A 72,089-nucleotide genomic window follows, 5' to 3' on the forward strand; every position below is an offset into this window, starting at 1 on the left:
TGGATCAAGATCCAGAAAAATTTCATGGTTACTATCGCATGAATCACGAAACATTTACAATCCTTGTAAATGTAGTAGAAGCAAGTATAAGGAAAAAAGATACTAATTTTCGTCAAGCAGTAAGCGTTGAAGAAAGACTTCTTATTACATTGAGGTAATTATTTCAATTCAATTATAAAATCCATTTTATTTTTATGTAGTTATATAATTTATTAAAGAAAATTCAATAAACATAAGTCATTAGTAAATTAGAAATTTTGAAATTAGAATTTTAAAAAATTAGAAATTTAGATAACAAAACAATTGCTTTAAAAAAAATAAACCAGAAAAATACTTAACTAAATACTTAATTTAATAATAAAAAATCAAATTCGTTATCCTTATATGAATCCACAGTGTGATTTGGTAGTGTTGAATTGTCAGTTTCCGAAGAATAAGTATTTCCTGTATCTGATGTAGATGGCGTGGATGCAGTTGGTTCTTCCAAAATTGAATCAATCACAGCCAACACTTCCCTCTTAAATCTCCTTTTTTGTGTTTGACTCATTTGTTGTACATCTGGTAATAGACTTAATAAAAAATTTTCATCAGCACTATCGTTTGGTTTATGTTTCTTGTTATTGAAATAATCGATGAAACATCTGTCCACATCAATTTCATTAGTTGTTTTTATTTTGTTACTTTTTTGATGGCCAATATTATTCAACATTTTGTTATGTATAGGTTGAGTCGGTTGAGAAGTTGATTGATCGAGAACAGGTTCTGAATTAACTGTATGGTTACTGTTTGGAAATTCATCTTCAGTTACATCATCAAAAATATTCACATCTGACATTAGCGACATTTCTGTTTCGAGTTGTGGAGATGTTAAATTACCTTTTTGTTGTCTTCCGCTTTTTATGAATAGCATAAGGAATTGCATAGCATCGTACAAATAATATTTTTTCGAAAAGTCAGCTTGCGATCCACTAGGTGTTTTTTTTCTTAAATGACGTAGAAACACGGTCCTTAAATTTCTCCATTTTTCCTTACAAGTCGCAACTGAAAACAATTAATATATTCAAACCTTAGGTATAAATATTTAAAATGTTATGAAAATTGTGACTTACGATTTATGATTATTTTTAATAGCGATAATAACAAGTTATATATCACATAAAACAACGATTTAGCCTCAAACGATTTTTGGATATTTATTTTTATTCAAAAAGTGTAAGTCGAAGAAATTTGAAACTTCCACCAGTTGTTTAAAGTGACATTTTCTCAACAGGAAGAATTTTTTTTTTTCAAAATATTTCGTTAATTTTTCAGCTATTTATAGACATTTGAAATATTCTCATTTTTTTTTGTTATTTTTATAAATATCGATTAAAATTTTTCGGCTGAGACAAAAAACTTTAAGAGGATGTCACACCAAAACCTGTACGCGTGCAACGCTCCAGAGATGGCGTTGTGCGCCGTATCGCCGCCGTCGCGGCTGGACGTAACCACGCCCATGTCTCCTTGGCGAGATTCACGCGGAGTTCTCGCAGGAGAGGCGCATTGCCGCATTATTATTTCACGAACAGTCTAGTTGAGCGGGTCCATACAATATTGACATTGACAATTGCGTAAATTGTCACCCGTGTATTTCTAATGCACGTACCATTACGCCGCGCGCTCGATCTTCGCTGGACTTACTTTTTAATGAAAGCTCCTGATTACTTAAATATGTGTATCAATACATAAATTACAACACATTTAACCAGATGGCTTAATATACATTTGTAACCTAAATAGTAATTACTTTTTTAAAATACACATAAAATAATAATTCGTAATGAGTAAATACATTTTTTAGTAACCATGTTGCGTCTTTTACGTTTTAACCTGAAGCACTTTGCGTACGATAGTTGATTATTGTAGCGAGCTGTGACATTTTAACTATTTATCTAAAAATAAAACCTAAAAGGGCGGTAGATCAAAGTAATCGTCTATAGTAAGAACCGCGTAATAATTACGTTAATAATAAAACTAGCAGATGCGCTGCCGTATTACCTAAAATATAACACTAATTTAGGCGGTGTAAATGCGTATACATAATCGTATATCATAGTACGCGCCGCGTATCATTAATAGTAATAGTAATAGCGTATGCGCTGCGTGTGTAGTAGTACAAACGAATAACGAGCGCGCGACCATGAACAGCATGCGTCAATCTATATATGACTACTTATATAAATAACTCGCATAAAATGTCCATATAAAATCGTGAGTATTATGGAATAAAGCACCGCGCGTGTACAATAATAGCATATATATATGTTCAACTTCCTGTCAGGCGCGAGCGCGTGCCGAGGACACAGATGACCATATACGGTTATCCAGAAATAAGTAGGGACAGGGACAGACCCATCGAGGAGAGCTCAGGGACAAGCGTTCATCAAACGAACAACCAACGAGCTTAGGAGCAGTCATCAGAACTATTGTCACATCTCGCTAGTTTCATCCGTATATTTGGACTTAGAGTAATTTTTACATATTCTATCACAGTTGAAAAAGTTAAATAAATTAAACATATTATACTAAACACTCGAGATTTACATTTATTCCATCATCTTTCAATCCTATTGACTGGGGCACGTTACATTATTCTCCTATACACGTATCTATTAGTAATGATTTAAATAGGTAGTTGATATTAATATAAACAGCATAATATACCTAACCTAATTTCAAATTAATAAATCTTTGGAAAATTTCATTGAGCCCCTATTGAAAACTATGATTTAAGTAACAGTGGGTTGTTTCAAGTTTCGATGAATAATATTTTTTGAATAACAAATACTTATTTAAATTAAATAACAAACGGTGTTTTGTAATTTATTTTTCGACAGATTATTTTGTACGGTAGTTGTTTGTATTATTTTTGAATGAAAATATATGTACACACGTTGTAAAATATGTAAGTTTATGGGCTTATGGCTGATTTTCTGTTAATCGTCTATTTGGTTAACCCTCATAGTCCTGGTCTCGACAGTGACGATTAATCGAGTTTCTACTGTATACTTATAAACAGATAATGTGATGGTGACAAAATATTTTATTTGGTAAAGTAGCAATTACTGTTCAATAATTGTTGACATTTTTGTTTATAGTTTCAATGAAATATATCATAAATATAAAAAAATTCTATAACTTAACAATGCTATTATACTAAGCTCTTCAATACTAAAATCCATGGTGCACTCAAAAAGTAAATTAATTAAATAAATAAACACTAAAAATTAAATTCTGAATAACAGACAGTAGACAGTAGACACGACTGATCACGAGGGAGCACTGATATGAAAAGGTTATTATTGTGTTAGTATTGTGAGGATGGAAGTGAAAAATACATCACGGATGGCACTGAACACGGAAGGCTACGGTCACGTCACGTCACGTCACGTCACTGTTATGTGTGAATCGACCTTAAGGCGCGTACACACGAGCGAACAAAAATAACGAATGTTCGCGAACGTTCATGTGCGACCGTGTAGACGACGTTCGCGAGCATTCGCAAGCGTTCGAGATCGTTCGCTGAATAGGTCGAATAGACTCGCACGGCGAGCCGATCACTGTCGGTTTTTCAGTCATGCTCAAAGGATTACCGCGAGCATTCGTGTCGTCGTTTGAACGGTAAATCAATTCAAACGTGCGTTAAAATAATTAGTAAAAGTACTTGACTTTTTTAACTACATTTGATTTTATTATCTATTTGAAAATGGATTGGGATAGCAAAGAATGCTTGCATTTAATTGAAGAATTTAGTGATTGAAGTGTTGTGGAACTCAAAAAACCCATCATATTTTTCAAAAAATTCGAAACATGACACTTGGCAAAAGAATTGAAAAGACCAGTTCAAGAAATTAAAAAAAAAATTCTAAGTTTACAGGGTTCATATCGCAGAGAAAAAGCGAAAGTAAAGAAAGTTATGGAACTGGAAAAGGTAAAAATTAAAAATTAATAATTATTAATAATTAGTATGAACATCTAGAATTTAAGTACTTATAATATTATTTTTAAAAGGTGCCAACGACATATACCACTCTAAATGGTTTGGTTTCGATGCTATGCATCTTTTTTTAGCCGATAGAGATGATCCAATGCCGACTGTAAATTCAGAAAATGTAAGTTTTATACTGACAATGTCATGATTATATTTTTTTTAAATATATAATTTATTATTTATAACTTAGCTGCTAACTAGAGCGTGTTTATAATTTTAATTTTGACGTGGGGAATTGATAAAAATAACGTTATTTATGTTATTACTCGGTAAGAAATACTGTCATTTATAAAAACATTCTTTAATTATCTACTTTTAATATCGTTATTATCGATATTGAATAGGTATGTTCATTTTATTATCGACGTATTGTCGTTATTTTTATTTTTATTTAATTTTATTTGTCGTTACATGTTTACATGTTTAATAATAATAATAATAATTTAATATAATACGTAAATATAATATAATATAAAAATAATGATGTATTTGATATTATATAATATTCAGTCCTGTAAAGAATACTTTTGGTTTTTAAAGTAGGTTTCTAATAATTTTAGATTTTGAGCGGAGCGAAGAATGTATTAACTTTACTATATTGTGTGTTTTTTTTTATTTTTTTTTTATTTTAATTTTAATTTTTTTTTTGTGTGTGTGTACACGAGAACTTGTCGAAATAATACTTTGATTTTCAACTTCAGTAGATTTTCCGGTTCGAAAGTGAAATTAGTTGGTGCATTGGGGAGGTCAATTTTTGAAATTCCCAATAGTTTCCAAAAGCACCGAGAAAAAAAAAAATTATCGAAAAACGGGAATTGTACGCAAAATCAAATTATGAAAAAATCGATTTTAGATATGGGCATAACTCTAAAAATAATTACTGTAGAAACATGAAATTTTCACTGAATGTTTATACTGGCATTTTCTATACATGATACAATTTTCAAAAATGTTCACATCTTTTTAAACTATTTGAAATTTTCTGTTTTTTTAGTTTTTTTATTCTATAAATGTCAATAAAATTTTATTCGTTGGGTCCCTTCAGATTCGTTATAAAGAGTTTTCACTGTATATAAATAAACAACGTATTATTTTCAGATACTTTAATAAATATAACATAAATTGAAATGAATAATGAAATACAAATATATAATAATAGGTTATTATAGGTTAGGTACTCAATTAATCAAGGGGGGAAACCACTAGTGGAAGTAGGTGTACACATATTAGGAAATACTTTGGAAGTATTAGGAAGTACACGGAAGTCCGTGGAAGTACGTGGAAGTACTTGGAAGTACTCGGAAGTACGTGGAAGTACTCGGAAGTACGTGGAAGTACTCGGAAATATGTGGAAGTACGCGGAAGTACCGATATTAAACAATTATTATTTAACTTTATTTGGAGTGATTAAGACAGCAAGTAAAGAACGTATGTCTATATTGTTCAATCTAAAAGTAAACTTGACAAGAAACGGTGTTTTGCAGCTACCATGCTCTCATAATAATAATATTATGTAGGTATGAGATGTGTTTATTGCCCTGTTTATTGTATTATTAAATAATTTTGGCTTGAGTAATTAATAATAACTCTTCATTTTGAACAAAATATTTCTAAAAATAATTGAATTATACCAGTTTTAAATTAATATGGTTAAACTTGGCTATAAATAAATATGGTTGGGTTTGGCTTAGTATTATTTGCTTAGTCGTCTCCAGTCCGATCGAAGTCGTGTCCGTTGTATGTACACTGATGTCTACACCGAGGTATACAGCACACAAGTTAATTTTTCCACAGTTTTTCAAATTATTTTATATCAATTGGTAAGTCTTAAAGATTTATTTACTCAATGTTAGGTTTTAAATAAAATATAATAACTATAATATGTCAGTAGAATATATAATTATAATATAAATATGTAATAGGTAGAATTTAGATAAGTTGTATAGTAATGGAATTTCGATTTAGTATAATTAAAATACATTTTAAAACAGTATGATACAATAATCAAAACTACATATTATTACCTTATTATTATCTAGAATAATTCAAAATAAGTTTAAAAATTGAAATACAGACTATTATTTGAAACTAAAAAAAAAATACATGTTTAATAATTTTGCGTGATCTGTTTTCAGCACTTTTTGCCTGTTTTTATTTATATATTTTATAAATGTGAAATATACTCATTGCTTTATTATACTTTGTGGTGACTGGTTATCCTATACTGTATGGTTTTATTTCAAACAAATGTATTCATTTTCCAGATATTTATAAAAATAATTAGTGATGGGGACATACATTGAGATAAATATTACGAAAATAATCAATTTTTAGTTTTTACTCTTGAACTTGAAATATTTCAAATTGTCGTCGCTGACATTAAATTTTATATTTAATAGCTTAAGTACTATTATCAGTCCTTTATTACCATACTTACTCATTATAAATGATAAAATTTATTAAATAAATGTAGTTTAATTTATTTAGTATTTAAGTTTTTTAGTTATTTAAAGACATTTGTAATTTTCAATCTTTTTAGTTTTTTTTTATAAATTACAATCAAATTTTATCGGTTATATTATATAAAAGCACGGCTCCTAATATATTGTTATAACAGTAGTTAAAAAATATTTAAAATACATTTTTTTTATAGTCATATTTTTTTTAATAAGCATTGAAAGTTCAAATTTTGACAAAATACGTAAAAATCACCCTAAAAATCACGAAAATTTGCAATTTAATTTGAGTTAGAAATTCATAAAAATTTATCATTTTAAATCTATGATCAAATAAAAAATGTCTACCGGAAAGTTAAATTATATATTTTATGAGCATTTGAATTACAACATTGGATATTCACGCGGATATTCAATCAATTTCTCTGTACCGAACTTCTTATTTTGTTGTTTTTCTAAAACGAGTAATTCTAGAAATTTGACATTTACACCATATATTTATTTTATTCCTTTTTTATTCAATAACATTTTCAAAATATTTTAACAATTTTTAAGCGGTTCATAGACAAAAAAAAAAAATCCGAAGACCATGCAAACACAGTTGTTTTTATAGTTAATTTAAGTTCAAATTTGGATGAAATTACATATTAAATAACCAAGAAAAACAATTTTAGTTATATTGTTACAATTTTAAAAATATTATTCGTGGGGACTTGAAATTACTAGAGTAATTCTAATTTTAATAGTTAATGTTGTACATTTTAATAGTAAATTGAAGGGTAAATTGTATAGGTATACTATGAATTACTGAGTAGTCGAGTACATAATGAATCTCTTTTGATTAATTTCGAATTTATTTTATAGGTACCTACATTTTTTTTTCAAAATTATATAATTAATATTGTATAAAATATCTAAGACTGAAAACTCGTCTCCGATCAGAATCGTTTTTCGTATACAATGATATTATATCATTGAATTCAAATTCAATACCAACCATTACAGCAGTCTGCAGTAATCCACTTTTAAACTACTGTACAGCAGAGCGACCCGCTTTTTTATGTACCCGCTTTTTTTAATTTGGGAGATTGCAGGGACGAAAAACGTTTTTGAAAAAAAAAAATTAAAAATGTTAGATAATTATTAATTTAAACAAAAACGTAAAAAATTATAAATTGTGTTTTCTTCATTTAATAACAAATGTACATGTTATAAATCCTTAATAGGCATACACTACCTTATGAAAAAGTTCAAATGTATAAAAAAAAGCTGTTAAATGGGTGTCACTCTGCTGTAGAGTTGGTCACTGTAATGGATGGTATTAAATTTGAATTTAATGATATTCATTGTATAGGAAAAACAATTCTGAACATAGACGGTTTGTCAGTGTAGGAGATATTAAATTATGTTTATCACTTATTTATTTTGCCATTATTATGTTCTAGAGTAATTTGAAATAATATTATTTGTATATCATCTTATTTGTTTATAATACTTCTATCTACTGTATATTTTAGAAGTTCAAGTACCTACGAATAATATTTTTAAATTACAATAAAATAAATAAAATTATTGGTACATTTAATATATGATTTCGTTCAAATTTGAACTTGGGACAGATTTAACTACATAAGAGACATTTTGTAATACATTTTAAAATCTTAGATTTAAAAAAGTATTTTTTTTTATGAATTTGAACATTATAGTGATTTTACGTATTTTGTCAAAATTTTAACTTTAAATATTTATAAAAAAAACCCGTGCCAACGAGTTTTTAATATTTTTTAATTTTCACTATAATAATATATCAGGAACCTTCTATTACATTTTCAATCGTTTCGACCCAACGAATACAATTTTATTGACATGTCCAACTGACTGTAACCAGGTCAAAAAAATTCAGTTAAGATGTTGTTATACCCGTATGTGTTGTCTCCGTCTTACAATCTTACAAATCTTACGCTCAGCAGATCACGCGAATCTCCATGAATTTAAAATTAAGAGTGAATTGACCACTTATAAAAATTAAAGGTACCTAACATTATTATCGAAAGCTTCTCGTTCGCTTTTTATTATATTTTAATTTTAAAGCGAGTTATGAGTATTTTAAGATATACTTATAATTATTTATAATTTTATATATTATATTTTATAATTTCAAAATACTCATAACTCGTTTTAAAATTATACTATAATAAAAAGCGAACGAGAAGCTTTCGATAATAATGTTAGGTACCTTTAATTTTTATAAGTGGTCAATTCACTCTTAATTTTAAATGCACGGAGTTTCGCGTGATCTGTTGAGCGTAAATTTGCTATGCTACGCACTTGTAAGACGGAGACAACACATGAATGTATAACATCCTCTTAAGCATTTTTACTGACCTAAAAGGTGATGATAGACACACAAAAAAACGTTCTAAAATAAATACATTCATCGCTCAGCTCAGAATCTAAAATTACAATATTATATTTTTTTTTAAATTTAATATTCATGGTCTTATGGTTATATGAGGTTATATGTATCATTCTGTTTGTAAATAATATTTTAAGATCTTACATCGAAAATTAAAAAAAAACCTATATACTTTTACAAACTTAGCTATAATAAAAGAGCTAACTAATATAATTATTAATTATATAATTAGTTAGTAGATTAGTTTTAAATTAGATTTTGTATTTTATTCAATCAGATTATTTGTGTGAGCGTTAAATTAAAATATTCGAATAGAGCTTGAAATGGATATCGGGAAAGATCCAAGCATAGAAAAATGCACCGACTGTCCTTTTGCTGAGGCTGAACAGCACTTTCAAACACTTTTGCCAGATGGAATTAAAAAGATATTTATTGCTAACAAGGGCGGATACAAGGGGGGGGCAATAGGGGCAATTGCCCCCCCCCGTTCACAAAAAAAAAGTATTAAATTTACGATTTTGTAATTGTGACTAAAATTTTGTTCGTGTAAGTTATTGAGAGAGGGTTTGACACAATACACATACAAATTTATATAATATTACTTGCTATATTATTCTACGATTTTTCAATAACATCAGTCACCAAGTCGATCTATTTTTAAATTATTATGCCGTACTACAATGGTTTTACCGCCTCGTTGCTTGCCGTTAGTGCGTCCGGCGTCGTCGACCGTCGTAACGTTCATAAGTCATAATAAAATAATTTTGTTTTTATATGTATTACTATATATTACCAATAACCATATTACGATAATAATCTGTATTGATACTATAATAATACCATCAAAATATATTGACACAGTCGAGTATGAGATAGCGCATTCGTGTCCGTACGAGCGTACACTCCACATACGACATTCCAGTAGAATTTGTACACTACACCAAAGAAACATATTACTACTGAGTACTGACTACTGCTACTGCAGGTAAATATTATAATAATTTTAATAATCGGAGTTAGTTTTCACATTGTTATAGTTTTAAAATTGGAATTTAATTGCTGTAAGTAATAAAAATCTCTTTAAAAATACGTTTTTGTTCGTAATATTAGATTTTAACTTTTTTTAAAATAAATAATTTATAATTATCAGTGCAAATCACAAATGCATCTTTATCGAAGTACATATCGAATATCGATCAAATTAGTGCGTAATTTTCCACCACGACCACTGTTTTAAAAAATTTATTTTTTTCTAGAAATTAATAATGAGTGAAAAAAGAAAATCGAGTTCTTCTGGTTCTTCATTACTATCTTACTTCAAAAAAAGTAATAATTCAATAAACAATCAAAATGATTTTGACGAAACATTATTACCATCAACATCCACAGTTTTTACGCCTTTAACTGATAATTTAGAACCGTCAAGTTCTACAAATTTGACTCATCCAGCTTCTAATAATGATACTGAAATAATAATTAAAACATATGATATTGGCTTATATATACAGCAAATTATAGATGATCACACTCGATATAATTTATTAAAAAACCATTGGGTTGCCCCAAAGAGTTATGTGTATCCATTTTCTTTACAAAATTTGAAAGGAAAAGAAATACGTCGATATTTACAACAAAAACATTTGGATATGTATCCATGGGTTGTATATTCAGAAAGCAAAAATGGACTATATTGTAAATATTGTACTTTATTTTACTCTGGTGGTCATGGTACTGGAAAAAAAATTATATGACTCTTGGTTTACTAGTAAATAAACCATTACAAAATTTTAAACATTTAATGGGAAACACGGGAGATCTTCACTCCCATGAAGTAACTAAATATCATATTGAATCAGTTTTGAGAGCGCAGGATTTTATAAAGACATACGAAAACCCTTCTCTTGAAGTTGTTAGTCAGATAGATTCTAACCATTTGAAACAAATAACAGAAAATAGAAATAGGTTGCGCCCCATTATTAAGTCTGTATTATTTTTAGCTCACCAGAACATACCTTTTCGAGGTCATCGAGATGATGGACCTTTGTTGAAAAATAATGAAATATATCCAAAACTGAACGAAGGAAATTTTCGAGAAATATTAAAATTTCGAATTGAGTCTGGTGATATGGAATTAGAAAACCATTTAAAAAATACAAGTTCCAAAGCTACTTATATAAGTAAAACTACCCAAAATGAAATTATTTTCATATGCAGTAAATTAATTATTGATAATATTTTAAACAAAGTAAATCAGTCTCCATATTATAGTATTATGTTCGACGAAACAACCGATATGTCACATACATCTCAATTATGTTTAGTCATACGATATATTAATGAGGATTACACTGTTCAAGAAGATTTCCTTGGTTTTATAGATCCACACAGTTATAATTTCGAAAATTCTGAAATCGAACCAAAATTAAATGGTAAAATATTAGGAGAAACCGTTTTAAAATTAATGAACAACTTCAATTTGGATTTGAATAACTGCGTTGGTATTGCTACTGACGGTTGTAGTGTTATGGCTTCAAAAGTGTGTGGTGCAGTAAAAACTATTCTGGAAAAGATACCCAGTGCTGTCAGATGTCCATGTTTTAACCATGGCTTGAATCTTGCAATTTCTAAAGGTTGTCAAATTCAGTCCATCCGGAATAGTTTTGGACAAATTAAGGAAATTATTTCATTTTTTCATGGAAGTTCGAAACGAAATTTTGTACTACAATCTGTTCTACATTCCTCACTACAGTCACTTTGTGAAACTAGGTGGGTTGAGAGGCATACAGCAGTGACGCAATTTTTGACTGGAATTTCGGAAATTATGGATTCTCTTCATAAAATAAGCAATTGGAATGATCGAGAATCATCTAGTAAAGCCAAGGTTTTATTGAATTCAATTGACTGCGAATTCGTCATCACTCTTTATGTTGCTTCACATATATTTTCAATTACACAACCATTAAGCGTAATTTTTCAAAAAAAAAATTTTGATAAACAGTCTGCAGTTATATACATAAATAAAACTATTGAAATTTTAAATAAACTTAGATTAGACGGCAAAACAGAGTTTAAAGATTTGTACGTCAAAGCTGTGGAACAAATGGATAAATTAGAGATTACTGTAAAAAAGCCAAGAACAATATCAATACAGCATCACAGACAGAATCCAGAGATAACAAATGTAGAAGACTATTTCCGTGTAACAGTATACATTCCGTTTTTAGATTTTATGATAACTGATATGAAATCCAGATTCACAGAAGAAACATTGGGCGTGTATAATCTTGGAATATTTGTGCCAAAAATATTAATTTCTAAAATACAGGAAAACACAGTACAAATATTTGAATCTATTTGGAATCAGTTTCTAAATATACATGGATTAAATGGCAGATTTGCAAATAGAGAAGCTTTTATTGGAAAGTTGCAAGGGGAAATGATTTGGTGGAAAGAATATTGGAATAGAGAAAAAAATGATATTGCTGATACAGCTCTAAAATCATTAGAACATTGTGATAAAGATATGTTCCCAACAATACATATACTTTTAAAGATTTTGGCTAGTTTTCCAATTAGTATAGCTTCGGCAGAGAGGAGTTTTTCCGCCCTTAAAAGGATAAAAACTTGGCTGCGGTGCAATATGTTAGAAGAAAGACTGTCAGGATTAGCGATTATTCATTGTCATAGAGATGAACATGTTGACATAGATGAAGTCATAAACATTTTTTCAAAAAATAACAGAAAAAAAGATTTTGTAATTTAAAACATTTTATTAATTTGTATAAATATATAAAATAAACTTTTTTCATATATACTGAATGTTTCATAAATTTAAATGTATGTAAGTACATTAGGTACCTACCTAGTTAAAAATTAAAATTAAAAGTAAGTGTATTATAAAACAGTAAGTCCCGTCATAATCACCAGTATGACTGATTTCTGTACACAACTAATGTCTACTAATAATTAGACAATTCCTATGCCTCAATATTCCTATTAATTAATTGTATTCATGTATTCATATATATATATATATATATAGCCAGGTTGCCCCCCCCCCCCCCGTTTAGGATCTCTGTATCCGCCCTTGATTGCTAATGGATTTTCGAATAAATTTGTTATTTCTAAAATTGACGATGAAGATATAGAAAATACTGAACAGTTTGCAATAGAAATATTGCCAGATATTATTGATGAAAGCGAATATCCTGAATATTACGGTATCTTCAAAAATAATATTAAAAAATTTAAGATTTTATCTGGATATAGAAAAGTCTTGCTTTGTATTTCTGATTTCTATAAAGAACAACTTCAAAAGAAGTCAATAGTTAAACTGACTGCAGCACAAAAAACTAATAATAAATCACAAAAAAAAAACAATCATTACTTAATACTGTTAGTAAAGAAATTGAAGAAGTCTCTGATGATACGATAGTACCAAAAAAACAAAAATTAGATACTTTAAATGTTGATCTGTCATCAGAAAGATCGATTACTAAAAAGGATAAAAGAATGGCTTAAAATGAATGCAATAGATATTTACAACGATCAAGAACTAGACATAACACTTTCTATACTAAATGATGATAACGACATTGTAGCTAAAGTTTTATGTTTTGAATGCAATGTACGAGTTAATATATGCAAAGTATTTAGTCCTGGACATTCAAAACGATGGTCATTTTCCAATTATTACAAACATGTAAAAATACACCAAAAGAAATCTGCTCAATCTGTCCCTAATAAAATCAAAAATAAACAAACACTTACACTTGATAATTATATACAAATAACACAGGGTGTAACATCACAACAAACACCCGGACCTTCAACATCTCGAAGTATAGAGATCCTTAAAGAAACAGTAACTAAAACCCCTACTAAAACTGCCGACCAAGAAGACCTCAATTGTCAGCCGGATTTTCAGAATAGCAAAGTTATGTTTAAGACGAATAACTTTTACGATTTAAATTTTCAAACGTCTCAAGTATTGTCAAATACAAATGAAAATAAGTGGAAGAGTACAAAATACCAGAGAAGTGAAAGAGAAAAACGTCGGAGAGAGCGATCATTGGTTAATGGAGAATTTAAACAAACACTTATTACAAATTACATTCCTGTGCTTGACGAAGTCAGTAAATTAATGGAAAATAATGAAAACTTGCGTAATATGTTGGTACGTAACATAGAGGAAACTGAGGGTGATAATGTTTTGTCGGTTCGATCAGCTGTACTTGATTCAAATTCTTTGTTGAAATGTTTATACGAATGTGCTGAAAAAAATCAAAAATCCAGTAAATATAAACACCGCAACAGATTTGATGAAGAGTTAAAGAAATTTTCTACTTATATATTTATTGTTGGAGGTAGACTGTTGTATGAAGCTTTACATGCAAATATGGATCGAGTTTTACCATCAATAACAACAATATTCCGTTATCTTGACAATACTCAAAGTAAAGTAATAGAAGGCAGTTTTAGATTCAACGAACTAAGAGTTCATCTAATAAAGAAGAATTTACCACTTAAGATATGGATAAGTGAAGATGCCACTAGAATTACGGGAAAAATCGAATACGATGTAAAATCAAATAAAATTGTAGGTTTTGTTTTACCCCTTATGAATGGTTGTCCAGTGCCTAATGCATTCATAGCAAGCTCTGCAAAAACTATTGCACAGTATTTCAATTCTGAAAGTAGAGCCAACTATGCTTATGTAATAATGGCTAAACCATTAAACGACACTGCCGCGCCCTTTTGTTTGTCTTTTTTTGGAACTAACAACCGTTTTTCTAACGAAGACGTAATAAATAGGTGGGAGTTCATGAAAACTGTTGCTTCTGAACAAGGGATTGAAATATTAGGATATTAGGGATTTTCATCAGATGGTGATCCTAGATTACTTAAAGCAATGCTACTCCAAAGCATTGGTACAAGTATTAGTACAATGAATGATGAAATGTTAGAGAATAATGCGAAGGTAAGCAATTGGTCTTGGTTTATAATTGGAGAGCCACCAATTATTCCTAACCAAGAACAAAATAAAGAAATATACATTCAAGACACAGTTCATATTTTGACAAAATTACGAACGCGATTTCTTAAATCAAATATTATCATACCAATGGGTAATTATTTTGTAACGGTAGATCATCTAATGGAGTTAACTAGAACATTTTCCAAAGACAAGCATTTGTTGACAGTTTCCGATCTTAAACCTGAAGACAAAATGAATTTTTCATCTGCAGAAAAAATGTGTTCTTCTAACGTATTGACTATTTTAGAAAATATTCCAAATACACATGCAACAACTGCCTATCTAAAAATTATGAATTATATTTTAACAGCTTTTTTAAATAAGGAAGTAAGTACTGAAGAACGAATTTATAAAATGTGGTTTAGTGTATTTTTTCTACGAATTTGAAAAATTTGGCTGAAAAATAAAAGTGAATTTAATGTTGGAAATAATTTTATAACTACTAATTGTCTGAATTGCATAGAAATAAATGCCCATTCGCTGATACGCCTTATTATACGATTTCGAGAAGATAAAAACTTAAGTCCAGAAATGTTTACGATATGGAATTTTAGCAGCCAAACGTGTGAGCAATTTTTCAGAGCAACTCGGTCACTTAAAAGTACTTACTCTACTGTTGTTAACTTTTCTATGAAAGATATTATGTCAAGACTTAAACGTATTGAATCAATAACCGAAATTAAAGCTGAATTATTAAATTCAAAAATAGACATTAAATTTACTCGAGAGAAAACATCAACTAAAACAGTAGAAACAGATTTCTCATATTTTTCTAATAATACTATTTTAAATATTATACATAGAAGTTTCAATGATGCAAAGGAATTCGCTGAAACTCATATTGGAATGATTGTAAACAAAGATTTAGTTTTTGAAAAGCCATTATTTTTTAACAAAACTAACAGAGAAAAAGATAAAGTAATTGAAGAAGAATTTAATGCGGATTTATCACATAGCAATTTAATTAATGAAACAGACTACTTAGATTTTGCTGAAGATGTTAATAATATTAGCGAGATATTGAATTGTGGTAGTTCCCTAAATCTTCAAGATTTCAGTGAACAAATTTTAAACAAATATTCATGTAGTGACAACAAAAATGATATTCCTATAGATTCACCTTTTGTGAAAATAAGTTTAGCAAATAATAAGTCAACGGTTATAAAAAAATCATCACTTTGTTGGCTATTAGAAAAACCAAGAGATCGGGTCAGCAGTGATCGGTTGCGGCGGTTTATAAGTAATTACGAATGTAGAATGAACAAAAAATCATCGAAAACTAGCCCTGAAAATAAAATACCACCTGCCTATACACTGACCAAAAAGAAAAAAGTTACTACTGATGAAGATTCTTCAGAAGATTCACGAAATGAAGTAATAAAATATGCCGATTCTCCAGACACTGAATCTTCCGAAAGCAGTCAAAATGATAGTACAATATCACTCTATTTTTTTGTGTAATTCAGTATTTTTGAACACTCTTCCATCCGAAATACGTCCTTGACACCCAATATCGACAAAAAGAAAATTGTAGTCTGCATCAACTAATGCAAACAATACAATACTAAAAAAGGATTTGTAATTGAAATATTCGCTGCCACTGTTCATTGGAGATTGCAAGACGATGTGTTTTCCATCCATAGAACCAATGCAATTAGGATAATTCCATGTTGTCTCAAATTGTTTTGAAATACTAAGCCACTCATTTGACGTGGAAGGCATCTATATTTAAAAAAATAGTGTTTTATTAATGTATAATATTTTATATATTTTATTATACACTTATAAGTTATAACATTAAAAATTACATATAATACACGATTTATAGTATTTAATATAATATATTTATTATTATTATCTATTTTAGATTCTAAGTGAGACAGAAGAAATGTGTGCTTCACCGTATACTGGAATTGAAAGAGAAGCATCCACAGACACAAGCGATATTTTTATGTCAGAGGAGGATACACCTGATACAAGTGAAACACTAACATTTCCACAACAACAACAATTTGTGTCTGCAGATAACAATAAGTTCACTTGTCCCAGTCCAGTCCAGCCTTCAAAAGGAAAAAAACGAAAGAATTTACCTAATACAGACTACAAGAATCGATGAGGCATTTAATATTTAAAAAAAAAATCTGCTTCAAACATCGAATTCAATCAACAACCTTCCGACGAGTCCACTACATATGGAACATATATCGGAAACAAACTTCGAAATTATACTCCAAGAACAAAAGCATTTGTTCAGTATTATTTCAACAATATACTTTTTGAAGCAGATATGGGAAAATTTGATGGGAACGAAAGCAATCTAAGTTCATCTTTACAAACATTATATTGTAATACACCAACAACAACACATACTTCAAGTCAAACTTCTTTTCCTCATAGTATTTGTCAAAATCTGTCACAAGTACAACCATCTGCATCAAACTCAGTTGATTTTATTCCAACATATGAAACATCAGAATCTTCTTACAATCGACATACCTAGGTTAGGTGCTACTTATTTTTATTTTAATGGAAAAGTTTTAATTCTTAGTTTTTATTTTAATTTTGATGAAAAAGAATGTTTTTTATGTTTATGTTAAGTTTTCATTTTGAAGAAAAAGAATGTTTTTTATGTTTATATTAAGTTTTCATTTTGAAGAAAAAGTATGTTTTTTACATTTATATAATGTTTCAATATGAATGAAGAATCATAAACTTTTACGTTTTATTATTAACAAAAATATACTGTTATTCATAAAACATTATTATTTATTACCTATGCATTACTTACTTTTACGTATTCCTTTAAAACTTCAACAAGTGCCATGCAGACTTCAGGAATTATACTTGAAATTATTTGTTTTATTATATTTATATTATATTATTATATTGTAAGCTGCTGTATGAATCTCCGGTTGCAAGAAATCTTAGCGTAACAGCTAATCTAACTGTTACCGAAATAGCTGGACGCATATTCGTATCTTGCTTGATTATTTTTGGCCCGATGAGATTAATAATTTTTTCAAAATCAGCTGATGACATTCTCGTAAAATTTTGAAAATGGAAACTGCGTACATCAGACTGCATACTATTTAATAAATTAGCTCCTCTATTTTCATTATCGATGTAAAGTTTTGATCTCCAAAAACGTCTTTTACGTCGAACTTTTTTTTCTTTATTTTTCATTAGTTCGTGCATTACAATAAATGCTGCACTTGCAACTTGTAAATGATTATTCATAATTCTCCAATAAATAAATAAATTGTTAATACTATTGAATTGTTTGTATTTAAGCCAAGACACTACGTTTCGATACTAAAGTATGTTAACAACTGTGCTCGACTCTGGAATGGGCTCGAACAGCTACGCATAGTATATTTTGTGCGTCACACATACATTTTGTGTCCACACGAACAAACAGAATTCGTCCGAATGCTCATGCGTGCTCGTTCGCGTTCGAGTGAGCTCACTTCGAACGTCGCACAATGTTCGCTCGTGCGTCCACACGAGAACACGCACACGCTGAGCTAGTGTGCTCACGCCGTGCGTCGCACAAATTTCCATCGTTTGGACGGTATCCCGAGCACGCGCGAATGCTCGCGACGCACAGCGAACACGATCCGATTGTCGTCGGTAACTTGTCATTGCTCAAAGACATAATTGCCCGACGCACTGCTCCGTGTGGACGTATTTTTGATTAAATTATTATTTTGCACGCGCTCTGTTTTGCTACTAGTCTTTTAGAAAATAAATTTGTAGCTAAGTTTTAGCCATGGAGTGGAGTAATGAAGCTTGTATTGAATTAATCCATGAATATGAATTAAAACCAGTCTTATGGAATCCGAGTCATGAGTACTATTTTTCTAAAACGAAAAAACAAGAAGCGTGGGAAGAGATACCAAAAAATATAAATAAGGATATCGAAGAGGTAAAAAAAAAAACAGAGTTTGCTAGGATCTTATCGAAGAGAAAAGGCCAAAGTCTTGAAAACCACGGGAACAGGTAAAGGTAAGGTACTTTTAGGTACCTACAAAAAAAGTAGTATAAATAAGTATAAATAAGTAAAAACTATCAAGTGTATTTGTTAATATAATATTATAATATATTGCATTATAAATCATAACACAAATATTTTTTTTAAAAACTTACGACATAAGAGAACATAATTACTAATGCATTCGAATGCATGCAGTTATAACAATATAATATAATATAATATTATTATAAAAACATAGAAACAATTAATTTTTAGACGTACTAGTTGTAGATGCACATACCTAGTAGATTAATGAAGTCTAGTTCATTTCCAGTATTATTATTTGGTATTTTTGGTATATTTAGAATCATAATATTTAAAATCATATTTTTAGAATCAAAAGTTTATTTTAAATTTCATACACAGTTCGTACATAATATCAATTGACAACTAAGCAAACTGATTTACAAAATATTTATTTTATTTTTATCTATATTTTATTTTTGTAACCAAATAACAATAACAATATACAGATATTATATATAAAGACATAAAGTTACGATACGCATACGGTACATTTTAATTTAAAAAAAATAGTTAAAAATATCAAATATTATTTTCAATTTAGGACAAAAAGACGTTTATACGTCTAAATGGTATGCTTTTGAAGCATTTCAGTTTTTGCGTGATCGAGATGATCCAAGACCGACACTTACCACAGAAAGCGTAAGTTGTATTATTTATTATTAGAATACATTAATGTTCTAACTTATAATAAACTAGGTATATAATTTTATAAATAATAATAATTGTTAAAATTATTTATTATCTACCTATTATTGTGTTTTACATAAGGTATTCAATTATTGTATAATGTTTATGCTTATTGAGTATTATGTCTATACTAAGTAGAACATTTTAACAATATACGTAAAGAAATATGACGTGTTTATGTGTAATGTATATTGTGTTTAACTCATAGACCTAATAATAATAATAATAAACTGGTTTAGAACTGACTTAAAAGTTAAAAAAAATAATTAGCCATATATTTATTATAATATAGATAGTACTTGGTACTGCCATTTATGCATAATCATTTTGCCATGGTAATGCTCCATTACAAGTGAAATATGTAGCAAATTCTTCTCTTATTTGTTGTGCAGAAGATTTTGATTTTCTAGGTATATTTCTAAGTGGTTGTAATACTTGCGCATCCACGTTATGTCTCCTATTTCTTTGAACTAATTGTCCGTCTTCATCAGTATCAAATGAACCCGGGGAATTATATGTGTTTCGTGAAGATCGACTTTTTCTCAAAAAGTTATGCAAATAAACTACAGTCATCACAACGATTTCAGCTTTTTCAGGCTCTAGTAATAATGGCTTACGTAACATACGAAAAATTGAAGAGCAAATTCCAAAAACATTTTCTACTATTCTTCTACATCTACTGAGACTGTAATTAGATATTCGCTCTTTAGATTTTGTGGGATGGGTTCCAGCAAAAGGCTTCATTATATTATCCGTCAGTGCAAATGCTTCATCAGCTACTATTACATATGGTACATTAATAGTTCTCTGTGGTAACGGTGTTGCCTGAGGAACTCCTAATGTATTGTTTTCTATTTTCTTAAACAGCTCACAATTTTTAAAAACCCCACCGTCACTAAGTCTACCTTGGCAACCTACGTTAGCATATATACAATTATAGTCTGCATCAACTAAGGCAAATAACACAATACTAAAAAAAGATTTATAGTTATAATAATCACTCCCACTTTTAATGGGACACTGCAATGTTACATGCTTCCCATCCATCGATCCTATACAATGTGGAAAATTCCATTGTTTATCAAATTATTCCGCAATTTAGGTACAACTTAGGTACTACCACCCTTAGTAGTAATACCGCCGTATGCGCAGTCATTTAAGTGTTACTTAAAATGAATTTAAGTGTCACCTAAACACAGTCCCTTAAAATTACGTTGCACAGTCATACTTATGGTATAGTTGTCACTTAAGGACTCCCTTAAATTTAAGTGCTGGATTAACAGCCTATAGTGGGCCCGTAACATTTGATATCAGTCATTCTTTATTTGTTCTGCTGCGTCATTGTTTTAAAAATTGTTTTCTTTCATTAAACTTTCATTACTCGTTTTAATTACAAACAAGTAAACATGAACGATGATATATTTGAGCTAATTGACTTCATACTATTAGCTGCCGATGAACAAGAAGTGCCCATAAGAAAATATATCAGAAACAATGCATATCCTATGGAAGTGTATACGCCACTGGAGTTTTATAGAATATATCGGTAGGTTTTTATTATTACCTATAGTAAAAAATTTTAGGCTTAAGTATATTTTAGTGCAGATTTCAAAGATGTATTTAGGATGGGGAAAAATTTGTATAAAATATAAAATATACTGCAGCAGGTCGCAGGAAAACATGACAAATGAAATAACTTGTATTATTATTTTTTTAAATTTTTTTAACATACATATGTTTTTGTGTTGGATCCAAGATTTTTTTCTCTGACTATGAGGTCAAATTTCGAAAGGTTTTTGCTATTATGATTATCCAACCTAATCGTATCAATTTTAATCATACCCACACAGCAATTTGAAAATATTTATATTGTAGACATATGTTTTCCTTGTGTTCTTGAAAATATTTTGACAATATGTTTATATTATGAGCAACAATATATATATAAATTAATATCTAAAACATATTGTAGCAGTATGTGTTTATGTGTTGAAGAAAATATTGTAGAAAACATCATTAAAATATACGTTGACAATATTTTTTTTCATTGATTGAGATCATATGTTCTGGTAGATATTGTAACCATGTTTTTATTTAATGGACAACAAAATATTGTAGGAAACATAATTAAAATATACGTTAACAATGTTTTTTTTCATTGATTGAGAGCATATGTTCTAGTAGATATTGTAACAATGAGTTTATTTAATGGACATCAACATATATTAAGAAACATTAAGGAAAAATATTGATACAACGTATTTCTGTATATTGTTGATAAAATATGTTCTGGTAGATCTCATGACAATAATATTAATTTATGACGGCTTCTACCTACGCATTTATATTTTAATTAGTATTATTTTTTAGTCGGTACCTACGATCTACTTATCAACGCCTAAAATAATTAATTGTATACATGTTGACACATGCTGAATGCTGATACATTAAAATATTATAGTATTACTTGTTTTATTCCCTGTGTAAATGTGTAGGTAATAAGTATTAATAGTAATTATAATAATTCCTTTAGATTATTAAAATTGATATTAATATAGTTTCAAACTTGTAAATTACCAAACAATATTGTTTTAATGTTATCGTTTCTCGTCATGTTCGATTGACTAAAAAACAGACAGATTTAATATGTTTTTGCAGTGTTTTATTTTATTATGAGTGGAAAGCACATACGATAAATTAATAGTAGTGTCGATTTCGTAAAATAACCTATAATAGTAGGTAATAAAATAAGAAAACTAATTATTTAATTATAACCCAGATACTAAAAATTAAGTTTCTTTAAAAAAGTAAAAACTAACATATAATTATAAAATTATACATTTATAATAAAAACAAAATAATAAAACATACCTAGTATAAAATTGTATATTTACCTATAGGTACTCGTAAATTACTTAACTATATAGGGACGTACGTATTTGAGTCGAAATTAATTGATATATATACAATATACTATAGGTATAGACCCCACAGACATATTAATAATTTTTATATTACGTTGCATAGGTATTAACTTCACCAGACTTGGTAAAAACGTGTTAATGTTATTATTAATATCATATTAATATATTTTGAAGCAATAAATTAGGTATATTCTTACATGAACAAAAGTAAAAAAACGTCGTTAGGTATACTAATGTGAATATGTACCCATTTCGATTTTTAATGTACCTACCTACGTAATTTTAATCTATGAATTATTTATTGATGGCGTCATGGCAATAATTTAATAGTACGTAATAATTATAATTATAATTTTAACCATTATTTGGAATTTAACATTTGTAAACGGACTAACGGAGACTCCCCATCGGCGATCGCTACCTCCGATACCTATATTATTGATACAATATAATATTTATTATTAGGTATTATGATTTATTATAATATACGTAATTTGACAACGTATAATATTGTGCCTGTCGTCTGCCGAGTACCGGACTGGCGGTGGCGATTACCTAACCGGACAGGAGAGCGAAGTAGGTTTACACACTACACAGCCGCGATATCATTCAATTATTATTATTACACTAAAAATGTTCGAATTTCGGAATTACCCAAGATAAGCCGACGACGCACCGCCGTCGTAGACGTCGATCGCCGACCGTCAACCCCGCGGCCCGCAACATAAAACGAATGAATGGCCATCCCTGCACCCACTATACAGACACACAGTGAGCAGTGAACACGTCATGTTTATTATTTTTCTCATACAGCGTTCAACTATTGATACTTACTATTTTTCAGTTTCCCTTAGTTTTCAATTTTAGTGTTATACCTATTATTTACTACAGCGACGGTAAAAAGTATTTACCTATAACAGTTCAATTTAGTACACAACATACATCACATCGGTAAGTACCCTATTTTGCTATTTTATTAGTTTATTAAAATGTTACTATGTATTATAAACTTAATACTTTGTACACCTAATTTATAAATTCAATACCTATTAAAATGGCACAAATATTGCAGAACCCTCAGTACATACTGTTACAAGTCGGTTGACCGTAGCCTCGTACTTGTGGAGTTTGTATATAGATTTAGTAAATAAAGTAACAAACACACGTTTAAATATTCAATTAATAAAGTTTATTGCGTTCTGAACATGTACAGTCAATGGCACTATCTCCATTCTCCACTGCCTGTCTTACAATCTTAACGTTCCTTATATCTAAACTTCTGTAGGACAATCCCTCCTATATAAAAAGTACTTACTCGCAGTTTCGGGATTGTACCTGTTTACACTAATTTACAATAATCATTTCATTTCATAATTCTAAATGTTTTATAAATACTACATTTCTAATTTGTTTACTAACTGCTACATCCTTACTTACTTCCTATGTTTAATAATACCAAATCATAACAATACATAAAAAAATAATAATTTTTCTATAAAAGTATAAGTAAGTAATAAAATATGAATTTCTATTTAGATATAGGTAGGTATGTAAATAAAAATTATATTTCAATTATAAATTAAATAACAGTACATTTATTTCATCAATCAAATAACTTTAGGTACCTACCAATAGTTCTATGTAAATTAATTTCTTATGGTGTCAACATTGTTAATTAATGTTATACATTTTTTTTTTAATTATTTCTAATAAGTACACAAATAATTATGATAGTTTAGTATTCATTAAATAAATATAGTATTTATACTGAATAAAGTTATAGTTCTTCTAAAAATATTATAATTATGATTTATGCTAAGTACCTAAAGCTATATAATCCTACAAATCCAGTTATAAGGATAATATCATGCATACACCATATTATATGAAAAAATGAATATCACAATATTATTATATGAAACTACATAATACCATTAAAATACATAACAATAATTAATAAATAGGTAATCATTTCTTACAAAATATAGCAGTTGTGTATTTTGACTTGAATTATGTGAGTAAATATCGTAGGTAGATAATTAATATGCAATCCTGTATGGGGGTATCTAGGTATCCGACATTTATTTCAATTTTTTATTACTAATTAAATTCAGTTTTGTCAGTAAATTATTAAAAATTAGATACCTTAATTAATGTAATACATTTTTAAATATGTATATATTTGTAGGTATTTTATTTTTCAATTTTTCTTTATTTCAAATAGATTTTAAAATGATACGTAGTTACCGAACTAAAAGAAGAAAAATTCAAGAAGAGCTCAAAACTCTTCATTTTTCTAAAAAACCAAATGAAACTTCAAACAATTTTAATGTACATAATATATCTACTTCCGAGGAATTAAATATTTCAGCAAATATTATTCAAAAAAATCCTAAAGCTGCTAACAATGATGAAGTTTTAATATCAACATTCAGACAAAACTTGGAACAAGATTATGAAATTCCAGATCACCATAAATATTATACCAATTGTACCAACGGTTATACAGATGTGAACAAAATTGTAGACAGCTCGGAAACTTTAAAATCACAATTAGCTAATTGGGTGGTTCAATGTAATGTCCCTAATACCACAGTTAAAAGACTTTTACCAATTTTAAAACAACATGAATGCCTTCATTCATTGCCACTTGATTGTAGAACATTATTACACTCTAATAATACTAAAATTACAATTATAAGACTTGTTAATCCTGGCTACTATTTTCATTTTGGAATAAGGGAAGGAATAGTAAAATGTGCTGATCGTTATAATCTTAATGATGAAATAAAAATAATTGTTGGGATTGATGGACTACCTTTAGCAAAAAGTAGCTCTAGCCAATTTTGGCCTATTTTAGCATATGTACAGCCATTCAAAGAATATGTTTTTCTTATTGGCCTTTATCATGGATTTGAAAAGCCTGTTGAAAGTAATGATTTTTTAAAAGAGTTTATCGATGAAGCTGAACATTTAGTGAAAAATGGCATTAATATTAATAACAGTATTCATAAAGTCTCTATTTTTGCTATATGTGCTGATGCGCCGGCGAAGTCTTTCATAATGAAAGTTAAAGGACACAGCGGATATCATTCTTGCACTAGATGTTTTGTGGAAGGTGAATATTTAAACCGTCGTATGTGCTTTCCATACCAAAAAATTAAATCAAGATAAAGAAGTCATGAAGGATATACTATTAAAGTACAAGAAGAGCATCATGTTGGCAATTCTTTATCAGACCTCATACGAATCCCTGGTTTTGATATGGTCAACTCTTTCCCATTGGACTATATGCATCTAGTAACATTGGGAGCAATGAGAAAACTAATTAATTTATGGATGCATGGACCTATAACTGTTCGTTTACCTAGTTTGCAGATTAAAAAAATTTCAAATAACTTGCTATCATTCAAATCATCAATAACAAACGATTTTGTTAGAAAACCAAGAAAATTCGAAGAGGTTAGCAGATGGAAAGCTACTGAGCTACAACAATTTTTGATTTATACTGGACCACTTGCTTTAAAAAACGTTTTTACTGAGAGAATGTATGATAACTATATGTTTTTAAATATTTCTATGACCATTTTACTTAGTTCAAATACTTCGAATAATCTTTTAAACTATGCAAATTCACTTTTAAATTTTTTTGTAAGTGATTTTGAAAATATTTATGCACATGGTTTCCCATAATATTCACATTCTTACACATATTGGCTTGGATTATCAACGGTAGGTCAACTTGATTCATGTAGTTGTTTTGTTTTTGAAAACTATATGAAAACTCTTAAACAAATGTTAAGGAAACACGAAAAGCCACTTGAACAGGTCATTAAACGATACCAAGAGAAAACTACAAATTGAATTGTTAATCATATAAGTAACCAACCTATTGCTACAAAATTGAGTTATGCACATAGTAATGGCCCTTCAATACAAAATACACGCGAGCCTCAATATTTGAAATTAATTCTTCACAATAAAATAACCATTAATACACGTTCATCATCAGATTCTTATGTTCTTACTAATACTGGAGAAGTTGTTCAAGTTAAAAATATTGCACATTATAATTCTACCAAAGAAGTTCTTATTATTGGATTTGAATTTTGAAATAAGTGCCCATTTTATGATAAGCCAATTAGATCCAGCAAATTGAATATATTCATAGTACAAAATTTATCAAAAAACTTAAAATATTGGAAAATTACAGAAATTAAAAATAAAATCATTTTATTTTCTGTTAAGGAAAGATATATTCCCTATTTTACATTCACTTTAGTTCAAGTATTATAGTTTCATATATTATTGGTGTATAGTGTAAATATTGTTTTATAAAAATGTAAATTTTAATTTTAATTTTAACTTACCTAATTAACTAGAAGGTAAAAATGATGAACGTCTATATATATACCTAGTATTGGATAAATTGATAACCTATGAATAACAAAATTGGACAAATTTAAATATACTTATATAGGCTATAGGTATGACAAATTAAAAATAATATGTAGATACATTTCATTGTCTTTACCTTGGAATATTTGATTATATTGTAGAATTCATTACCTAATTGTTCTGATTTAAATAAATATATCTTTTTACTTAAATTTATAGACAATAATGTGGCTTATAGTTAATTTTTTAAGCGACAACTCTGTCTCAGCAGTACCTACAATTTGGCTAAAAAACGGATATTGTGCCTGGCCAAAACAATTCATAAAAAACAAAAATAAATTTATAGAAAAAAAAATTAAACCAGGAAAATCTCAATTTGACTTTTATAAAGTGAGACTACTATCTGAAAAACCGATTGGTGAGTAATGTATTAATTGTTTAAAAATGTATCTATAATACCTATGTAAATTTTTTTAACTAATTTGTATTTTAAAAATATTTTTAGCATCTTACGCCGAAGCTAGGCTTAAAGCTTTAAAAGCCCAAAACACTTCAGACCTTTCTTCAGCTGAAGACATTGAATCAAAAACTAACAAAAAAATACAGTGTCAAAAAAAAGGGTACCTAAAGAAACACCACCAGAATTTTCAGGTAAATATTCAATAAGACATTTTTTTGTTTTGTTTGTAGTACCTATCGTTTTGTTTCAGTGATACATAGTCTTATAAAACATAATAACTAGGATTGGATGATATAATTCTAAAAAAAAGATAAATAAATTATCATAATCTATGTAATAAATATTTATAGGAACAAATTTCATATTTAAATAAAACAATAAATAATATACTTTTATAATCCAAAAACCTTTTTTAAGAATATTATAAAATATAAAAATATTAGTTTCTGTACCAGATTTAGGTTCAGCAAGTTAAGTTGTATGACATTTTATAATAATTTAGCATTAAAACCACAGTAACAGCAAAAAATAACTGGTCCACAACCAATAAATTAACCAACCTAATAATATGGATAGTAATAAAATAATACATTTAATAATAAAATCAAAAAATATGAAAAATAAAATGGTTGATAAAAATATGTATAGACATCATGGAATAAATTTATAATACATGCATTTCTCAATGCTAATATCGAATAATATTGTAATTTATTTTTGTGTTTCATAATATAGATTCCAGTGAAAATACAGATATTTATGATAGTGATCAAGATACAACATATCGTTAAATCCCAATGACAGTCATTTTAAAAAAAAAGGCTATATTTACAAGTGTTAATCTTACTTAAGTAATATATTTACCTAAAATTAAAATGAGTTTATACTATATAGATCGAGTAAGTTGTAATGAACTGCTGTGTGGAAAACAATTATGTGCCTTTCCACTAAATTACAAACATTTGGAAAATGACGATATTGGTAAATACTACCTATGACGGATATTTACTTTTTTATATATTAATTTTCTTAAATGCACCTTTTTCAAAAAGATAATTATAATGCCACAAATATGGCTTAGGTAGTAAAAGTTAATAAATTTAAATTGCTGTTTAAAGTTATAATCTAATAATATATTATTTTGATCTTCACATGCCTGTACTCTCATATTTTCACTAATACAGTTCTTAATTATTACAAAATAATAAATTATTTTGAGTTATTCAAACCTTGACTCTGTATTTGATGTTTCTTAAGTATAAAGTTGAATAATAATACATAATACATCATTATTTAAGCCTTATTTAAGAAATAAGGTTGGTGTTGTGTAAATCAATCACCAAGTGTTATAAAACTATTGTATCATATTTTCCTATTGTTATTTTTTTTATCTATTTTTTAGATTGTTTAGAAGTAATCAATAGTCCTGTTAGAAAGTGGAAAGTACTAGATGGAGCAGCAGTTACTATTGCAGATGATTCATTAAATTCCATTAAAAAAAAAGATACTCCAGATTCAAAAGTTCAAGTTAAACGCAAACTATTTGCTCAAAGTGATGATGATGATGTGCTGGAGAAAAATGCTGGTATGATGATACTATTTACCATACTTGGAATTATTATTTAAGTAGAATTTCTATGATTTTTAAATTTAAATATATTTAATAATTAAAAAAATACAACTTAATAATATTAATAATACATACATTTGTTTTAAAACTATCTACTATAGTTTTTTATGTTCTCTTCTTAAAAAAAAAATTATACATAGATTTTGAAATTGAATTATTGGACATTGCTTATAATAATATTATTGCTATTACTACTATTCCCATTGTGTAAGACAAAATGTATGAATTTATATTATATTCTATAATGTTAATTAAAAACTTAGCCATTAACTTTAAGTTCATTTTTCTCTGAAGGTAATAACAGTAAAATTGTACGATTGGATACTGAAAGTTTTAAGCAAAGTCTTATTGAACCTGCAGATATAGTAAAGGTGGATGATTTTAATAGTGAGTTATTTATCTATTATGTCAATGCTGTAATACCGTATTTTTTTTTTTTACAACTATAATAAATAATGTTATTAACTTGAATTTTAATATTGTAATGATTTAATTATAATTCAATGTGTTATATAGTTGACTGCATTTATTGATGTACTTAATTTTAATTTTTTCAAGGACTCAATGAGTATGTTAGAACATCATTTACCAATTTAAAATATGATATTAAACATTTGGTATATGAATCAGAATCAGTTAAAAAAATGCTCGAAAATGTTAACAATATCTGCTCAGAACTGGGTATGACAGAAAACTCTAATTTAACTGCTGTATCTGTATTAAATAATGAAAACCTTCCTATATCTAACGAAGAAACTATAAACCATTTTGAAATGTTACTCGAATCTTCGGCTTATAGAGATAAAGTTGTAAGTATCAACATTTAAATATCAATTTAACCTATTACTTAATTTCAAAATTGTATGTTATTTGCTTATCTTTTAGGTTTCAGAATTATCACTTGACATAAGACGCATGATGCAAAAACTATTTGATGATGATTGGTTATGCAATTACTCCTATATTGGATTTAAAGGCAAAAACACATTTTCTTCTTTGCACTCGTGTAAAATAATATTTGGTGAGAGTTGATAATTTTTTACTTTCTGATTGTACTATTTATTTATATCTATGTTTAACTATTGATGTTATTGGAAGCTGTTCGAAACTGTTCAAAGTTTGAAAAAGTTCCTGATATGGAAATAGCACTTACAATAAGCAAGTGGATGGCTCAAGCCACTAATCGTATTACTAAAAAAACTAAAGAAAAATTGTAAATAACATTAAAGTGTAATGTTTTAACATGAAAAAAAAAAACTTTAAAATAAAAATTTTTAAATAAATAAGAAGATTTGTATGGCATTTTATAGTTACACATTGAAATATGATTGATTTGGATTTTAAATTATTGAGTAATAATTAGTAGTACAGTAAAACCTCGCTAAGACAGAGTCGCTTAGGCCCGTCCAATTTTTCCATCTTTAACGGAGTTTCTGACTTGATAGAGGGCTCACATTTATTTGAATCGCGACTATAGAAATTATTCTTTTTATCGTGTTCCAATCTTACAGAAGTTCTGTCTTACCATAGTTTTACTGTATACCAATTGATTGTGGATATAGAAATTAAAATGGTTGTTGATCAGTAAAAAAAATAATCTTAAAACCTGAACTTAAATTGGATTGTATCCAAATACTTAATAATTAATTATAATGTGAACAATATTTGGATTTTATTAATAACTTCAAAACTAAAAATTAAATTAAGGTGAACTGAGTTTCCATTATGAGGTGAATAAACAGATATATTAATACATTAATTAGTGTACCATGGTTTGTAAGATTAAGGAATATACATAAAATGGAATATAGTTTAATATATAGTAGTAACTGTAGTATAGGTACTCAATTATATAGCTACAAGCATCAAATAATGAATTGTCTCATTAAATATTTGAGTACATTTAGAAAAAATATGTTAACAACACTAATCAATTATTATTGTAAAAATATGTTTATTTACATGTTTCTGAAATATATTACCTAACTATATCTAAGAAATCTGTGGTACCACATATTGTTAAAATATCTTAAAAAACATAATTCCACAATATGGAATTTTCTGCCACGAGTCGTTGTCACAATATTGCTTCATTATTGTTAACACTTAAATCACATAATTAAAACACAAATTTAAAATATTTTCGTGTTCACAGAAAATATTGATAACATATATGTAAAATATTGTAATGCTGTCTGGGTACCTATTACCTACAGAAAAAAATTCGAGTATATATAGTGTAGGCGGTGTTACTTTTACGCCGACCCATTATCAATCAACATAAATCATAAACATAAGATTTAAAGAAACTTTATTTGACATTGGAATATTAAAAGTTAAAACATAATTCATAAGCTACAACAAAAAAAACGTCTATAAGTGTTTAACCTTAATGTACATAATACATAATAAGAGAGTCGTAACGGACTACACACACACACACACACACACACACACAACAGTGCGTCGTCGGAGGTGGTAGGATGGTGGTATTGCCAACCTCACCCTACAACTCGTCCATCCTGACTTAGGGTTGTCCTCAACCCAAAATTAGTAAGTTAACATATCATAACATAAAATAACATAATCATAACTTAAATACATCATAAAATATCATAAATAGCATAAGTAATCATAACATTATTCATAATAAGTAACGTAAAATAAAACATAAATTGTTGTAACAATGTTCATAATATCATAAAATAGCAAGACAACATAATTAATAACTTAATACATAATTAAATCATAAATATCATAAAGAATGACAAGTTTTTTGAGATAATAATGATACAAAACAAAGACACACAAAAAAAAATGATTTTTATAAAACTGTTGTTTTTTTTTTTTTTACAAGTGCAAACAAATACTAAAAACAATCATATAAATAGTTAAGTTGTGCTGCTATACAAGATGTGGTTGCCACATTCTTATATTACCAATAGATATGACACCTTCATATAATCTTTGGTTCTGCTGGAACCCTGGTATATCAGTCACTACAAATCTATCATTAGGTAGTTTTTTCTTTATTATGTAAGGTCCCTTAAATTTTGGAATTAATTTTTTGTTAATACCAGGTGTGACATCATAATTATTAATTAGAACTAAATCTCCTTCACTGTAATTGGTGGGTAATTTATGTTTACTGTCATAATATATTTTATTTTGTTAATGAACCTTGTCAATGTGATTGGAAGCATCTTGCCTAAGTTTTTCCAAGTCCCTTTCATTATGTGTTTTATTTCATCATCGGGTTTACCTAATTGTTTTATACCATATAACAATACTGCTGGTATTTCATTTGTTGAACTGTTAATTGTATTATTAATGGTGTACTCAACGTCACTTAAAGTCCTGTCCCATTGAGATAAAGTAGGTGTTAATTTAGCTATTATTGGAAGAATTGTGCGGTTAACTCTTTCGGCTTGTCCATTTGCTCTAGAGTACCAGTAGCTATATGTATAAGCTGAATATCTAACTATTTTATAAATTCCTGAAATATTGCTGAAGTAAATGCATACCCTCTATCTGGTATTAAACGAATAGGTTTGCTATAATAATTAAAATACATTTTTAAGTGTTTTATAACTTTATTACTATTAGTGGTCTTGGTACGAAATAGTTTAATACATTTGGTAAATACATCATTAACAAGAAAAATATATTTATGACCATGGGGAGCTTTTTCAAAAGGACCCAAATGGTCTATATGAATAGTATTAAATGGGAGATTACCTTTAGGAATAGCATGACAAATTCCTTCAGCCTTCTAAATTTTAGGAGCATAAGATAAACATTTTAGACATTTTGAAATATAATATTTAATTTTGTCCCTCATTTTTGGAACCCAATAAGAATTATTAATTAATGATAATGTTTTATCAATACCCACATGTCCTACATTTTCATGGCAAGTTCTAATTACATTATCTATTAACTCATTAGGTACATAAAATAACAATATTTTTCCATCTGTACGATAAACCAAGCCATCCCGCAATTCATAGTATGGAATATCTGAATTTTCTAACTTTTCGCGAATTGCAACAATTTGAGAGTCTGTTGATTGTTTAATAGATAATACCTGTTCGAATGTATTTGCTTCCAATATTAATATGTTTTGGACTCTACTTAATGCATCTACATGACACATTTGTTTATTAGGACGATGTACTAATTTATAATCATAATTTACGAGGACAAATATCCTTTTTATTTAGTGTAAGTCTAAGACTATCACAATCAGTTACAATTGTAAAAGGCATACCTTGTAAATAAATATGAAATCTTTTAAGAGCATTAATTATTGCCAAACACTCTAGCTCATGGCTGTGATATCTTGTTTCACAATCAGTAGTGCGTTTACTAAAATTAAATACTGGATGGAAGGTATTGTCATGTTTTTGGTTCTGAACCAAAACTGAACCAAATCCTAACTGGCTAGCATCACAGTGTAATTCTGTTTCTAATAATGGTGAATTAAGACATAGAACTGGTGGAGATGTTAAAAATAATTTTATTTTTTCAAATGTTGACAATTGATCCTCCCCAAAAACAAAATCTTGATTTTTTTAATAAATCATATAAGGGTTTAGCAATAATAGAAAATTTTTTAACGAACCGCCTGAAGTAACTGGCTAGTCCTAAAAAACTATGACTTTCTTCTACATTTTTAGGTATGGGAAAACTATGTATAGCATTAACATTATCTGGATTAGGTGTGATACCTTAATGACTATAGTCCGCTTCACGAAAACTGGCGGGTCGCCGCCGTCGTACCCCGGACCTCACCCAGCCTGTAGACAATGGTTCTCATTCTATGCGACCACCTATTGCGGTCCGGGTCAGCGGCGCGTAACTATTAGCGCTATTGTTAAATTTTAAATGTTTGGCTCTCCTGCGGACTACATTCCACGTTTATCCGTTTTTGAAAACGTATACAGTAAATAAAGGGGTGTTTTATATTGCTGTTGTATTTGCAGCTGCTTTGGCATCGTGTTTTACGGTTTTCTGTGCATTATAGTTCGTTCAGTATTGCTGTGTACACTGTGGCTGTCCGTTGAAATACAAATATTTGTTTCAAAACCTCATTTTTTTTACTATTTTTATATTCTATTTACTATATATATATTTAAAAATGTCATTTAAAGATCACGATATCCATAGCCAAAGAAAAAAAATTGTTTATAATGTTTATTTATTTTTTAAAAAACTATCTGAAACAAAAAAACTCGATTCTGATTTTTTTATAAAAACGCAAGACGTCACCGCTGAAGCATGTGGAATATCAAAACGCTCCATTCAGCGAATATGTTCAGAAGTAAAGAAGAGTAATGAATTACCTGAGTCGGGCCCTTCTTATTCATCTCCACGGACATTATACAAGAGACCAAAACTTGTATCGGAGTTGGATGATTTTGATAGTGAGGTAGTTAGAAGGACCGTACATGAATTTTATGACAGGGGTGTGTATCCTACATCACAATTAATATTTAATTCCGTCAAAAGCAAAATAATAAATTACCCTGGACAAATAACATCTATTCAAAGACTACGAAAAAATTAAAAATTTTCTTATAAAAATGTAGTGACGGTCGTAAGTTTTTAATGGAGCGTAATGACATGATGATAATCCCTAAGATGTAAATTTTTAAGAGAAATTTGTACACTGCGCAAAAATAACGGTCTTCGGCCAATAGTATATCTTGACGAGACATGGGTCAATCAAAATCATTCACGAAGTGTCGCATGGCAACATGACACAAATATAGTTGGTCCAAAATTCCCTACTGGAAAAGGTGGGCGTTTTAGCTTTTTTTAGATATACATATATATATATTAATAGCAAATAGTAAACAACAGTAACAACAGTTTATTGTATAACATAATAATATAGTAATAATTTAGTTACGTATACTGTTAATTTTAAAACAAACAAATTTTAATAGGTAATCATAATTGACGCGGTCCCGCGTAATAGCTGTTTGAATTCAAATAGCCGTTTACGCGGAAAGCCGCGCAACACTTCTCAAACAAACCGCCAATCGACGATGGACGACACCCGCGCCGTGAACCGTCGGCCGGCCGTTGAGGGAACCGGATTGTAATGTCACTAGTTTTTCGACGACCGAGAAAAGAGGTTCTACCCGCGGCCGAGTTCGTTGCACCACCGATCACTGTTGTTATTTTCTTTTCTGTTTCTTTTTTTTAAGTTTTTCTCATATAAAAACGCTTCAAAAATAAACAACACCCGTCGTCTCGTTGTTTATTGTTTTGTGTTTTTTTTTTGTTCACGTGGTCAAAAGACCCCGCACCACCACATCCTCGCGACTCCTCACAGGACCGCGACAACTGGCTCCCCGTACAGGAATCACCGGTAAGTGAAAATGTATTAACTTACCCCTTACTACCACCATCATAAACCCTTCCCGTTGCGCGACTTGGAAAAAAGTCCCCGACGCGATCCGACAAAAACGTGGTTAGCTGGCGAAAACGGAAAAACCGGCGTTACGTAATATATTACATAAGGACGTAACGACCAGCCACGCCGCCCGATTTACGGACGCACCGACTACACCGCGCGCGACGCTCCAAAGTCCACACACACATGACGTAGGTAGGTAGGAACGCAAGAGCGCGAGAGGGCCACACCACCACCGATAACGTCAACACGCGATTACCTGGGACAGAAATACCACATAATCGGACTGCCGTCGCCGCCGCTCAAAGCGACAGCCGCCGTCTTCCCTAATCGCAGTAGTGGGCCGGATAACGCACACACGCGCAGCCGTGACAACACTCTGCGAAAACCGGTTACTGTGATCGCCGGCAAGCGCAATAACAAAACAATAACAACCCACTGACCTACATCCCGTACGCAAATAAACACCGATAAACGGTCAACACAGCTGATCGAAGGAACGCGACGACCGTTCCACCGACAACAGCCACATTTTATATTTTCCCGTAAACAACACCGGAAAAACAACCGGACGTCATGTCGGGAAAATATATTAATGAGTTGACCACCGCGGAGTTGCGCTACGAATGCAGGCAGCGCGAGTTGTCGGATACGGGCGCGAAGGATGATCTTGAAATCCGGTTGATACAACACTTCACGGACCTGAACCTGCAGGCCAACGAAGTCCGGTTTCCGCCTATGGAACCCGCCGGGCATACCGGAAACAACCCGCCAACAGGTCAAATACTTGACGCCGGACAAAGGGAAAACCAACCGGTCGAATCATCACCCGCCCAGCCACCGAACACCACCACCAATAAACCACACACACCCACACACCAACAGGCTATGGACATGATTCAAGCGAGTCGGTCCATAATTAAGGAGGTACGGCAAGCGGCGGAAAACTAGGCGCATGGGCACAGTCTGGAATCGCGACTGACCATGCTCGAGGACTGCATGGCCCGCGTTGGCGACGACCAACGCCGCATTGCAGAGACAATGCGACGCCTTGAAATGGGTATGGCACGCCAAGCACCGGAACACCGACCGGAAGGGACAGCACCGACCCGCCCCCACCACAATGTGTCATCGAACAACACGGAATACGGTACGAGGTACTCAGCGGCACGCGAACCGCCGTCCGCGGGTAACCAACACGCCGAACGTTCGGTACGGTTCGATGACACGCCAAATTTATACCATGCCCCCTCCTCCACACACACCTATGCGTAACAACAATCGACGCTGATACCATACGACGACGAATGTGCAGCGAAACATTCGCTGCCGGAGTTCCTCGGAACAACGCCCGAGGACCCGGTACGATTCATACACAAGGCGGAATCGATATTGTACCAAACGCGTATAGATAGGTCGGCCTGGACTAATATTGTCACGCAGCAGCTGAAGGGTGCAGCCAGTACATGGTGGAACACCATCAGACTACTGGACCTCACCTGGGATGAGTTCCGCGCCGAATTTTTAGAAAAAATCGACAACGTGGAAATACAATCACGACTGCGTCCAGGACCTTAAGTCGGGTTACTGGCAGGTCCCACTTAACCAAAACGCGCGAAAATACACGGCATTCCGGACGCGTCGGGGCCTATACCAATTCCGAGTCCTCCCCTTCGGCCTCAAAAACAGCCCCATGACCTTCGTGCGATTAATGGACGAAGTCCTGAGGGGGTACCTGGACGAGTTCGTCCGCGTATACCTAGACGATATAGTGGTGTTTTCAAACACTGTGGACGAACACCAGTGCCACTTGGACAAAGTTCTAGAACGTCTACAGAGACACGGGCTCACATGCAACCCCGAAAAGTGCAAATTCGGAGCCACCGAAATTTCATTTCTCGGACACCTAGTCACCTCCGAAGGAATAGACAAACAACCGGAGAAACTAGAGGGCATCATAAACTACCCCCCACCAACCAAACTGAGGGACCTACGGAAGTTCCTGGGCGTTTGCAACTGGTACAGCCAGTTTGTCGACAACTACGCGGACACCATAGCACCCCTAACGAATAGACTCAAACAGGGGACCAAATGGTCGTGGACCGAAACCGAACAGGCCGCATTTACCAAAATAAAACGCGCCCTGTACGATTCGCCAAAACTGTCGACGCCAGATTACGGAAAACCGTTTTGCCTACAAACCGATGCTAGCGAAATAGGAGCAGGTGCCGTCCTTTTCCAACGGGGTGACAGCCCGGACGAAAGGCGGATAATCGCCTACGCAAGCAAAAAGTTTAGTGGTACGCAAACAAGGTACGCCGCGGTGGAACGCGAGTGCCTCGCGATAATCTGGGCAACCGACAAGTTTAGACCATACCTAGAGGCCCGCCGCTTTGACCTATTCACCGACAACTCGGCACTCACATGGCTCCACCGAGCCAAAAACACAAATTCCAAGTTAACCAGGTGGGCACTACAGCTGGCTAACCTGGACTACAAAACCACACATGTGCCCGGCGTACAGAACGAGGCGCCGGACATGCTATCCCGCAACCCAACCACCGGGCCACCGGTAGACGAGGAACACCTCGAGGAACGACTAGTAGGAGTACCCACCTCACCACTCACCACTGCTACTAGCTCACCGGCCGACAATCTGTTCGCCACGACGGACCCGGCTAACACCACTAGTGGTCCCACAATCACACACGCTATGCTCGTGACATGGCAGGCCAATGACCCCAATACACGAGACACAGCGCGCAACATGACAACGGACGACCCAGCGCACAATACCGGAAGTACCACGGATAGAAAAAATAAATACATTTTTACCGACGGTCTTCTGCGGATAAATTTGGGCGAACACACACCCGTAGTCATCCCAAAGGACAAGACGCAGAACGTGATCTGGACATACCACGATCACGTACTCGCAAACCACCCGGGCTGGAAAGAAACGTACAGAGCGGTAAAACAACGGTTTTTTTGGAAAGGACAAAAAAACGACATCCGACTGTACGTCAAGTCGTGTCACATATGCGCGTGTACCAAACCACTGAACACGCGCGCAGATGACCCCGCGACCACCAGAATACCCTGACACCCCTGGGAGGTGGTTAGCATAGACCTCATGGGCCCCTACCCGCGTACGAGGAGGGGAAAACAATACATACTGGTCGCCACGGATCTGTTTAGTAGATGGACCGAGGCATACCCCCTCGGAACAGCCACTACAAAAACAATAACCGAAACGCTTGAACGAGAATTCTTTTCACGTTTCGGATACCCCCGTGTGTGCTTAAGCGATAACGGCCCACAGTTCGTAGCAAACGATATGCGTAAAGTGATCGAACAGTGGGGGGCCGAGGGCTGGAAAACTCCGGTATATCACCCGAGGGCCAACCCAGTCGAACGCCGTAACCAGGAATTAAAAAAAGGTCTACGCGCGCTACTCATCGACGGCAACCACAACACCTGGGACACCAAGCTAGCCCCCATTCTTTTTTCGATCAGGAACAGGCGTAACGACCGGACAGGATATCCACCATCGGGAGAGAGGGCAAAAGGCCGGGGGACTGGATACTGTCGCGGACAGCGGACAACCCGATCGAACAAATAAACATGGCTAGGGTGAGTCGCGAAAACGATGTACTGACCGCACCACCGGCAACAGGTGGGCCGACGGACACAAAGTACAAAACAGGTGACACAGTGTACTACAAGGCACACCACCTGTCAAACGCGCACAAAAAATTTCACGCCGGCTTCGCACCGAAATGGTGGGGACCTGTAAAGCTACACAAACGCGTAGGCAAAGGTGTGTTCACCACAGACCAACAGCCAACACGCAAGATCCACGTGTCCTGCCTAAAACACGCAAACACCGCAGCGCCCAAAACACCCCCCTCCCAACCCCCACCCCAACCATAAATCCACAATAGCATTTGGTGTACATCATTTCAGTCGGAATAGCACCAATGGAGCGTCAACCACCAGCCACATCCAGCACCCTCCAACAAGCGGCGGAACTGCTGGAACGCAGCCAGCAGCTGCTGAGGTCAGTCAGCATGGAGGAGGGCACCAACACCACCACGGCGGCACGGGTCCGCCAGATGACCACGGCGCAGTTGCAGCGGGACCCGGTACTGTGGGCCGCCTACACGCGTGGGTGGGAGGACCGGACCGTCGTCTTCCAAAGGGCGACGAGCGGCGAACCCGCAACCGCAATGCGGCTCAATAGGTCACGCAGCCCCAGGCGGGTGACTCGACCGACGGCCACGGCACGACCGGCGACCCGAACTCGACCGGCGCCCCCAACGACAACAAGTCGGGCACCGGCGAGACTGCCTCCCCACCCACTAATGGAGAGACCGGTACCAGCGCCAAGGACGCCGACCATCCCGCCTACAGGAACGCCCGTCAACCCGCGACCAATAAGGGACACCACCACCGACACAACACCACCGGCCTCACTCAACGCCCGCCAGCGCCGGAACAAACAGCGGATGCGGGACTACAAGTCAAAGCAGACGTCCCAGCAACACCGCCTGGAAAAACCGGCGCCAACACCAGCCCCCGTCCCGCCACAGCTAAAACCTGCGACACCGGACCTCACCGTGGTCACGGTACCGGAACAACCGGAACCGCGGAAGAACCAACAGCCGCGACCCCTCAAACCGCGGATATGGAAATATCCCCGGAAGAGGAGGCGGACCTGTTAGGTGAGACCGACGCAGGCATGGCTGGCACTGAAGACATGGAGGTCAGCCTCATGTACTTCAGTCCCCCCACGTCCCCCCAACATGACTAGATACCACCAGGGCCACGTCCGCTGAACACAGCTGGAAAAACGTGCCCACGGACAGGTGTCTACCACAACCACCCTCTGACAACACCGGCAACGGCCGGAACACCACCGCCGTTGGCAGTTTGGTGGGGGAGTATGACGCGGTCCCGCGTAATAGCTGTTTGAATTCAAATAGCCGTTTACGCGGAAAGCCGCGCAACGCTTCTCAAACAAACCGCCAATCGACGATGGACGACGCCGGCGCGCGACACCCGCGCCGTGAACCGTCGGCCGGCCGTTGAGGGAACCGGATTGTAATGTCACTAGTTTTTCGACGACCGAGAAAAGAGGTTCAACCCGCGGCCGAGTTCGTTGCACCACCGATCACTGTTGTTATTTTCTTTTCTGTTTCTTTTTTTTAAGTTTTTCTCATATAAAAACGCTTCAAAAATAAACAACACCCGTCGTTTCGTTTTTTATTGTTTTGTGTTTTTTTTTTGTTCACGTGGTCAAAAGACCCCGCACCACCACATCCTCGCGACTCCTCACAGGACCGCGACATAATATTATAATACATATTTATATATTTTTATAATACTTAATATTAATCTTTTAATTTTTTGATTTCTAACGCCAATTTTTGACACTGGAGCTTAAACAATTTATTTTCTTCCAACCGTTTGGCCACTGTGGCTTGCTTAATGAGTTTTTGGTTCAAAATCTAAAACCATGAAATTTTATTTATTACCAGGCCTGTGAATTTAATTCACAAGAATATCATTTACATGCATGTATTTTTAAAACTGATTATTTTAATATTATAACTATTATTATAAAAATGTATAAATATTATTAAACGCCATTCTTTAAAAAAAAGACAATTATTTAAATAAGAAAAAGCATTTAAACAAAAATGTAAAATAAATATGTACAAGTATGCAGAAAATCGTGAATGCGCAAAAATATTTTTTTGGAAGCACACAATAATATTATTAAAATATAAAAGCTACTTACGTCTAGTTCTAACATAATATTTTAAGGAATTAATTTAAGGAGAAGGTTTAGCGCGATATATGATTCAGAAAAAGGAACAATTAATAATAATAAGAAAGGACATAATACGGATTAGTAATGTGGATAAAGTATTGAAAATATATTTAAAAATGTTGAACTATCAATGTGTTTGTAATCTTTAAAATCCAAAAAAAAATTAAGTACAATTGAAAAATAGTTGGCTACAATTTCATATTTGAATAGATACTTATTACACCAATTTGTTACTAATGCATTATTCAATATTCATATCATTTGAGACTTACCATCTGCATCTGTATTTTAATTATATTCACTTCTTGCAAACTGTATATTATATTTACCTGTAATTCATTCATTTTTTGTTCATGATCTAAGGCTTTTTTTGGCGCTTGACTCTTAGTTCACATTCTTTTAAAAAATGATCCGTTTTATTGCCTTAAACATATTTTGAAGCCATTCCAGTATCAGATTTTACTAAACAAAATCATAGATACATAAGTACATTAATATTTTGGTATAGTATTATTATATAATAAACAAGAGTCATTAATATGTTATAAAAATAATTCAACTTTAATTACAATTCATTTTTTGTATATAGTCAATGCATTATATTATATAAATTAATTTAAACAAACATTTTATTTAAAAAAACAGATTATGAATTATTACATTTTATAATTAAAATCTGTCTTTTATTAAATGATTTTTCTTTACTGTGTTATAGATCAGTGGTTGTCAACCTTTTTGGGTCCACGGCTCCTTTTGATTTTGAAATAAAATATACGGCTCCCATACGAACATTTAAAATAAACAAATTTACATTACTTATAATAATTTTAATCTAACTTTATTTAATGATAAACATGTAATTAGGTATTAATAATAGGAAACATTTTTTTGAGATTTATTTTTTACATACAATTAAAAAATTAATACATTAATAATAATTTTAATTTTTAATGGGACGGCTGTGCTTGTTTTTGTTGCATTAAATCATCAAATCGTGGGGTAAATTTTGATAGTGCGATTCTCATTTCCTTTTCGGTATTTAGTTTTCCTCTGTATTTACTTTTGATAGCTGCTAAGGCCGAAAAACCCGTTTCACATAAGTATGAAGAAGCAAATGGAATTAAAGTCCTGATAGCCTTATTGGCTACGATCGGATATTGCTTCTTCATAGCTATCCAAAATTCTGGTAAAGATAATGATACAAATTTGGATTTTGATACTGAATCTGAGTACAAGTCTATCAGTTGTTCTTGTTCAGTAATTGTTAATTCTATTTTTAGTTTCTATTGCGAACGCGGCTCCCTTGATAATAACCGGCGACGCCCCTGGGAGCCGCGACGCACAGGTTGAAAACCCCTGTTATAGATAATAGGCAAGGCAATATAAATTGTTAATATTAACACGGGTACTCAATTTCAGTGATTAGTGATGACTACAAATTAACTACCTAAGTTATCAAATGTAATAACCTAATACCTCCAAAATGTCAAAATTGAAAACAATTACCTCTATCTATAGAATCTTCTCTTAATGTAATGACAATAGGATTATCATCTGGAAAATGAAGACAAATATATGTAATTTTACATACTAAATGTAAAATATTATTCAAATATATTTGTTACATAGGTACAAACCATTTGTTGTTACAACTTCAGTATCCTCATTTTCTTTGAACACTATGCCTGTGGTAGAATCATTCAGATCTATAGTATTTGGTTTTAAAGTTTACATTTTTGAAAAGTGTCTTTATTAGTTTTATAATTATATTTAACTAATATTATTAGATGAAAAGTTTTCTCTCTCTAACATTAATAAAAAATTATAAAGAATGGCGGAAATGCAGGATATTTAAATGATGGCAGGAGCATAGCAGGATAAATACATCATACATTTAAGGTACTTTAAAATATTTTTAAATTCAATTATCATAGTTCAACCTGATTCAAAAAAATTATAGGTAATATTAAAGATGTATTTAATGTTACTGTGAAACCAATAAATTGTTAGAGCATCAAAACATATTTCAGTTTTAAGATGAAGTTGAATTTTTAAATTATGTTCAACTTACCTCATCTTTATCCCCAAAACATCTTCTTTTTTCTTTTTTTTGTCAGTTCTTCCTTTACATATTGTATATTGTAATTATGGCAGTGGCGGCTCGTGCTATGGAGGACAGGAGCACGTGCACCACCTATATATTTTAAGAATACTAAATTGCTCAACAGCAATAATTGTAATTTGTTTTACATAATATTTATGCAAGGGATTAATATTTATTGACAAAAATGAAAATTAGTTTGTTGATTAATTAGTTACTCATTTAACATTAGGGAAGTACTATAATAGGTGATAGTAGTATACAGGGTGTAACCGATAGAACTGACTTTTGGAATAACTTTTTTTCTGATCAATTTTTTTTTATTTTTTTTTTTATTTATCATTTATAGACCCTAGCGCTACATGTATAATTTATTTTTTCTTTTGTTTATTTTTTAGTATTGAAAATAAAAAAATTTAAATTAAATTAAATACTTTTATAACATATTCAAAATTGCCATTTTTTAAGAATATTATTTTTAAGGATTGTAGCGTTTAAATTTTTTATTTTCATTCAGTCGTTGATCCAATATACCCAATTAAAAACTGAATTATACGAGGCGCTTGTTGTGTATTTGTACACTTGCACTTATTTAGTGATGATAAAAAATATCAGGGACATTGATTGATAACAGGTACTACACTAGTAATAATAACAAGCTGTTACGGTTATTCTGATAATTTGGTCTTACTGATTAGCGACTGGTTCGTTGGTTATAAACTGTTAACGGACCTGGTTACTGGCGTTATTCTCTGTTACCCTGTTATCAATTATAGTGTTGCGTTGTTGTTAGCCGTTACTGGTCATGTTATTGATATTTTTTAATTGTTCTATTTGTTCTTTTCTAATAACACTAATAACTAATAAGTCTACAACAGTTGTAAGTAACTGTTATTTTCACCATTAATATTTATGATTTTAACTGTTATTTTTTGAGAACAGTTTGTAACAGTTGCCGTCACTAACTTATTAAGCGTTGCACGTTGGCAATCAGAGTATCAGCTGATGACTTATAAAAGTAATACACTAAGGATACAGTCTACAAAAATAATTTACATTTTTAATAATACGTCATAAGCTTCACGTTATACGTACAAATTATATTCCTATGCAAATAATAATTTAGTTATTTCTATCATGATTCTTTATTTCTGTGGTTGTTTTATGCTAAATAACGCAAATGTTCGAACCATAAATAAGAATGTAATGATGCTTATAACAGTTGTGGAAATTCAAAAATCGCAAAAAAGCGCTGGTAAGTATATTTTTCACAATATTATACAAAACTTAAATAATTATAACTTATAATATATAATTTGTTAATAGTTACTTTTGGGAATTTAATCATTAACGCATTAAAAGAATACGACTTCAACTTAATATCAAAATTTTTAAAATGATGTTAGTATGATGAAAAAAAAACCCTTAATCTATTATTCATTTATTCATGATTTATTTCTATATACATATATTATGTAATTAAATTTTATTTTTTTTTAGAAATATTTATTGTTGAAGCGGACTCGGCCAAAAAGTTGGTGCTTGGTAGCGATTAGGTGTGCCTTTTTTATTGTCCTGCATTGGGCACCTTGGTGTATTCTATAACATAAAAAAAAAATGTTATGTCAAGTTAAACTAAGTTAATAGTTTAAATATTAGATACTTTATTTTTTTCGCCTTGCCAGTAAGTATGTCTGGCTTTAGCCTTTCTCACTAAATAGCGATCTTCCACGGACTGTTCTTTGAGTGAGATCTTTTTTAAGATCTCATTGAAGTCACTGTGCTTTGGGCACCACCATTCATCGCATTTCTAAACAAAAAAAATATTACTTTAAGAATAAATAAAACTTATAAACAGTGATTTTTTATTATTGAACACTTATTATTTCAAAAAGTTTAAGTGTTTTTTTGTAGTAAATTATTACTTCAGAATAACTAATATGGCTAATGTCTGGATCAGAGTATGTAGCAGTATCTATTGTTAAACCTTCTACTTTTTTACATACTTCATCTACATTTGAGCTAGTAGTTTGCGTAAGAGCCTGTAATGATTGGAATACATATTATTATAAATTTAATTTTAGTTTTTTTAATTGTTGTTATTTATTATTGTTTACATTTAATTCACAATGGTTCACTGCAAATTTCTGTTTTAAATGTTCCTAAAAAAAAAAATGACAGTATATTTTTTAATTTAAACGTGTGTATAATTATTAATTATGTAAGATTAAAACTTACAATTTCTTCTTCCAAACTTAAATTTTTTGTTTGTAGTAATGTCTGTAAAGAAATGTGTTTAATAGTTACAATTTTTTTTCTGTTTTTTTTTTTTTTTAATATACAGTTTAATAACTTACAACTTTTTCGGTCAGCCTTTTTTCCCTAACTTTCAATAAAACCTAAATAATTAATGTAAATATTTTATGTTATTTGCTTTTTAATTATTATTATTACTATTATTATTATTTGTCTAATTTTATTATAATAAATTACTCATTTACTATCAATATTTTGTATATTTTATGTTTATACTTTAGTAGAGAATATTGATTTTTAGTAACTTACAACTTCATCTGTGTCGGATTTTTTTTCTTTGTCTACTACATTCTGTTTTAAATTTTCCTAAAAAAAAATAATAAAACAGTATATTTTATAATTTAAACATGACATGTGTATTTGTGAAATTAAAACTTACAATTTCTTCTTCCAAAATTACATTTTTTGTTTGTAGTACTTTCTATAAAAAAATTTTGTGTTTAATAATTTCAAATTTATTTCCTGTTTTTTTTTTTTAATATACATTTTAATAACTTACAACTTTTTCAGTCAGTCTTTTTTCCTTAACTTTCAATGTAACCTAAATAAGGAATGTAAATATGTAATTTTAAGTTATTTGCTTTTATAATTATTATTATTATTTGTTTAATTTTATTATAATCACTCATTTATTATCAATATTTTGTATATTTTATGTTTAGACTTTTGTCTTTAATTTAAATCTTAGTAGAGAATATTGTTTTTTAATCACTTACAACTTCATCTGCGAGGGACTTATTTTCTGCGTCCAGTTGAACCACCTCCTCTGCATGATGATTGCTTTCATTTTTTTTTTCCACTAAAATGTTTTGCAATGTGTGATATTGCTGTAAATAATTATGTAAAATATGTACCTATTCTGAATGTATTTTTAAAGTATAAAGTAAAGTATGCAAAATAAATGTATTCTCTACCTATAATTTAAGTGTTAATATTATTACATATTATATGTATACCAGTGGTTTTCAACAAGCACACCTAGGGAATACTCATGGTACCCAGTTTTAAAATCACTATTATATACACTTACTTGACGCAATTTATCGATTTCCTCAAAGCTTTTTTGAAGTTGGTTTTTATAAAAATCTACTTCTGTTTCCGTGCCATTATCATTTTGATACTTAGTATACAACTCTCCAACATCTTCAAAGGTAGTCATTTTCAATATTGTGTTCACTATTGTATTGTTTGTGATGGAGTAATAATGTTTAACAAGCTTATCTTAAATCTTATCTTAATCCCTACTCAATGTATAGACTTATTTTAAGATTTTATTAGGTTTTTTTATTTTTCACCTATTGCTAAAAACAATATTGTAACCTCTTTTCAAATTTTATTTATTAAAGTTTTTTAAAAAATTTTTTTGAAGATGTCTCCTACTTTCAGTTTTATTGAGTATTCTGAAATATTAGAAACTTTTTATGCATGCCATAAAAACGCGTTAAATGCTTCTCGTATGTACTTAGAAAAATACCCTAATAGAAGACAACCTTCAAAAAATACATTTATCAATGTTGAGAAAACACTGAAGCAGACAGGTATTTACAAATAAGTATAAAATAAAAAATAAGTTATTTATTCTTATACATTTTTAACATACAATATGTTTTATTGAATTGAAAAATATATATAAAATATAACACTTAAAATTAAAAAATATATTTGTCAAAATTATAAGTCAATAGTACATACACAATCACAATCAACATTAAAAAAAAATAAAATTCTCTTATTTTTAACTCTAGGTAGCTTTCCGAATGGTCTTCATAAATCAAAAAATAATGTCACATCTGATGAGCGACATTCGGTTAGTATCTTGGCTGCGTTTAGTGTTGATCCGCATGCTTCCACAAGGTCAATATCCAGGCAAACAAACATAAGCCATACCTCTGTACACCGTATTTTAAAGACCAATTTGTATCACCCGTATAAAATACACTATGTACAAGGTTTAAAACCTTCTGACCCAGAGAGGCGATTAGAGTTTATAGCAAATATGGTACTGCTGTATGAAAATAACCAAAATATTATTTCAAACATATTATGGACTGATGAAAGTTCATTTAATAATAATGGAATTGTTAACCGTCACAATTCGCATTATTGGAATAATAATAATCCTAATTGGACACGTGAAAATAATGCACAAGTAAGATGGTCTACTAATGTATGGTGTGGCATTATAAATAATCAGTTAGTAGGACCTTATTTCTATGATGGCACATTGACTGGACAGCGATATTTAGATTTTCTTCTTAATACTTTGCCGAAGTTGATGGAAAACATACCTCTTGAAACTCGAGCCAATATGTGGTTCCAACAAGATGGTGCTCCAGCACACAATGCTAATATAGTAAAAATATTTTTAAATGAGCAGTTCAAATCAAAATGGATGGGCACTCAAGGTCCACTGAAATGGCCTCCACGATCTCCAGATTTGACTCCATTGGATTTTTTCTTGTGGGGTCACGTCAAAGATATTGTTTATGCTGAACAGTCAACGTCCTTGGCAGATTTGAAAGAACGGATAACATCAGCTTGTAATAAAGTTACACCAGAAATGTTGAAGTTGACAACTAATTCCATTATGACGAGGTATGAGAAATGTGTAGCGAGAAATGGAGGACATTTTGAAAATTATGAATAAATGTTTACATTAAAAAATTTTAATAAAAGTTATAAAATAATTGTATTCATTTGTCAAAAAGTCCATAACCCAACATAATTCTAAGAGTAGTTATAGGTCAAATCACACAAAAGGCCGTTTGTAGGGGAGAAGCTAGAAATTAATAACATTTTTTTACATAACAGTATTTAGAATAGAGCAGCCATACATTTATTTCAAGTCGTTTACAAAACAACATTTTTATTAAAACATGTTTTTAAATATTTTTTATCCATATAATTTTTTTAATTTTTTACTTTTTCCAATGACAACATTAAGTTTTGAGAATTTTATATTCCAAAACAGAATGTGATTATAATAATTAATACTAAAAATATGAAATAAAATAATTTTTTAAGAAATGTATGCTTGTAATGAATAATTGCTATTGTATTATTTGTATACCTAATACACATAATATTCATTTAATGTCAAAACTATCTTGTGTGTGAATAAGCCACATAATGGACACTAATTTAATATTAAATTATCAAAAATAATAGGTGCATTAGTTATCAATAATTCTACTGGAGTATGGCCTAATTTCCGTAATGCAAGTTTTTGCAGAATTTGGGTAAGGTCATAAACCAACAAAAAATATTAACACTTGACACACACACTACACTTGATAAAATTATAAAAATTAAATGTACATATATTAACTACTCTACATTTAAACTTATTTAAGGGCTACGGACTTCAAATAAAACAAATACAATTAGTACAAACATAATTAATTTTTCATCTTACATTTTTTGAAAATAAGTTAATTAAAAATTGGAAATGTCTGATTAATTTTTTTTTAAAATGTTAAATTTTCTATTTTAACAACCTCATAATGCTACTTATGAGGAATTGTATTACAATTTAATAACATAACCTTTAAGTAGGCTGACTTAATATTTCCCTCTTCGTAAAAATTAACTTTTCAATCTGGAAATAAAATAAAATAATTTAAAAAAATGTATTTATTTAATAATTCAAAATAATCATACATACACAATTAATTGGGTAGTTTGTTCAGAGACTATATTATATTACAGAAATATATTTGATTCCATAATAATTTACATAAATATCAAATATCAGTGTACTGGTATAGTTATGAAACATTTGCTAGTTAAATCAAATTGTAAAAATTGTAAACTATGCAGAATAACATGCTTGACTAAAATAAAAAAAGTAAAAACATTAAAAAATAATTTCTTAGATAAAATTTAAAAACTTCTATTGATTTTAACTGTTTAATTAGAAGAAAAACTTACCAAACAATTTGAAAATGAAGTTTCCAAGTTGGTATCCAATTATCTAGCATTATATTAGTTTTAGGTAATAAAACACCTATTTTGAATTGAATTATTTTTACATTGCAAATTAAAGTATTATAAAAAAGCACATTGTGAAGTATTATTATTTAAAATTGAAGTACCTGAGTAGGTAAGTACCTACTTGTTTTAATTAACATTCATAATTTATTTTGTTTACCATTATGACATTATACTAATAAAGTAGTAAAGTTAGTCAACAGAAAACATTTTAATATTAATCAATATTCAATAATCATATCATCAAAATTTAAAATACGTTTAAGGTTAACTTAGTTCAACAGTGTGCGTACACTACAATAATAAAATTATATATTTATAATATGATATTTTCTTCTGTGGCATACTGTGATTGTATGATATCAAATTAAGATACGGCATAATTTTTACTTATCAATTGAAATGTATGTAATCTATGTCCTTGCTTATCTGTTATAATTAATTGTGTTTCAATTATTATTACGAGTGTGATAATATTGACAATAAATAACCTATCTGTCAGTAATAATTGTGGGCTGTGGCTACTATGGTACATCGTTATCGTTACACTGAGTCAAATATTATGTACAGAGTTTTGAACTACTGGTCTTTACAAACAAAAAATATAGCACCTCCAAAAAATAATATAACTTTGAGGACTTATATCTCATTTATGGATTATTCAATAATAACAATTTGAACATCAAAATTTTTCTAATAATTAGTTTTACAAAATGGCTATTTTGAAAATTTGTAAAACAAATTAAATCAAATTTAATTTTTTTTTTTTTCAGTACTTAAATTAAAGATAAAAATAAAATTATTGTACATGTAGCGCTAGGGTTTATAAATGATAAATAAAAAAAAAAATTAAAAAATATTGATTGGAACAAAAGTTATTCCAAAAGTCAGTTCTATCTGTTACACCCTGTATATATACCATTCCTGGCGCAGTCCATATTATATCAATAAAAGATCACAAAGAAAACAATGTGTAAAAAGATCAGAAAATCTAAATGCAATAATAATTAAAATATTTTTCGCAAAACTTATGAAATGCAATAATAATTAAAATATTTTCCGCAAAACTTAATTATTAAAAATAAAAATCGAAATGCAATAATAATTAAAATATTTTTCGCAAAACTTATGTTATTAATAATTAAAAATTGAAATGCCATGATCCCCCAAAATATTTTTAAGAAAATCTAAATGCAATAATAATTAAAATATTTTTTAATATAATTGTTATATTAAAAATAAAAATCTAAATGCAAAAATGTATTAAAAAGAAATTTATATTTAACACTCACCCAAATGGGGCACACGTTATTATTATATATTTTTCTAATCTTTTTGATTTTGATTTCTAATTAGTGTATTGAGATGGTCTACAAAATCATTTCTGTCTATTTTTGTTTTACAATGTCCCCAAGCTAATGTATCAATACCATTTTCTAAAATAAATCTTTTATCATCATAAACACTTAAAGCTTTTTTGTTTTGTTCTACAGTAAAAATATCATGTTTCTTAGTTCTAAATAAATTTTGTTTAACATATTTTGATTTTTTTGTTAGTAAACAATTTTCAAAATCATTAAAACATATTTTATTTTCCACAACATTTTTTTTAACACCTTTAGCTTTTTTAATTTCTTTTTCAGAATCTAAGATTCGATGTGAATATAATTTGGATCTTAAACCTATAAATTCAGTCATAATTTTTCCATTTAATTCATCTTTAAACTTGCCTAAGACTTTTTTGTTAACTAAAGGTAAACCATAAATATTATCTTTTGGATAATCTGAAGTGTCAAAATGATCTAACATAATTTTCATATCTTGATAAAAATCATTAGTTTTTATTTCTAATATAAGTGAATCTGTATCTGTATATAACAATCTAACTCTATTTCCATATTTTTGTTTAATTATATTATAATAAAAATCATACATTAACATTTTAGATAAATCTAAAATACACATTCCTACATATATTGGTTGATTGAAAGTTATTTCACATCTTTTCATATGTACTGCAGCTAAATTTTCAGTAAAAATTGTTCTTCGATCAAAATTTGGTTTGACAATTAATTTTTCTACTTGAGAGTGCATTAGAACATAATCTTATATCAACATGATTTCGAACATTCATCATAGTACGTCCATAAACACTATTATTCATTAATTTGAAAAATTCTTTTTCAAAATCATTCTTAGCTTCTGATCTAAGATTAGTATTAAAATCAATATAAACTTTTAACCAAGGAGATTGACTAAATTCTAAAACTGTGAATTTTCTCTATTTTTAAACCTAATTTAATAAATAATTTTAGTGTTTCATAATGTATTATATATTTTTTCTTATCATACAAAGTTGTTAATAATTTTGGGAGTTGTTTGTCATCAAAATGTCTTTCCGGTGCTAAAGGGAAATCTGAATGTAGATCATGAAGTTCTTCAGGATAAGTTAAATCGACTTCTAAAATATAACCTTTAGATGATTTGTCAGAAATATTCATTACATCAATATCATTTAGATTATCAACCCATTTGAAATCTCCAGTAGGTAAATATTTACTCATTGCCCAACCGTAAAGATTATTTGCATCCAAGTATTCTAAAAATATTGATTCCTCTTTTTTTTTAAATTTATCTCCCATATATTTATTATTTGCTTTTGAATATCTTTGACTACATTGAGATAAACCACCTCTGATTCCATTTTCAAACAACAATATTTGATCTATATCTGTTAATAAATCTAATTTTACGTTTGTCATTCTTAACATACAATCCCATGCAAATCCTGGTGTTGTAAAATACCACATAGGATCTAATTTATAATTTTTTAAAGAAATATCTCTAAAATTTTCTATTATGTCTGTTAATAATAAAACATCGATCTTATTATATAAACTAGTGAATTCACGCATATTTTGTATATTAAACACTTTCCAAATTTTCTGTGAGTTTTCATATTCCTCTTTAGTTATATTTTTATCAATGAGAGAACTATAAAATTTTTCAATAGGAGGTAAACATGTTTCATTAAATTTTTCTTCACAATCCATATACTCATAGGGATAAGCTAACTTTCTAGTAACTAAATCTAAATGTTCTTCAGGAAAATATTTACTAAGTTCTTTAAATTTATTTTTTAAATTTAATTTCGAATCATTTCTTAAATTATTTGTTAACTTGTCTAAAGAACTGGGTAAAAATTTGAATGAATCTATAAATCTTAATTCTGTAGATATTTTTATGTCTTTGCCATTCCTAGTTACTACACGTGGTATAATTTTTGAAAAAGAAATATATTTTTCCTCATTATTTGCGAGCATTTTTATTTGTTCATTATCGTTCCCAAATTCTTTTATAAATAGATGGGCATCATAACCTGAAAGATTATGAAAAACAATTGGAATAAAACGTGGATTTTGGTATTTAAGATTACAGATAGAATGACGTACGTTGCTCCAGCCCGGCCCAATTCGAACTTTTGGAAAATTTTTTCACCAATATTTAGCATGCAATTAGCATGAATTTGCACGACTAAAATTAGAATTTGCATGATATTGGTTTAACGGTTAAATCCAAAATTTGATGAGCCGGGCTGGCACAACGTTGCGCTAGCCCGACACAAAAGAAAAAATATAGATATCGAATATTTAAATATACCAATATTTAGCACGCCATTCGCATGGATTCGCACGACTGTCCCCGGAATTCGCACGACATTTTTTTACGGTTAAAAAACAATTTTAGTGTTTTTACCGTTGCGCCAGCCCGGCCCATTATATAAATTCTGCGAATTTTGGGACTTTGACTATACCAATATTTAGCACGCCATTCGCATGAATTCGCACGACTGTCCCCGGAATTCGCACGACATTTTTTTACGGTTAAAAAACAATTTTAGTGTTTTTACCGTTGCGCCAGCCCGGCCCGTAATAGAAATTTTGGGATATTTGCGATTATGATACGGCCAATATTTAGCACGCCATTCGCATGAATTCGCACGACTGTCCCCGGAATTCGCACGACATTTTTTTACGGTTAAAAAACAATTTTAGTGTTTTTACCGTTGCGCCAGCCCGGCCCGTAATAGAAATTTTGGGATATTTGCGATTATGATACGGCCAATATTTAGCACGCCATTCGCATGAATTCGAACGACTGTCCCCAGAATTCGCACGACATTTTTTTACGGTTAAAAAACAATTTTAGCGTTTTTACCGTTGCGCCAGCCCGGCCCATTATATAAATTCTGCGAATTTTGGGACTTTGACTATACCAATATTTAGCACGCAATTCGCATGAATTCGCACGACTGTCCCCGGAATTCGCACGACATTTTTTTACGGTTAAAAAACAATTTTAGTGTTTTTACCGTTGCGCCAGCCCGGCCCGTAATAGAAATTTTGGGATATTTGCGATTATGATACGGCCAATATTTAGCACGCCATTCGCATGAATTCGCACGACTGTCCCCGGAATTCGCACGACATTTTTTTACGGTTAAAAAACAATTTTAGTGTTTTTACCGTTGCGCCAGCCCGGCCCGTAATAGAAATTTTGGGATATTTGCGATTATGATACGGCCAATATTTAGCACGCCATTCGCATGAATTCGAACGACTGTCCCCAGAATTCGCACGACATTTTTTTACGGTTAAAAAACAATTTTAGCGTTTTTACCGTTGCGCCAGCCCGGCCCATTATATAAATTCTGCGAATTTTGGGACTTTGACTATACCAATATTTAGCACGCCATTCGCATGAATTCGCACGACTGTCCCCGGAATTCGCACGACATTTTTTTACGGTTAAAAAACAATTTTAGTGTTTTTACCGTTGCGCCAGCCCGGCCCGTAATAGAAATTTTGGGATATTTGCGATTATGATACGGCCAATATTTAGCACGCCATTCGCATGAATTCGCACGACTGTCCCCGGAATTCGCACGACATTTTTTTACGGTTAAAAAACAATTTTAGTGTTTTTACCGTTGCGCCAGCCCGGCCCGTAATAGAAATTTTGGGATATTTGCGATTATGATACGGCCAATATTTAGCACGCCATTCGCATGAATTCGAACGACTGTCCCCAGAATTCGCACGACATTTTTTTACGGTTAAAAAACAATTTTAGCGTTTTTACCGTTGCGCCAGCCCGGCCCATTATATAAATTCTGCGAATTTTGGGACTTTGACTATACCAATATTTAGCACGCAATTCGCATGAATTCGCACGACTGTCCCCGGAATTCGCACGACATTTTTTTACGGTTAAAAAACAATTTTAGTGTTTTTACCGTTGCGCCAGCCCGGCCCGTAATAGAAATTTTGGGATATTTGCGATTATGATACGGCCAATATTTAGCACGCCATTCGCATGAATTCGCACGACTGTCCCCGGAATTCGCACGACATTTTTTTACAATTAAAAAACAATTTTAGTTGTAATACATAGTAAATATTTTTACTTAACAATTTTTAAATATAAATAAAATACTTTGTTTGTTTTAATATACGACGTAATAACATTCACATTCACAGTAAATGATAAATAAAATAATATTTGTTTCTATTATTTATCAGGCTTTTTTTTTATATTTAATCTAAACTGCTCATCATAATAAGTATTTGAGAAAAAACACAGAACGCATGAAAAATTTGAATAAGAAGTCACCCAATAGTGAACCTCTGTTTGAAGAGTAAATGAGGAAAAAACAGTGAAGGAAATATTGAAGAGAGAAGAGACAAGGAGAAGAGAATTGAGATTAATTTAAGACCACAGTTGTTGAAGATCAATAGACCAAATTGGTTTTAAGTTTTAACAATGATTCCAAACTGTTTTTTTTTTAGGGCGAGACCGAAATATTTAACTGTTCCGAGGCGTTTCTACACGACAGTTCATATTTTGTCTAATGATGGTCATGCGTAGGGTTATTGTGTCTAAAAGTTTTTGGTCGTCAACTTCCAACTGAGTGTAATTACTAATTAATATATTATTTCTAATCATCTATAACCGAACACGTTTAAAAGAAGAAAAAATATTTTCATAATTACATTGAAATATTTCAAGAAGAGTGAAATTTTCAATTTCGAAATATTTCAAATGAAAAATTTCAATTGAAATATTTCAAATTCAGAACCATAGTCATACGTATCATAACCTAACCTAACCGTAGTCCTCCCTCAAAAATAATAGGTACTTCCAGCACGTCCGCACAAAAAAAAACCCACCTAGTAAAATATTTAAACATAAATAGTTTTAATAACCTATCATGTATATTATAAATTAGTACAATAATAAATCGAAAATTAATGAATTTCAAGTTATTTTTTGCTGGTAATAATTTAACTTATAATTTTGTTTGGATAATATTACTCTATAATATAGTTTATGCATATGAACGATTTTATAACATATTAAGATGATCTATACTATAAAGGGTCGTTCAGTGCAAGTTAAAACATTTTAATATTTTATCGATGATGAATGATGATTGTTTATATTCTTCATACCTGCATATTATATTTCAAAAAAAATAAATATTTTTTTTTTTTATTATGGGTTGAGGCTTCGACAAATAAGGTCATTATCATGCTAATATAAATAGTGTGGTACGAAAACAGTATCATAATCGCAAAATTCGCAAAATTTCTATTACGGGCCGGGCTGGCGCAACGGTAAAAACACTAAAATTGTTTTTTAACCGTAAAAAAATGTCGTGCGAATTCCGGGGACAGTCGTGCGAATTCATGCGAATGACGTGCTAAATATTGGTATAGTCAAAGTCCCAAAATTCGCAGAATTTATATAATGGGCCGGGCTGGCGCAACGGTAAAAACACTAAAATTGTTTTTTAACTGTAAAAAAATGTCGTGCGAATTCCGGGGACAGTCGTGCGAATTCATGCGAATGGCGTGCTAAATATTGGTATAGTCAAAGTCCCAAAATTCGCAGAATTTATATAATGGGCCGGGCTGGCGCAACGGTAAAAACACTAAAATTGTTTTTTAACCGTAAAAAAATGTCGTGCGAATTCCGGGGACAGTCGTGCGAATCCATGCGAATGGCGTGCTAAATATTGGTATATTTAAATATTAGATATCTATATTTTTTCTTTTGTGCCGGGCTAGCGCAACGTTGCGCCAGCCCGGCTCATCAAATTTTGGATTTAACCGTTAAACTAATATCATGCAAATTCTAATTTTAGTCGTGCAAATTCATGCTAATTGCATGCTAAATATTGGTGAAAAAATTTTCCAAAATTTCGAAATGGGCCGGGCTGGCGCAACGTACGTGATAGAATGTGCTGCTCCTCTATATTCTCCAGTTAAGTGGTCATGATCCCGAACTTTTCTCATATTTTTATTTTTATTTTCTATTTCGTTTTTAAGTTTATCTTCATACAATTTAAATTTTTTAACATCATCAGTATTTTTATAATATTTAATAGTGTCTTTAATTATTTTAAGATCATCTTCATGCAATTTTAATTTTTTAACATCATCAGTATTTTTATAATATTCGATAGTGTCTTTAATCATATTTTTAAGTATATTTTTATACAATTTTAATTCTTTAACATCATCAGTATTTTTATAATATTTAATAGTGTCTTTAATTATTTTAAGTTTATCTTCATGCAATTTTAATTTTTTAACATCATCAGTATTTTTATAATATTCAATAGAGTTTTTATATATTTTAAATTTTTTCTCTAACATTGGAGGTATTTCACTTAAATATCTTTCACAAATATGACATTTATTAGATTTATTATAATAATTATTTAATTGTTCTGCATTCAATGATTTCATAGGAACTATTTTATCATATATTTCAGAAATACTTATTTCTTCATTTTTCATACATTCATAAAATACTTGAGCTACGTTTGGACCAGAATATGTTACAGGAGGTTTATAATCACCATTACTATATTTAATATAATAACAAAAATTATTGGGTATATGTTTCTGATAACAATTAGTAAAAGACTCTGTATCATTTGGTTGACAAGTATATATTGGTTTAAGAGTACATTCATAGTCAGCAAAAACCACAAAAGGTACTCTTAAGGAATTATTATATTTTTCAAATACTAAAGTTTTATTATAGGGTTTTGGTAGAACTATTTTAGCAGCTTTATTATTAGCACAATAATGTTTATGTTCATTTAACTTATTTTCTGTATCAAAACTATTTAAACACATTTTACATATTTTTCTTTTATGACCATCTTTTGTCATTTGACTTCCACAAAGTTTCCATAAATCCTTAATCCAACAATAATGACCTTTATTCTCATTATCCTCTCTTAAATACATCAAATCTATATGATTTGTTTTTTCATTTATAGTTACTTCTAATGGTACAATTATATGCTTATTTTTACTTTTTTCTTCTAGGTAGTAAATATTAACAGATAAATTGTTAATTAATTTAACAAATTTTGGAACATCTTTGGTACTTACTGGAAATTCTATTTTAGATTTTTTAATTACATCATCATATTCATTTTCCCATTTTTTATATTTTGTAACTCTTTGTCCATCTTTTTTAGCAGGATGTAAAGCTGAGAGTATTGCCCAAAGAAAACATTTATCATCTTTATTTTTAACATTTATAATAGCTTTTTTATCTCCAATGTTTTTAGGTAATTCAATATATGAAGAACCCTTAAAAGGAACATATTTATTTATATTTATTCCCAAACTTAAAATTTCATGAAGTCTCCATTGAGAACCTTTCAATATAAAATCTTCTTCTTCTTGTACAATTTTAATTTTTACTTCTGTATAAAAATCATTTAAGTTAGAATTTTTTGTTAAAATTTTATTTGGTGTTTTAAAATTACATTCTTTATATTCCATGTTTTCTTCATTAGTACCTCTCTTATATATAGCATTCAACCAAATATTTACTTTTAAATTTGTTTTTTTTAATGATTGATTAAGTCTTTCTATTACTGGATTATTTAAACGATTTAAAAACACTTGTACATCATTAATACCCATATTTTTATTTGTAACAGTATAAGTTCTTAATCTACTTTTAAATGCTGTTTCTTCATTTTTAAAAATAGGTATTCTTATAACATTGTTTTTATGACGAATAGACTGCAAATGTTTAGACCATCTGTTGTATTTAACTGTTAAATTACAAATACTACAAGTTTTATCTGTTTTTGGTTCAAACATTTCTGCATTAAAATTAAAACCATTAATACTATTAATGTGATGATGACGAATAGACTGTAAATGTTTAGACCAACTGTTGTATTTAACTGTTAGCTTACAAATATCACAAGTTTTATCTGTTTTTGGTATTCTCTCTTGTTTTGTTCTTACATTTTTTGTTGTTGTACCTCTGTATGTTCCTCTAAATCGAGGTATAATTGTTTGATCTGGATCATTGTTTTGATGACGAATAGATTTCGAATGTCTAGACCAATTTTTGTAACTAACTGTTAAGTTACATTTTTCACAAGTTTTGTTATCCATTTTATTATTGTTAACATTTCCTTTAACACTTGTTTCAATTTTTTTATTATCCATTATTTATTATAGATAATATTATTATTTTTTTACATTCAATTTTTTAATAAAAATAATTTTTATTAAAAATAATATTTAAATAATATTAAGATCCCATACTAAATTCACACATTTTAATATTTCCTAAATCTTGAACAATCTTAATATCGTCTAGATCAGCGGTTCCCAACCTGTGCACCGCGGTGCCCAAAGGGCACCGCCAGCTTATTTCAGGGGCACCGCGGCTCGAGAGTGAAAGTGAAAAAAAATATTAAATATGATATAATATAATATAAAAAATATTTACAATTTATTGTAGTTAAAAAAAAAATGTTTTACGTATGAAATTACTTAGTACACTCGATATATTTAATACAGTGTTTCTAATCGGTGCTATCGAATCGGTAAATTCAGATAACATTATATACAATATACACGCACGACTTCTTCGAATTTCCGACGTTCATTAAATTGAATTGTATCACTCGTATATTTTCGGAATTATTATTATACCAAACCAGTTGAGCATTTACTTTCAGTCTGTGATCGACATTTTACGCGTTAACACGTATTTTCGTAAACTATTTTTTTCATTTTTATCATGTTTTTCATAATATTCACAGAGGGGCACCTAACTAAATTTGGAACAACAAAAGGGCACCGCCGACTAAAAAGGTTGGGAACCGCTGGTCTAGATAATAGTGATTATAATCATCTGTTGCAATAATTTGATCATTGGCTATATGACAAAGTTCTAACCAAGTTGGTGAATGTAATAGTTTAGAAACATAAGGCTTTCCATTTCCAAAACCATCATCTCCTTGATTAATAATGAAAATATTTCCATCAATTGGAATTTTATTTAGATTATATTTAATACTCTCAGAATATTCATAGTATTCAAAAGCACAAAATTTCACATAACATTTATTATTTTTTTTTTGTATACTTTTTTTTATTTCATTTCGCATTACTTTCAAAAAATTAAAATTTTTTAGTCTATATTGATTAATTGGTACACCATTATATTTTGTATTAACTCTACAAGGTAAAATTGTTTGATCTATATCATTTTTTTGATGTCGAATAGATTTCAAATGAGCAGACCAACTTTTGGAACCAATTGTTAAATTACATTTATCACAAGTTTTAGCAGGATATATTTTTTTATTTAATACATCCATTTTATTATTGATATCAATTTCTTTAACTAAAGATTCAATTTTATTTAATCCTTCCATTCTTTATTATAGAAAATATTATTTTTTTTTTTTACATTCAATTTTTTAATAGAATAATTTCTATTAAAAAATATCATTTAAAATTTTGTTTTTTGTAACTCTTGGTTATAAAAACTCCCTATAATCTCTTCATTGTTTAAATCTATAATTTTATAAGTAATAGGATTTGTGTATAAAATTTCATTAACTATAAATATTTCTTTTGTCCAATTATTACTATATTTATTACCAAATGTTTTTTTAGAAGCTGTTATTCTTACTCTATCACCTACACTAAATTTAATTTTTGGTTTAGGTTTGTTTTTTGTAGAAAATAATTTATGAAAAACATCATCTTCGTTAGATTTATTTACTTCACAAGGTCTCATACCAATAGATCGATGTATGTCTTTGAAATTATATTCATATATTAAACTTTTTAAAATTTTAATCCATTTTTTAGAATTTGTAACTTCAAAATGTAATCTCATTTTACTGTTTAATGTTCTGTTAAATCTTTCAATAATTGACGATTTTTCTTCATTTTGGGTGTGATACATTTTAATTCCATATTCTTGCAAAACTTTTTTAAAATGTTTATTTTCAAATTCCAAACCTTTATCTGCGTGGAGTAATTTTGGTGCTTGATGATTTTGTGATATAGCTTGTTTTATTATTTTTTGAAATGTTTCTGAAACATTAATTCCATCTTTCTTTTTGAGTTCTAAAGCCCAAGAAAATTTTGAAAATGTATCTATAACAGTTAATATATAAGAATAACCCTCATTTTCATCAGAATAATTTCTCATTATAACTAAATCAGCAGCCCATAAATCATCAATACTGTAATGTTCTCGACAGCTTGGTACCTACTATCGTAGTTCTAATAGCAGATAAGTGGCTGCCGAGATATTAACGTTGCGGGTCGCAGACAATTTGTCTGATGTTGTAGTCGTGGTTGATAATAAATAAAAGACAGTTGTTGTTTTATTGTGAATTTTATTATATTGTTGATAATATTTCTAAGTCCAAAATATGCTCGTACAGAGTGGCGTGAAGGTGCTTGCACTAATGGGTGGTAGTACACGTCTGAAAACAGGCCGATTCGGGCTCCCTTATATATGAAGTTCCCCGTACCCCTTGCCTATAGCTACTGTATCTCGACTCACGGATGTGATGTGTGTGACCATCGTTCCGGCCCACGCATTTTATGACTTCCAGTATAATTCTGTGTATTCGATTTGATATAATCATTTTTAATATAATATTAATATTTTTTTATAATGACTATCGTTGCGTACAGTGTTGTAATCAAAATAATCATTCTACTGTTTCATATTTTTATATATTGAACATTGTGGTATACAGAGCAATTATATGGTTCAATGAGTTCCTAATATCCGTTTCTCAACAAGACATTAAAATGTAATATTATTTAATAAACAGAAGGAACCCTTATTTCCGTTTCTATTATCCGATATATGCCGAATTACAGTATAGCTAATCTATAGTATAGTATAATAACTATTATATTACAATGGTGTTGTTAAGTAGTAACTGGCTTACTACATCTCCCCCTTTAAAAGTTGATTTTTATCGTTTAAAATGAGAAAAATTAACTCAAACTTCCTCCATTAGTTCAAGCACTTTCCTATGATTACAAATTTTACATATATCAATTATTACATTACATTCAATTATTACATGTTTACATTTTATGTTTTAAATTAAATACATCATTATAATTATATGGTACATTTCACCATATTAATTATTATTGACAGAATACAGATTATGATTCACAATATTACAGTATATATTTTGCTTATTATCTAGGTTAGTATCTTATGTGATTAACAATATATTCTTTTTTTGTGTTTTTTGTTTACATCAATAATCTTATCTTAGTGTTAATATAATATGTGTAATAATATTTTAATATAACATGAATTCTTAAAATCTATTACAATATATTTTTTTTTTCCGTGCAATATATATATATATGATAAAATAGTGGTGTTTACTATATTTTATTTTCCATTACCGGTTAATTATATTTTAAATAAATTAGATTAATATATTTATTATTCCATCACCATGTTATTTACGCCAATATATGCTATTATGTTCCTAACTTTCTTTTTTTTTTCATTCTACGTTTACGTTTGCTTCTATATATATATTTTCCATTAATCGCTATATCATTATATCTTATGCCTAGTTAATATTACTAACCCTATACTGTAATTAGATTGTATCTTTTTACTACAAGTCCAGACCAACAATAAACTATTGTATTCAAGTTTTATTACATGATCAAGACTAGTATTAAATCGATTCTATACTATTCTGTTTTCGTAATGATCTTATCTTGCTAATTGAACCCGTGTCGCCAGAGTGTGCTGCAATTCAAAGCATCCTCCCGCGACACTGGCTAAACTAATAAGATTTTGTAATTTCTTATTGTGAGTTATTATGGCCATTTGGTCCCTTGGTGATCCCGTTAAAAAAATCTACTATTCACACGATTTTCCCAACCAATCACCAAACGATCAAACTCCAACATTTCCCTTAAGTGGTCAAACCGTTCGGTGCATAATAGTGCACCATTTGTCAGTCTCCAATAAAATAGACAAAATATGCCCCTATTATTTACCGCCCGATTCCTAATGCTATTTCTTTCTCTTTTGTTTTTCTGAAATTAATGAAATTAAAATTACTATTTGTGGTATTCTGTTAGTTAATTATTAATATCTAGCGTTATTTTTTTTTCTATATATATTTACTTTAGTGTGTTAATTAAGCTACTTTGTTATTTGCTATAATAAAATTTATAAATTCGCAAAAAAATTATATTTCTACAACGTGGTGCTAGGTGCGTGGTATTGTCTATATAGGTTGGAATTGTTTCACCAAATTTTGGTACCCATATTCATTAACCATTCTGTTAAATATACATTTTGTAAATCTCACATCAGTCTTTGGGTCGTGAGCGTATGTTATTTTATGTTTTTGTGTACATACGCCGCTATGCGCTTCCGTTAAGTTCAATAGCCTACCCCTTTTCTGGATTCTACCTACATTAAATTCGAAAATTCTTTCAGTAATTATAGTACTGTTCTATAACTTGAAGATGATCAGTACGTATCAACGCCCTGACCCGACGCGAGCGTTCAGTGTCAATTGTGTTTATACACCGTACGCTATCTGTCAAAACATCCGTGTCGTATGAAATATTACGCACTTGACCTACATTTATTTCCTGTGTCTTTTCAGATATATTTAATATGCTTATTGTAGTTTTGTTGTTTTTGACTGTATTGTAAATATTCGCGCAATATACGCCCGGTATTAATTCTTGTTTATTAATTAAAATATTTTTATTATTCATTTCTGTATCCGGTATATCGATTTGTACTATTGTCTCTGAGCGCGGTTTTAATGTAAAACAGATGTCACTATCGCTTCCGGTTTTATTATTATTTATTGTTAGCGTGTTATTAGCAACGTCTATTACTGCATGATTATCTATTAGAAATTTATTACCAATAATTCCGTCTGCCAGAATCGGAAAAATATTGTTTACAACATAAAATTGTGTTTCGAATGCTTCATTATTAATTATTAATTCTATTTCTGTTTTTCCTATTGTAGAAACTATTTTTTCATTGATGCCTTTCAAATAAATTTTTTCGTTTTCGTTAATTTCAGTGTTTCCTTTTAATGCATTAATTTTAATTATATTTAGATCCGCCCCAGTATCGACTAATAATTTAATTTGATTCTTATTAAAACTGGGTGATTCTAAAGTAATGTGGTTGTCTATTAATTTTGCGGTGATGTGGAAAATCCTGTGTGTGGGTCTTGAACTATTTCTTGGACCAATCTGACTCCCACTGGTGATGGTCCGTTGGCGTTTCCCGACGTGCTTCTTTCGTTTTTCTGTTTTGTATAACAGCTTGAAATTTCATGACCTATCTTATTGCAGTAACTGCAAAGTATGCCCTGAGTATTGTTATTGTCCCTACGAACATTATTGTTGTTGTTCGCATGGCGCGTGCCGTTTACACGATTATTGTTATACGTATTTTGTTGCGCACTAGGTCGATTGCTCCAGCAATCTCGTGCTATGTGATTAGATCTACCACAAGTGTAGCATCCGGTGCTTCGGTTAATATTATTTTGTTGTACATTATTGCCATTGAAATTCCGTCCATAGCCGTTTCCGCCTCGTTGACCGCCGCGATTAACCATGTGTGAGCCATATCCGCTCTGATTATTATTCCCATAGTTATTGCGGTTGTTGTGATTAACATATCGATTGTTATACCCGTTGAAATTGTTATTTCTATTGCTTTGATTTGAATTACCGTTTCCTCCGCGATTAACTGCGTTATTTGTATTACCACCATTTTGTCGTTTTTCCTCGTTATTGACGTCCGCCTGTTTTCCATTACCGATTTGTCTCTGCAACTTATCCATTTCTACTTTTGACTCATATTCGAGCATCTCATCGATCGCCGTTTTGAAACATTGTTCCAATGTACTGGGATTTCGACTTTTCAATACTGTATATAGGTGATGAGGTAACCCTGTCATAAATATGATCATTGCCTGTTTCTTAGTTTGTTTTTTCACTATATCTGCCTCGGCCTGAGCTAGACCTATCGTACTCGCCGCGCAGAGTTTATAATATAACTCTTCGATTCTACTAGCGAATTTTGCCACACTTTCTCCCTCGGCCATACGTGCCGTGTTCAAAGCTATTGATAGGGCCCTCTCCGATACTTTTTGTTCGAATGCCCCTTCTAATATTGTTTTTATTGCTCCCCATGTTTCTAAATTTCGATATTTTGTTACTTCTAACGCATTTCCCGTTAACTTAGAAGTAATTATTTTTAATAATATCGGTGTATCTGCTTCCGTTGTTTCTTTAATTGCGATTTCACAAATATTTATAAATTCGGCTACGTCCTTTTTGCCCGTGCAAATAGGTATCATAGCAATTGCCTTATCTAAATCCATTTTACTCATTTTTTTCTTAACCACTGACTCTAACTGCACGTGAATTACGCTTGAGTCTGACCTAGTACCTAAACGACCTACGGTTTGTTTTCGTGGCGCGGTACCTATCTGTTCTGTTAAACTATGTGTTCTTACTAACTTTTTCTTAACAGTTTTAACTATGTGTTTCCTAGTTTGTTCTAAAAATTCTTTCTTTACAGCGTCTTTTAAAACTGCTTCTTTTAATTCTTTCCTAGATTTATAATTTTCAACTTTTATTGAACTGTCCGCAGAACTAGTATCAATATCTGAACTATCGGATTCTGACATATATTTATCTAAACATTACATATATATAATTTTTAATAAATTATATCTACTAGGTACTTATAAATTATATCTACTAAATTTATTAATGTCCTATCCGCGTGAGTAATTACCAAAAGTATTTACTCTACATGTATATACTATTATTGATTTATAAACTAATAATACGTAACTACCGTCACCAAAATTAATAATACGTAAAAATTTATTACTTATAAAATAAATATCGTGCACAAATATTAAATAGAAATTACGTAAACGCGCGTCGTACGTTGGACATGGATGAGTACCTATCTAATAACACGTAAAACGTTCGACCGCCTATGTTACGCGTGTTAAATTTCGATACGGTATCCCCTCACCCGTTTTCCTCGCCCTGTTCCGCGATGTTTTTTTTTATGCGTACGCGCTCGTACTACGCTCGAATATTATAACGAAAATTTCCCGGTTAATTACTCCGTAAATCCCTCTAATAATATTCGACTTCCTATCCCCTATTTTTATAGACTATAGACTATAAAAGTATTATTACTAATTTTTCCTAAATGATTTAATTTCCTAAAATACGCGCTTTACCAAACACTAACAATTTTTTTTTTGATTTCTAATAATTATTCTATTAACTTATTCTTAGTAACGTTATACTATTTCTTATCCTAGGGCCCCTATAATTAATCTCTCTCTTTTTTTTTTTCAAAACTTTTCAAAATTTGACGTCAATTACTTTAATAAGGTCATCTACTGCCTTTTAATTCAAAATCTCTTTTTTTTTCAATATATATCACTTAAATTCTCTCAACAATTATATTTCAATTCAATATTCAATATTTCACTTTAATCAATTATTCTCATATATACTTCAAAAATGCTACGCGCGTGCATCAATTTCCTAGATCAGCCTATCGCTGTCTACTTTAATTTATTAGATCAGTCTCCGCTGTCTATCACAAAATATCATAAAATTCTTAGGTCAGTCCCTGCTGCCTATCACAAAATACCATAAAATTCTTAGGTTCTGACTACTATACAATGTGAAGTATACAGTGTGATGTATACAGTGTGAAGTATACAGCGTGGTATAATTATACTAGTTTAATTTTATTTAAATAGTGTTACATAGTATACATTACATGCCTAAGCATTGTGGCGCGGTGGGTTAAGGCGTGTGTTTTGAGACTGAACATATTAGGTTCGAATCTGACTGCAGCAGATTTGTTCCTACTGTGTTTGTTCTCGTAGTAGGATTTGAAATTAGGTGGGGGGCATTATAAAGCCGGCAATTGTAGCGCTTCGGGCGATTGGTGATTTACATGCGAATGTAGGTTGTCACGTGGTGCGGCCTACGTTGTCACCTTGATTTGTATCTACCTCAGTCTTGTTCCAAGGCTGACGTATATAATGTCCACCTCTGACTTTAAATTCTACAAATAAATACATGTCTAACCCACCACGTCACAGTGCTTAGGTAAAAAAAAATATCTCTGTTGTACAGACAACCAGTTAAAAAAAATAAAAAATAAAAAAATAAAAAAAAGTGAGAGGTGGCCACCATTCTGGATGTCTGTACAACACAGATATTTTGCAAATTTTTTGCATTTTTTTTATTAATAATGAGTTCGTATAATTATACAGAGTTAAATATTACAAATCCTATATTTCATTTAATATTTTATAAAATCAAAGCGGATCAACACAGATATGTTTTATATGCTTATCTACACTACATATTAAAAGTTTACCCCCCGCTTCATATTTTTCATTTAAGTATAACTCCGTAGCTATTTATGTTGGAATGTTTATTTTTACATCAAACATTTTTGTTTTTAATTCTTTATAAGTCCCCCTCATAGTATCATAGTGTAAAATCGTTTTCAAAGATTTTTAGATTTTAATTAATTAATTTCATAAGTTTTACGAAAAATATTCTTGAAGGATTAATATAAGTGAATAAACTCCTGATCCACTTATATGAATATCCACTTATATTGGAATTTAATAACACGTGCCCCATTTGGGCACGTGTTAAATATTGAACATTTTTTTAATAGAACAATTCTATTAAAAATTTAATTAATTATATTATTATATTCTAAGCATTTTGTGATCGGAATCTGTACCTCCCATGCTAAGACAACATATTTTAATATTTCCTAAATCTTGAACAACACAAATATCATGAAGATATTTGAAAAAATAAGTACCAGTTGTATTTATTAAATCATTAGCAATTTTACAAATTTCAAGCCATGTTGGTGATTCTAGTATTTTAGAAGCATAAGGTTTTCCATTTCCAGAAATATTGTGTCCATGATCGACAATTAAAATATTTCCTTTAATTGGAATTTTATTTAGATTATATTTCATAATTTTAATATTTTTATTCTTATTAGTATTATAGTATTCAAATTTACAAAACTTAACAAAGATTTCATTATTTAATATTGAGTTTTCTATTTCGTTTTGCATTTCATTTTTTTGTAATTTATTAAAATCATTGATAGTTGTTTCCATTATTTTATTATTTATTATATTTTTAATTTTTAAATTAATTTTTTCAATTTCTTTTTAATACATTTTGCAATTAAATATGCTATTTCGATTTTTATTTTTGATAGAACAATTCTATTAAAAAATATTTTAATTATTATTGCATTTCGATTTTGAAAAATTATTTTGGGGTGATTTTGCAAAAAATAATTTAATTATTATTGCATTTAGATTTTCTTAAAAATATTTTGGGGGATCATGGCATTTCAATTTTTAATTATTAATAACATAAGTTTTGCGAAAAATATTTTAATTATTATTGCATTTCGATTTTCATTTTTAATAATTAAGTTTTGCGGAAAATATTTTAATTATTATTGCATTTCATAAGTTTTGCGAAAAATATTTTAATTATTATTGCATTTAGATTTTCTGATCTTTTTACACATTGTTTTCTTTGTGATCTTTTATTGATATAATATGGACTGCGCCAGGAATGGTATATATATACTACTGGTGATAATTGATAAGTGATACTGTGATAGGTCGTAGGTGTTGTGGACTATAGTGAAACTGCACGAGTTACGATGATAATGACGCCGAATGCCGATTAACATGGATTGAGCACATTGAGTCTCCGGGTTTTTTGGCTTGCGCCTTACCACTGCTCGTCCGTGCCTTAGCGCGATGCGCTACTTACGGATGGATTGAGCACAGTGCAAATGTGATCAGTTCGCGCATGCGCATATGCATTTTCATTCCCACTACTCGCGTAAAAATGATGTATCCGTCATGGTATCTTGTTCACGGACGAGGTTGTGCTCACAGCAGCGGCGGCGTCGCCATGATGGTCGGGTGGTGGGTGGCGGTCGTTTCCCAGACGTTCCGCTATTGCGTACTGTTGTAGTAATACGTCTTAGAATTAGAACTATTTTTATCAACAACGTTAGAATATTTTTTCTAAATACATTATACATTATTATTTACTGTATAAACCAAATTAGTACTTATTATCAGCTCCAAACTATCGTAGGCTGCAGACGACAGTCTTCGTTTTAAATTGTTATTGTTAGTTACACAAACAGTTTAGTTGCGGTATCGCCGTTCTTAAATCCCTACTAATATAAGATTATAGTATATTTTTTAAATATTAGTGTTAAATGTCTCAACTAAATTCTATAAGTTCACTTACTAAGTTGAATTTTTCTTTGTTGTCATTAGAGCAAAAAATTGCAATTAAAAATGAAGGTAGGCCAAAATCAAATTTAATTATTGTCAAAGAATCAAAAGGTAAAGATTTAAGAGAAATTTTAATATCGAAACGTATGACAAAAACGATTGGATATGTGGATGTGACATAACTAATAAGCTGTTTTGTTTTCTTTGTGTTATTTTTAATCGGTCCAATGAAATGAGATGGAGTAAAATAGGTATTGATGATTTAAGTCATTTATCGGCGAAAATTAAATCCCACGAAAAAACACAAACCCACATAAATGCTCAGTTAAGTTTAAAGTTGTTAGGAAAACAGGATATTCGTCAACAATTAAATAGCGCATTTCGTTTAAACATTCAAAAATATAACGAGCAATTAAAAGAAAATCGATACATTTTGTCTAAAACTATTTATTGCATACGATTTTGTGGTGCGTTTGAACTTGCTCTACGTGGTCATGACGAAACAGCTGATTCTGTGATGTATCCTGTTGCTAAAGCTCCAGATGAGTGGTTTGTTTACGGTCAGCGCGTCGGGAACAAACTACGAGGTTATAATAAACATGCAAGTTCAGTAGTTCAACATCTTATGAACAACTTATTATTTGAAGCCGATATGGGGAAATATGAGGCCAATTCGCATAATCTTATTGAACCACAATCTAATTACCAAACCTTTCCAACACCATCTACATCTTTCTCTTATAGCTCCGTAATGTCATCTACTTCAACCAATGATTTCACATCTGTTTCTTCACTTACAGGACCACACACAGGACAGATGTACGATTTTATTTCTATAAAATAGTCATATCAACTTGTTAAACCAACTACCACAAGTAGATATAAATATCACCAACAATTTTTAATCAACATATTTAATTATTGTTTGTTCGCCGATACGCTCCTACGAATTAGGCGGTTGGCGTTGTCGACTCGCAGTGTAAAGAGCTTAGTAGGTAAACACAGAAAGGGTGACCCACCGGTGAATAATACTGGCGAATAAAATATAACGCTATATATATATATTAGCGGCGTACGAAACGCCTAACAAAGCAATATATTATTATATGAACAGAGTATTTAAATAATTAAGGGCGCCCCAATATACAATGGTATAAATTATAAATAAACAAAAATAACGATTACAAAATATGTAGAAATAACCTGGTCCGCTGTCGATAGTTGATCGGTAGGTGGTATGTGGCTCCGACGTTGACCGTAGTCTCGAACGGCGGCACGCAAATGATCGATGCGGCGGCACACTCACGGGGCACACAATACGTAATGGCGGCTCGCTTAACTATGAACGGCAACACACTAAACACAACCGTCGGTATGAAATAATCGTGGCGCAACAACACGCAGTTGACGTCGAGACGGTGTCACAAGCCCCGGGCCGCACTCGATCAGCTTAGCAGCAGCACACAATAGTAAAGGCCACTTGGGTATACGGAAAACCACGAGGTTTCGGGCGGCCAAGACGTCGCGGCACCAACGCTCAACCGAAGTTACCGATGTAGGTATATAGCTGGTCCGCTACGAAAACGCACTTTCAGCTCGGCCACGCACACGGTAAAACAATTGCTTTCGATAATCGACCACTCGTCGCACACGTGGTAGCGAGGCGCATACAAACTTGAGGCACGGCGACGCAGACAAAAGGCGTCGTGCCAACGGTTCGGAAAAGACAAAAAAAGAGCGCGCAGTCGCCGAAGCTGGGCTGGCTTCGCCGTCGTGCGATCGAAGCGCTAGAACACCCAGGCGGCTTCGAGAATGTTCGGCGCCGACGGCGCAGCTTGTGGTCAAGTCGGCGGGCGCGAACCGGTGGTTCGACAGTCCGCGTTCGAACAATTATATTTTTTTTTATTTTAAGCATACATTTTTGCACGGAATGGGACATTTTGGCGTGGCCCTTTTGGCGTGACCGTTTTGGCGTTGCCGTTTTGGCGTAGCCGTTTTGGTATGAAGCCATTTTGCCGTGAAGCCATTTTGGCGTAAATGTCTCAGGTTATTAACTAATTTACCATTATAAGTATATTTTTTATTTTTATTTTTTGATAGTAATTATTGTATACGTATTGTTGGAATTTAATGATAAGTTTATATTACTATGCTGTATTTGTGCCCTATGGGTTTTTAACTAAAGTTAAAATTAACCAGTTGACCAGTCAAAACGTATACTATCGATTAGATCGATTATCTACGTTTTGAATGATTTGTACCCGTTGTCGTTTCTTGTCTGCCGTGCGATAAGTTTATTATTTCATAATTTCTTGTTATTTAATATTCCTAGCTAGATACAGCATAAATATTTCACACAAATAGTGAGTTTTTACTTTTTATATACATTTAAATCTTTTATACAAATAGTGAATTTTATTAAATTATTAAATTAATTAATATTTATTTATAATGTCAAAATTAATTGAATCCACGAAAGAACGAGATGTTTTAGTGAACAATGGTTATATGAATTTATTTGATGCATTAAGTAGTGATGAAGAACGTCGTTTTTGGAGTTGCCGAAACAAAAAT

General features: G+C 30.8%; 2 protein-coding genes and 3 pseudogenes across 2 annotated transcripts; 3 read left to right on the forward strand and 2 right to left on the reverse strand.

The window, feature by feature from the left end:
* Nucleotides 1-364: 364 nt before the first annotated feature.
* On the reverse strand, nucleotides 365-1,497 carry LOC132933163 (uncharacterized; the record flags this gene model as incomplete). The annotated part of the gene is made up of 2 exons (XM_060999481.1): nucleotides 1,413-1,497; nucleotides 365-1,041 (listed from the first exon to the last, which is right to left on the reverse strand). Coding segments are annotated over exons 1-2 (762 nt in total), but the record flags the coding sequence as incomplete, so codon positions are not given.
* Nucleotides 1,498-3,628: 2,131 nt separating this feature from the next.
* Nucleotides 3,629-17,444, forward strand: LOC132933688 (uncharacterized; annotated as a pseudogene).
* A 9,789-nt stretch (nucleotides 17,445-27,233) lies between these two features.
* On the forward strand, nucleotides 27,234-30,315 carry LOC132939585 (uncharacterized; annotated as a pseudogene).
* Nucleotides 30,316-42,305: 11,990 nt separating this feature from the next.
* LOC132933164 (zinc finger BED domain-containing protein 5-like) lies at nucleotides 42,306-44,266 on the reverse strand. The gene is made up of 4 exons (XM_060999482.1): nucleotides 44,260-44,266; nucleotides 42,996-43,064; nucleotides 42,865-42,912; nucleotides 42,306-42,607 (listed from the first exon to the last, which is right to left on the reverse strand). Exons 1-4 carry the CDS (start codon nucleotides 44,264-44,266, stop codon nucleotides 42,306-42,308), a joined length of 426 nt encoding a protein of 141 aa, XP_060855465.1.
* A 27,700-nt stretch (nucleotides 44,267-71,966) lies between these two features.
* LOC132933166 (uncharacterized) overlaps nucleotides 71,967-72,089 on the forward strand; it is a 1,678-nt pseudogene continuing 1,555 nt past the window's right edge.

The sequence above is a fragment of the Metopolophium dirhodum genome, chromosome 1, assembly GCF_019925205.1.
Source record: "Metopolophium dirhodum isolate CAU chromosome 1, ASM1992520v1, whole genome shotgun sequence".
NCBI classification, from domain to species: domain Eukaryota; kingdom Metazoa; phylum Arthropoda; class Insecta; order Hemiptera; family Aphididae; genus Metopolophium; species Metopolophium dirhodum.

Coding starts and splice junctions, on each gene's coding strand:
- LOC132933164 (XM_060999482.1), bottom strand. Junction 42,913..42,995: donor TGAAGTTGTAACAACAAATG/GTTTGTACCTAT, acceptor TTCATTTTCCAG/ATGATAATCCTATTGTCATT. Junction 42,608..42,864: donor AGAAGATTCTATAGATAGAG/GTAATTGTTTTC, acceptor TTACTGAACAAG/AACAACTGATAGACTTGTAC.